Here is a 72,089-nt window from a genome sequence, read left to right as displayed (position 1 = left end):
GTTGTCTGTCCCATTGTAGTGTTGAGGTTCGGGTCTGAGGTGGGCTGTTCTGCTGGCTTGTCTGGGGGAGAGTCCTGCTCTCTGTCACACCTCTGCTTTCTGACCTCCTCCTTCAGTGCCACGTGTGCCTCTTTTTAAGTTCTCTCACCTCAGCCTGTAGAGCAGCCAGCCCTCTCAGACAGCCATCCATCTCCACCTTCTGCCCTCTCTCTCTCCCTTTCTCTCTCCCCTCTCTCTCTCCCCTCTCTCTCCCCCTTTCTCTCTCCCCTCTCTCTCTCCCCTCTCTCTCCCTTTCTCTCCCCTCTCACTCTCCCCCTTTCTCTCTCCCCTCTCTCTCTCCCTTTCTCTCCCCCTTTCTCTCTCCCCTCTCTCTCTCCCTCTCTCTCGCTCCCCCTTTCTCTCTCCCCTCTCTCTCTCCCCTCTCTCTCTCCCTCTCTCTCTCTCCCCCTTTCTCTCTCCCCTCTCTCCCCTCTCTCTCTCCCTCTCTCTCTCTCCCCCTTTCTCTCTCCCTTTCTCTCTCCCCTCTCTCTCCCCCTTTCTCTCTCCCCTCTCTCTCCCCTCTCTCTCTCCCTCTCTCTCTCCCTCTCTCTCTCTCCCCTCTCTCTCTCCCTTTCTCTCTCCCCTCTCTCTCCCCCTTTCTCTCTCCCCTCTCTCTCTCCCCTCTCTCTCTCCCCCTTTCTCTCTCCCCTCTCTCTCCCTTTCTCTCCCCTCTCACTCTCCCCTCTCTCTCTCCCCTCTCTCTTTCCCCCTCTCTCCCTTTCTCTCCCCTCTCTCTCTCCCTATCTCTCCCTCTCTGTATCTCTCTGTCTCTTCACCTCACCCATCCTTTGGGTTCTTAGATATTTCTAGTTATTTCTGGGTTTATTTCGTGAGACAAGCTGTTGTTTATTATGACTTGGGCGCACGCCGGGAGAAAATCTTTGTTTGTTAGTAAATGTGAGAAGCTGAAGGTTTTGCGGTGTCAAATCAACACAGAGAGAGAGTTCATTTTAACACTATATCAGATTACATATGGTCCCTCTCTACAGAATGTAAAAAGTACTCTATGTAACACTATGGGGTAATTAATACTAGTGTTGATCTAGAGTTAAATTAAGTCATATTATGTTACAGTAGATCATTTTGGGTGTAGTTTGAACACTGTATAATGTAAAGGCTTACTTACTTTTTTTCCCATGTTGCCTTTTCAAATAAATTGTAGAGACTAACATTGTCACGCCCTGGCCTTAGTTATCTTTGTTTTCTTTATTATCTTGGTTAGGTCAGGGTGTGACATGGGGGATTTATGTGTTTTGTGTGTTTATGGGGCTGTTTCCTTTCTAGGTAGTTTTCTGTGTCTATGGTTGCCTAGATTGGTTCTCAATTAGAGGCAGCTGTCTGTCGTTGTCTCTGATTGGGAACCATATTTAGGCAGCCATATTCTGTGGGTACTTTGTGGGTGGTTGTCTTCTGTCTTTGTGTAATTGCACCAGATAGGACTGTTTCGGTTTTCACATTTGTTATTTTGTAGTGTTCTCGTGTATGGTCTTGATTAAACATGTTGGACTCTAACCACGCTGCATTTTGGTCCTCCTCTCCTTCAGCGGAAGAAAACCGTTACAAATATCCGTGACTGTATTTGTTAGTGACAGAGAAATAGTCATTGATATCTAGGCGAACATTATCATTACAAATATCATTACAATTAAAATATATGACAGTACATTAAATAAAAAATTTAAAAGATTGTCACAATCACAATGTAACAGGTGAAGACTTTATTGTGAAATGCTTACTTTACGAACTCTTTCCCAACAATGGTAGAGTAACACAATAAAATAACAATAACGAGGCTCTATACACAGCCAGGTCACCCGTGATACGAGTCCGTATTCAACCTCCATCCATGTCTGAGGACGTCGGGAGATGAGGACGTCGGGGGATGAGGACGTCGGGGGATGAGGACGTCTGGGGATGAGGACGTCGGGGGATGAGGACTTCGGGGTATGAGGACGTCGGGGGATGAGGACGTCGGGGGATGAGGACGTGGGGGAGATGAGGACGTCGGGAGATGAGGACGTGGGGAGATGAGGACGTCGGGGGATGAGGACGTCGGGGGATGAGGACGTCGGGAGATGAGGACGTGGGGAGATGAGGAAGTGGGGAGATGAGGACTTCGGGAGATGAGGACGTCGGGAGATGAGGACGTTGGGAGATGAGGACTTCGGGAGATGAGGATGTCGGGAGATGAGGACTTCGGGAGATGAGGACTTCGGGAGATGAGGACGTCGGGAGATGAGGACTTCGGGAGATGAGGACGTCGGGAGATGAGGACTTCGGGAGATGAGGACGTCGAGAGATGAGGACGTCGGGAGATGAGGACGTGGGGAGATGAGGACGTCGGGAGATGAGGACGTGGGGAGATGAGGACTTCGGGAGATGAGGACGTGGGGAGATGAGGACGTCGGGAGATGAGGACATGGGGAGATGAGGACTTCGGGAGATGAGGACGTGGGGAGATGAGGACGTGGGGAGATGAGGACGTCGGGAGATGAGGACGTCGGGAGATGAGGACATGGGGAGATGAGGACTTTGGGAGATGAGGACGTCGGGAGATGAGGACGTGGGGAGATGAGGAGTCGGGGGATGAGGACGTGGGGAGATGAGGACTTCGGGAGATGAGGACGTCGGGAGATGAGGACGTGGGGAGATGAGGACTTCGGGAGATGAGGACGTGGGGAGATGAGGACTTCGGGAGATGAGGACGTCGGGAGATGAGGACGTGGGGAGATGAGGACTTCGGGAGATGAGGAGTCGGGAGATGAGGACGTGGGGAGATGAGGACTTCGGGAGATGAGGACATGGGGAGATGAGGACTTCGGGAGATGAGGACGTGGGGAGATGACGTGTCAACTGGCCACTATGGGCAACAGTGAGAGCTGTTACCTTCAAGTGGGTGTTTGTTTTGTGGAGGGGGATGGTGGAAGGTCTTGGTTAAGTATTTGCCTCTGATTCCAAAGGTTGCATGTTTGTATCCAGCGATAAAAAGTTGTTTTGGCGATTTTTGTTTTAAACCTATCCATCCATCCATCCCAAACCTTAACCCTTACCATAACTATTCAGAGTTAAGGCCTAAACTTAACCTTAAACACTTTGAAATTTGACATTTGGAACAACTTAGAAATGTGACATTTGGAACAACTTAGAAATGTGACATTTGGAACAACGTAGAAATGTGACATTTGAGAAACATGGATGAGCTAATTCTGGAGTGAGACTGAGAGCTGGTAGGTGTAAGGGGCCTGATCACCAATTCTCACATCAACTCAGTAAAAACAAAAACTCATCACTTTCTGAAGAATTCACTGATCAAAATGATTTGTTTGATGTGAATACATCATCAGACTGACATGTTTAAGTGGGATCAGTCAGCAGACATTATGTGGGATCAGTCAGCAGACACTATGTGGCATCAGTCAGCAGGCGTTATGTGGAATCAGTCAACAGGCATTATGTGGGATCAGTCAACAGGCATAATGTGGGATTAGTCAACAGGCATTATGTGGAATCAGTCAACAGGCATTATGTGGAATCAGTCAACAGGCATAATGTGGAATCAGTCAACAGGCATAATGTGGGATCAGTCAACAGGCATTATGTGGGATTAGTCAACAGGCATTATGTGGGATCAGTCAACAGGCATAATGTGGGATTAGTCAACAGGCATTATGTGGAATCAGTCAACAGGCATAATGTGGGATCAGTCAACAGGCATTATGTGGAATCAGTCAACAGGCATAATGTGGAATCAGTCAACAGGTGTTATCAAAGGCATGATTTCCTCCATGTGCTGTGGTGAAAGATGTATCTTTCCCCTCAGCCCCTAAACAATTCTAATGCCACAAAAATATTATTATAAACTGGGTGGTTCGAGCCCCGAATGCTGATTGGCTGACAGCCGGGGTATATCAGACCGTGTAAAAAAAATGTATCACTAGCCACTTTAAACAATGCCGCTTAATATCGTGTTTACATACCCTACATTACACATCTCATATGTATATACTGTACTCTATACCATCTACTGCATCTTGCCTACGCCGTTCTGTACCATCACTCATTCATTTATTTTTATGTACATATCCTTCATCCCTTTACACTTGTGTGTATAAGGTAGTTGTGGGATTGTTAGGTTAGATTACTCGTTGGTTAAAACTGCATTGTTGGAACTAGAAGCACAAACATTTGTCTACACTCGCATTTAACATCTGCTAACCATGTGTATGTGACCAATAACATTTGATTTGATTTGTACCACAGGTATGACAAAAACATGCCTTTTTACTGCTACAATTACATTTGTAGCCAGTTTCTAATCGCAGTAAGGCGGTTTGTGGTATAGGGCCAACATACCACGGCTAAGGGATATATCCAGGCACCGCGGTTTGTGCCATGCGTAAGAACAGCTCTTAGCCGTAGTTTATTGGCCATATGCCACAAACCCTCGGGCCTTATTTCTTAAACATCCCAATCATTAATTTTCTGTCAGCCACTAGGCATTTTAATTTACTGCATATTTTCAGTTGAATAAATCAACTCCCTCAATATTCAAAGCCGTGAAGAAAACAACTAGCTGATGATGATGATGATGATGATGATGATGATGATGAAAGATGAAATCGGCTGTGTATGTCGCTGTGCTTCAGGCAACTTCATTGAGAGCTACACTGAAAAAAACAAGGCATCTATTAGTTTATAGAGGGCCCTTCCCTGATTTCCTCCCTGGAGACACGAGGAAACGATTGCAGGTCAACAACACGGATTTTGTCCCTAAGGACACGGTTGTAAAGCATGAGACTTACTGTTCCACTAAAACAAAGGGATCGTTATAAATCGACTACAATCCACTGTCTCTGGTCAAATCCCCACATTGATTTTGGCCACACCTGTATAGTGACTATGACCCTCGCTTCCGGGGGAGAGCCCTTATTGGCCACTGAGCTCTTGTAGCCAATCACAAGTGGACAGATGGGTGGAAGAATGCATCAGTAGCCTGAGTCAGCTGATCAACCCACCCAGAGGGCAGGGACATACAGTACTTCACCTAGCCACTGGACTGAGCCCAGTCACCGCTCTGGCCACAGATCCTTCGTTGTGATTGGAGGACTCCCACTCCACGCAGTAAATTTATCGAATCTGATCTAACAAAGTAGATATTGGTCAAGTCCGTCATGATCGATGTAACTGTAAACAGGCACACAATGTGATTGCTAAAGTCCGATTCTGATATAATGTGGCTGTTTTAACACTTAGAAGTTTTTCCCTTTTTCAGGTTTAGAAGAAGCGACTGCTAAATGCTAACTCCTGTTTGAATAAGCTGGTATAAGCTGGTTAGCATAGCTAGCATACAGACATCAGTGGTGGTTGGCAAAGTTGTTTTTTAATGCAATGCAGTTGATTGGTGACGATGACATGAACATTTATTAGGGACGACATCCATAAAAGGATTACACGCAGATTTTTACCTCAACAAAGTGTAAAATACACAGATGAACAACAGCCTAAATGTAGGCTAATTTGCAGGGGGGGCAATGAGGATTCTTGGGATCTTTCCCCCACCGAAAGGGAAAGGGGGGCTACCTAGTCAGTTGTAAAACTGAATTCCTTCAACTGAAATTTGTCTTCCGCATTTAACCCAACCGATCTGAACCAGAGAGCTGCGGGGGGGGGGGGGGGGGGGTACTTCAGTGCCCGGGGTAACAGTGGGTTAACTGCCTTGCTCAGGGGCATTTAACATTATCTACTTGAGTGTCTCAAAACATGTTTTTAATTCACATGAATTTAAATGGCTGGAACACAGTCAAACAGAAGTACTGATCTCCCTAACACGCTTCCTGGACAGGAACATGTCACTGTCAATGTCACTCCTTGAGTTTAATGTGATTTTTCTTCAATAGCTACATCTTTCAGAAGGCTTTTTTTCCTCTGCTGTGTTCCAAACATGCCATTTTTTCTCACCTGGATACCAGATTAGGGCTGGGAGTATTGCTTCTACAGTGAAAAAGGAGTTTGTAAAGCTGCAATGGCAGACTCCAACTATAGTTCTGCTCTGCAGATCCCCAGAGCCATCCCCTCAGCTTCGCAGAACGAGGTGCAGCATTTCATGAACAGTCCCAAGGTTTACTATTGCCATAGGCATAGTGTGTGTATGTGTCCACAGTGTGCGTGAGTGCATGTGTTTGTGTGTGTGTGTGTGTGTGTGCTCCTACGCTTAGCTCAAAGATAACAGCTGGGGCTCTGACAGTGTCTTTGTCTGCCCCCCTCCCCCCCAATGCCTCTTTGAGGAACCGCAGTGTGTGTGTGTGTGTGTGTGTGTGTGTGTGTGTGTGTGTGTGTGTGTGTGTGTGTGTGTGTGTGTGTGTGTGTGTTCCTACGCTTGGCTCAAAGATAACAGCTGGGGCTCTGAGAGTGCCTTCATCTCAGCAGCTAATATCCTTAGAAATTCTCTTACTAAATATCGCCTCAGATGTTCTGTAGGAGGACCTTTAGCAAGACTGCACGGGCGGAAAGAGGATCCTATAGTGGAGGGAAATATTTCACCAGAAAAGCCTCATTGTTGCATTATGGCTCCCAGTCTGAGAGAATTAGAAGAGGAGAGTAATTAAACACACACACACACACAGAGACACACAGACACACAGTTGTGTATAACTAACCTTCTGGGGACACACAATTCAGTCCCATTCAAAATCCTACTTCCCGAAACCCTAACCTTATCCCGAAACCTAACCCTAGCTCCTAACCCTAACCCTAAAACTATCCCTAGCTCCTAACCCTAACCCTAAAACTATCCCTAGCTCCTAACCCTAACCTTAAACCTAATTATAACCCTTACCTTTCCCAGACCCCATGTTCCTATCCCCCCAACAGGTACAGAACCCCTGAAAATGACAGACTCCTTCATTCCAGACTCTAAGCCACTTTAACCCAAACACAACGTACATTTCCCCTCGCTCCAAGCATTCAGACCTATATCAGCATTCCACAGAAACCCAAACCTAAGGGATCTCTTAGTCTATGCAAAAATGTTCCAATAAATCCACTCCTAAACCACCTGTTGAACAACAGTATTATAGACAACTCCCACACATTCAAAAATCCACATGCACAAACCGTGCAGTCCTATCCCACAACTCATGACCATTCAGAGCACCAACATTGTTTACGCCATAACAGGCACATTATAATACAACATTTCTATACGAGAAACCAGTCACACAGTCTCGAAACACCTCAAAAAAGCACCTCTACGCAATTTTATATAAAAACATTTTTTTTTCCACAAACACACCTGGTAAAACACTTTCAAAACCAACCTCCGCATCACAGGTCTGGAGATGAAAGCCTCCTGGGCCACAGACCAGAGAAGAGCAACTGAATCCAAACTTAAGACCTTGGCTCCACTTGGTATGAATGGTAAAGAGTAGAATAAAGCATTGACAGTGGGAGTTAGTGAGGGCCTAATTAAGAGAGCTGGAGGGACCACCGACAGGAAGAGGAAGTACAATAAAAAAAAATATATATATTTATTTGCTTAATCTGGTTTTGTCTTTTTTATATTTTTACATTGAATTGTATTATATCAAGCACTTTAACATAGCACTTATCTTTGTACCACTTAATCATATCATCCCTTCGGGGGGGAATTTCCAATTATGTACTTATCTAAATATATATGTAATTATTTATTTATTTGACTCAGTTTGCATGTTTTATTATATAACATTTGTTTTAAAGTTAAACCTTTTTACCATCTGCACTTTATCAATAATTGTCTTCTTCCTGTTGTTGAACTGTGATGGGTGGCCCCTCGGAGCTCTCGGCCTCTCATGCTCTGTCACGGGATTCTTCTGTTGAAGGAGAGGCGGACCAAAACGCAGCGTGGTTATTGTGATACATCTTTAATGAAGATGATAAATGAACAATATACAAAACAAGAAATGTGAAAAACCTAAAACAGCCCTATCTGGTGTAACAAACACAAAGACAGGAACAATCACTCACAAATCCCAACACAAAACAGGCTACCTATATATGGCTCTCAATCAGAGACAATGACTAACACCTGCCTCTGATTGAGAACCATATCAGGCCCAAACACAGAAACAGACAAACAAGACATCCAACATAGAATGCCCACTCAGATCACACCCTGACCAAACAAAACATAGAAACATACAAAACAAACTATGGTCAGGGTGTGACATGTTCTCGCACCCTCTCCAGACCGGTCTGATGTACAATATAGAAACAGGGCAGAAAGTTGCAATAGGCCCGTGCAACCCAAGGTTCGATACCGGCATAAACAGAAACCCTCTTAAACCTAACAGTAATTCTAACTTCAACCCTAAACCCCCTAGAAATAACATTTGACCTTGTGGGGACTAACAAAATGTCCCCAGTTGGTCAAATGTTTGTTAGTTTACTATTCTTGTGGGGACTTCTGGTCCCCACAGGTATAGTTAAACACACACACACACACACACACACACACACACACACACACACACACACACACACACACACACACACACATGTCCCTTCCTCATTATCATTAATACATTATATATACTGTATATGAGGAAGGGACATGTTTTGTTGAAGGCAATGTGGGGACACAGATTACAGCGCATAGATGGAGGACTGTTGAAGACATCAGGCTGTCATTCCACAGTAATGAATAGTCCCTGACTACCATCCTTACGAATAGTCCCTGTCATCCTCATGAATAGTTTTTTGCTGTGCACGTGATGTCATCACATAACTATAAATCTCCGTTCCACATGTCATTATAAATGCCTACTGCTTGCTAAATCTATTTTTCAACTATATCAAAATAATGTTTCTTTTCAGGACAAGGATTCCTCTTACTTTCAAGAATGGCTGAATTGCTTTTGGCCTTTATTTTGTTGTTTGGCTGGATGTAAGTTTCACCGTCCAATATTTCAGATCTACAAAAGTGCAAGTGTAACCATGGCACGGACCGTGGCGATACTGTGGCACGTGAGAATGTCACGCCCTGACCTGAGATATGGTTAGGTCAGGGTGTGACTAGGGTGGGTACGCTAGTTTTTGTATTGTCAAGGTTTTTTGTATGTCTATGGTGGCCTGATATGGTTCCCAATCAGAGGCAGCTGTTTATCGTTGTCTCTGTTCGGGGATCATATTTAGGTAGCCATTTTCCCTTTGGTGTTTGTGGGATCTTGTCTATGTGTAGTTGCCTGTCAGCACTCGTTTGTATAGCTTCGCGTTTCGTTTTTGGTATTTTGTTAGTTTGTTTAGTGTTCATTCTTTAAATAAATAAGAATGTACGCATACCACACTGTGCCATGGTCCGATCCTTATAACGAACGTGACAGAGAGTTAATAGAATATGGCAAATATTAGTCAATTCTTGCATTCTATCTATGCTGGCTTTTGCGGGCTACCTGAAACAGATCGGTGAGAGGGCATACAGACTGTCGCCAATTTATTCATGCACAATTTGTCTAAATGGATGATGGAAACACATCAAACCCTCCTTTTCTATTGGACATTAGTTTTTTTGCAAAACAAATGTATGTATTTTCTGTTGTGAGATATAACAATTATAGGCGATTGTCAATGTAAACTTTCTAAATGTTGACAACAACAAAAAACGCTTGAAGGAGAAGAGGTTCTCAATATACATTTTATGGAAGGGGAATAATCAAAATATGAAACAGAAGGCCTGGGTTCATTCAGAGGTCTGCAGTGCCACGGCAGAAACGCATTTTAGACGGCTCCCGGTTATTTGAGCATTTACAGGCCAAGTTTGACTGATGCCATTTCCAGTTTCATTTGGAGCCGGGTGAGCGTGGCCCATCCGTCATGAGCTTTTAAAAGTCAACTTGTGAGAAATGACAAAGCGGTTCTGGAACATTGCTCAAACCTAAAAGGCCAGTTCATGTGTGCTCTATAAAACACAAGGCTAGTAAGCTATTTCCCTCCTCCTTCTCTCTCTCTGACAGGCTCCAGATGGTTAGATAAACAAGAGGCTAGACGAGAGAGTGCAGTTGTTCGACTTGACATTTAAAACAGAGAATCGTAAACTGAGAGGTGTAGCTCTAAAAGGTCACAGAGTTTTAAAAAAAATAAAAAAAATCTTTATCTGTTTCTGCATACTAGTATTTGTATATTTTGCCTGGAGCTCTGCCCATACTATGACATGGAGGTAACGGAGGAGAACCTAAACATAATATTTACACGCACATTTTTAGATCCCAAACCGGTCTTGAAGCTGTGGGTAAAGATTAATCATTTTGAGAGACCTGTAATTTTAGCCTGCAGGTAGAAAGCTTTAAAACCTGTGAGCCTTTATCATGTCTTATAATAAGGCACGCGAGAAGCAGTGACGGCCTCCTATAGTTCCAAAGAGAGGAAATCGCTGCTATTGTTCACAGACTGTGGTCAGCCAAGCCAACTGGGCTTCATGGTTTACAAGCCAATCGGGGCTTTAGGCTTCATTAATCAGGAACAACAGCATCCGAGCAGAGTAATTAATTAATCTATGTTAATCATATTGAACCACTACGATTCCATTACTTAGAGAGGCCTCTGGCTAGTCATGGAGGGGAAACACATGTAAGACTTCAGTCAGTGTGAGATGACATCTATAGGTAAACCTCTAATTGAGACAGTCAGTGTGAGATGACGTCTATATGTAAACCTCTAATTGAGACAGTCAGTGTGAGATGACATCCAGAAGTAAACCTCTAATTGAGACAGTCAGTGTGAGAAGACATTCAGAGGTAAACCTCTAATTGAGACAGTCAGTGTGAGCTGACATTCAGAGGTAAACCTCAAATTGAGACAGTCAGTGTGAGATGACATTCAGAGGTAAACCTCAAATTGAGACAGTCAGTGTGAGATGACATTCAGAGGTAAACCTCTAATTGAGACATTGTAGAGTCTAGCAAAACCTTGAAAACCTTGAAAAAGTATAGAAAATCCCCAAACTTGTCTTCTCACTGTGACTTTTGTTACCCTCTTAAAACAGCATTAAAACAGTATTAAAACAACGTTAAAAGAGTGTTTAAAACAGTATTAAAACAACGTTAAAACAGCATTAAAACAGTATTAAAACAACGTTAAAACAGCATTAAAACAGTATTAAAACACTGTTAAAACAGTAATAAAACAGTATTAAAACAGTGTTTAAAACAGTATTAAAACAACGTTAAAACAGTGTTTAAAACAGTATTAATAGAATGTTAAAACAGTGTTTAAAACAGTATTAAAACAACGTTAAGAGTGTTTAAAACAGTATTAAAACAACGTTAAAACAGCATTAAAACAGTATTAAAACAACGTTAAAACAGCATTAAAACAGTATCAAAACACTGTTAAAACAGTAATAAAACAGTATTAAAACAGTGTTTAAAACAGTATTAAAACAACGTTAAAACAGTGTTTAAAACAGTATTAATAGAATGTTAAAACAGTGTTTAAAACAGTATTAAAACAACGTTAAAAGAGTGTTTAAAACAGTATTAAAACAATGTTAAAACAGCATTAAAACAGTATTAAAACAACGTTAAACAGCATTAAAACAGTATTAAAACACTGTTAAAACAGTAATAAAACAGTATTAAAACAGTGTTTAAAACAGTATTAAAACAACGTTAAAACAGTGTTTAAAACAGTATTAATAGAATGTTAAAACAGTGTTTAAAACAGTATTAAAACAACGTTAAAACAGTGTTTAAAACAGTATTAATAGAATGTTAAAACACTGTTTAAAACAGTATTAAAACAACATTAAAACAGTGTTTAAAACAGTATTAAAACACTGTTAAAACAGTGTTTAAAACAGTATTAAAACAACGTTAAAACAGTATTAAAACAATGTTAAAACAGTGTTTAAAACAGTATTAAAACAATATTAAAACAATATTAAAACAGCAGTAAAACAGCATTAAAACAGTATTAAAATAATATTTAAACACCATTAAAAAGGCATTAAAACAGTATTAAATGTACCCGGAGGAGCACTTTGAATTTATTTCGTCATTGGATTCATTGCGCTGCCAGACTCAGAAGAAGACGAAATCCATGTCTGTGGTTTTTTGGCGAGTTGTTTATGGGATAGCTAGCAACTTGTAAACAATTACCCATTCCTATATGACTACTAGTTTAATAGCAATATTGAATAATACAACACAGTAATACAATCTTCAACATAGCCTAAAACTCCAATCTTCTGATATTTAAAAAAAGGTTCCAAATGTAACCCCTCCCATCAGAAAAGGTTCCAAATGTAACCCCTCCCATCAGAAAAGGTTCCAAATGTAACCCCTCCCATCAGAAAAGGTTCCAAATGTAACCCCTCCCATCAGAAAAGGTTCCAAATGTAACCCCTCCCATCAGAAAAGGTTCCAAATGTAACCCCTCCCTTCAGAAAAGGTTCCAAATGTAACCCCTCCCATCAGAAAAGGTTCCAAATGTAACCCCTCCCATCAGAAAAGGTTCCAAATGTAACCCCTCCCATCAGAAAAGGTTCCAAATGTAACCGCTCCCTTCAGAAAAGGTTCCAAATGTAACCCCTCCCATCAGAAAGGGTTCCAAATGTAAACCCTCCCTTCAGAAAAAGGTTCCAGTTTGAACCCCTTTATTCAGGGGTTCCTCGAATTACCTTTTCAGAGGGGAAAATACAATTTAAAAAAACAAGAACAGCAACAGCAACAGTACAACAAGAACAGCAACAGTTCAACAAGAACAGCAACAGCAACAGTTCAACAGCAACAGCAACAGTTCAACAGCAACAGCAACAGCAACAGTTCAACAGCAACAGTTCAAGAGCAACAGCAACAGTTCAACAGCAACAGCAACAGTTCAACAGCAACAGCAACAGTTCAACAAGAACAGCAACAGTACAACAAGAACAGCAACAGTTCAACAAGAACAGCAACAGCACAACAAGAACAGCAACAGCACAACAAGAACAGCAACAGTACAACAAGAACAGCAACAGCAACAGCACAACCATAACAGCAACAGCAACAGCAACAGTTCAACAGCAACAGCAACAGTTCAACTAGAACAGCAACAGTACAACAAGAACAGCAACAGCAACAGCACAACAAGAACAGCAACAGCAACAGCAACAGCAACAGTTCAACAGCAACAGCAACAGTTCAACAGCAACAGCAACAGTTCAACAGCAACAGCAACAGTTCAACAAGAACAGCAACAGTACAACAAGAACAGCAACAGTTCAACAAGAACAGCAACAGCAACAGCACAACAAGAACAGCAACAGCACAACAAGAACAGCAACAGTACAACAAGAACAGCAACAGCAACAGCACAACAATAACAGCAACAGCAACAGCAACAGTTCAACAAGAACAGCAACAGTACAACAAGAACAGCAACAGCAACAGCACAACAAGAACAGCAACAGCAACAGCAACAGCAACAGCAACAGTTCAACAGCAACAGCAACAGTACAACAAGAACAGCAACAGCAACAGTACAACAAGAACAGCAACATTAACAGTACAACAAGAACAGCAACAGTTCAACAAGAACAGCAACAGTTCAACAAGAACAGCAACAGTTCAACAAGAACAGCAACAGCACAACAAGAACAGCAACAGTTCAACAAGAACAGCAGCCGATCCAATGCAGCGTCTCATTTAGTTTATTTTTCGTTTCTCATCCAAACTCTCCAAATGAATTATAGCAGGGACTGTCTCTGCATGATAGAACCAAACTATTAATTAAAAGGCTGAACACTGACTGCTGCCTCAGGTATTTCTCTTTACTTTTTTATTTTTTAGATTTATTTATTTCACCTTTATTTAACCAGGTCGGCCAGTTGAGAACACCTTTATTTAACCAGGTCGGCCAGTTGAGAACACCTTTATTTAACCAGGTCGGCCAGTTGAGAACAAGTTCTCATTTACAACTGCGACCTGGCCAAAGAGAAAGCAAAGCAGTGCGACACAAACAACAACAACAGAGTTACACATGGAATAAACAAAACGTACAGTCATTTACACAATAGAAGAAGTAAATCTGTATACAGTGTGCACTAGAACGTAGACACAGAAACTACATGCCGCCTCTAGACACACTGTACATGTCACGACTTCCTCCCCCCCCCCCCTCCTCTCCTTGTTCAGCGGTCGACGTCACCGGCTTCCTAGTCACCACCGATCCATGTTTCAGTTTCGTTTTGTTTCGTCTGTATTACGCACACACCTGGTTTCAATTCCCATATCATGTTCCTTATTTAACCCTCTGGCATACATTTCTGTCCTGTCCGTGATTGTTGGTGTCTTTAAGTGGTTGTTGATTGTGCTAGTGTGTAGTGTATGTTCCCATGTGTCATTTTGTTTGACTTTTGTGAGTAAACTCCGTTGTGTTGCTCAAACCTGTGTCCTGCTCCTGGCTCCGCCTACATCTCTGCACCCAATCGCTGACAGTACATTTAATACACCGTTACACAGTGAAGTGAACACACCAGATATGCTACAATACCCACACTAGCACAGGCCTACTATTACCAATGCATTTCCAATGGATAGTGTCATTGTGTTCTACTGTGGATTCTGGAACGGGTGTCACCATCTACAACAGCATGTATTGATAACCATAATGTAAACGGGGCCACAGCAATACATAGTGGATAACCAGAACGTCACAAGGAAAACGAGGGACATGTCTTTCCACTAGTACGTATTCGTGCTTCTACACCTGCATTGCTTGCTGGTGCTGATGTACGAAGGGCTATATAAATAAATTTGATTTGTTAGACAATGTTGTAAGTCATTTATGTGTCAGCTGACATTGCTCTCTTGCAAAGAGATGATTTATGAAATCACAGATTGTAACAATCAGATCATATCATTACATCGTATTTGAGAGGTAGTGAAAAGATCAGGTTGTCCTTTATTGGAAATGTGAAATAGTCACTTAAGGAAGGACAAGATGGGGCAAGCTGTTCCTAGTACAACAGGGAATAAGTACTTACTAAGCCAATAGGAGACAATGCCAATAGTGTACAAAGCTGTCATCAAGGTAAAGGTGGCTACAGAATGTCAAATAAAAAATATATTTGGATTTGTTCAACACTTTTTTTCAGTTACTACATGATTCCATGTGTGTTACTTCATCATTTTGATGTCTTCACTATTATTCTGCAATGTAGAAAATAGTAAACATAAAGAAAAACACTTGAATGAGTAGGTGTGTCCAAACTTTTGACTGGTACTGTATATTGGCAAATTGGGTAAAATTGAAATATGGGTAGGTCTACTAGAAGTTACCACGATTAAGAATTAATACTAAAACGGTGGTCTCCAGATTATTAATCCTCCCCAAAAAACAGTTACCCATTTAAGAAGAGCTACCGAGAGTACGGAGAGAGCTCCAATGTTCCCCAGTACAGACACATTGCAAAATGTTTATGCATTCTCTCTCTCTCTCTCTCTCTCTCTCTCTCTCTCTCTCTCTCTCTCTCTCTCTCTCTCTCTCTCTCTCTCTCTCTCTCTCACTCCCTCTCTCACTCCCTCTGACCTCTCCTCACTCTCTACCTCTACCTCTACCTCAGGGACACACAGAGAGACTTTTCGGCATTCTCAATTATCCAAATCACCCTTCATTTGAATCACCCATCATTCATGGTTAACACCCCGGCCGTCCTATAATCTTTAAAAGTGCTTTCCTCACCATATTAAATAAGTATGCCCCCATTAAAAAATGAAAATAACTCAGAACAGATATAGCCCTTGGTTCACCCCCGACTTGACTGCCCTTGACCAGCACAAAAAACATCCTGTGGCGTTCTACATTAGCATCGAATAGCCCCCGCGATATGCAACTGTTCATAGAAGTCAGGATCCAATATACTCAGTCAGAAGAGCAGCATGGCCCGCCAGCTGCACACTGCACTGAGGCTAGAAAACACTGTCACCACCGATAAATCTACGATAATTAATCATTTTTCTACGGCTGGCCATGCTTTCCACCTGGCTACCCCTACCCCGGTCAACAGCTCTACACCACCTGCAGCAACTTGCCCAAGACCCCTCCCCCCTCCCCCCATACTCATACAAATCAGCTGGGCTAGACAATCTGGACCCTCTCTTTCTAAAATGACCTGCCAAAATTGTTGTAACCGGTATTACTAGCCTGTTCAACCTCTATTTTGTATTGTCTGAGATCCTCAAAGATTGGAAAGCTGCCGTGGTCATCCCCCTCTCCAAAGGGGGACATTCTAGACCCAAACTCTTATAGACCTATATCCATCCTTCCCTGCCTTTCTAAAATCTTTCGAAAGCCAAGTTAACAAACAGATTACCGATCATTCCGAATCACACAGTACCTTCTCCACTATGCAATCTGGTTTCCGAGCTGGTCATGGGTGGACCTCAGCCACGCTCAAGGTCCTAAACGATATCATAACCGCCATCGATAAAAGACAGTACTGTGCAGCCGTCTTCATCGACCTGGCCAAGGCTTTAGACTCTGCCAATCACCACATTCTTATTGGCAGACTCAATAACCTTGGCTTCTCAAATGACTGCCTCGTCTGGTTCACCAAGTTCAGTGTGTCAAATCGGAGGGCCTGTTGTCTCTGGCAGTCTCTATGGGATTGCCACAGGGTTAAATTCTCAGGCCGACTCTTTTCTCTGTTTATATCAATGATGTCGCTCTTGCTGCTCGTGATTCTCTGATCCACCTCTATGCAGACGACACCATTCTGTATACATCTGGCCCTTTTTTGGAGCAGGGTGACAGGGTAGCCTAGTGGTTAGAGCTTTGGACTAGTAACCGAAAGGTCGCGTGTTCAAATCCCCAAGCTAACAAGGTACAAATCTGTCGTCCTGCCCCTGAACAGGCAGTTAACCCACTGTTCCTAGGCCATCATTGAAAATAAGAATTTGTTCTTAACTGACTTGCCTAGTTAAATAAAGGTAAAATGTAATAATAATATTTGGACACTGTGTTAACAAACCTCCAAATACATACAACACTCCTTCCGTTGCCTCCAACTGCTTTAAAATGATAGTAAAACTAAATGCATGCTCTTTTTTATTTCACCTTTATTTAACCAGGTAGGCTAGTACTGTGCAGCCGTCTAGCTGCAACTGCGACCTGGCCAAGATAAAGCAAAGCAGTGAGACACATACAGCACATTCATCCTCTGCACATCCTACCATTCCAGTGTTTAATTGCTATATTGTAATTACTTCGCCACCATGACCTATCTATTGCCTTACCTCTCTAATCCTACCTCCTTTGCACATGCTGTATACAGATTCTTTCTACTGTATTATTGATTGTATGTTTGTTTATTCCATGTGTAATTCTGTGTTGTGCAAGTAAGAGATACTGGGGTGCAAAGGAGCTAGATAAATCAATACAGTATGTGCTAAGTCAATTGATGGAAGGATTGGACCAAGGTGCAGCGTGTTAAAGGCGTACATCTTTCATTTATGTCATCAAAAATAATTATAAAACGAAAGGCACAGTTCTGTAGGGCTGGAAAGCAACAGCACAAAAACAAGATCCCACAAACTAAAGGTGGAAAAAAGGCTGCCTAAGTATGATCCCCAAGTCAGAGACAACGATAGACAGCTGCCTCTGATTGGGAACCATACTCGGCCAAGAAAGAAATAGAAAAACTAGAATGCCCACCCAAATCACACCCTGACCTAACCAAATAGAGAAGGGCGAGACAGTATGGGGATGAGGTAGATTGGATGGGCTATTTACAGATGAGCTACAGTGCCTTGCGAAAGTATTCGGCCCCCTTGAACTTTGCGACCTTTTGCCACATTTCAGGCTTCAAACATAAAGATATAAAACTGTATTTTTTTGTGAAGAATCAACAACAAGTGGGACACAATCATGAAGTGGAACGACATTTATTGGATATTTCAAACTTTTTTAACAAATCAAAAACGGAAAAATTGGCCGTGCAAAATTATTCAGCCCCTTTACTTTCAGTGCAGCAAACTCTCTCCAGAAGTTCAGTGAGGATCTCTGAATGATCCAATGTTGACCTAAATGACTAATGATGATAAATACAATCCACCTGTGTGTAATCAAGTCTCCGTATAAATGCACCTGCACTGTGATAGTCTCAGAGGTCCGTTAAAAGCGCAGAGAGCATCATGAAGAACAAGGAACACACCAGGCAGGTCCGAGATACTGTTGTGAAGAAGTTTAAAGCCGGATTTGGATACAAAAAGATTTCCCAAGATTTCCCAAGCTTTCACAAAAAAATACAGTTTTATATCTTTATGTTTGAAGCCTGAAATGTGGCAAAAGGTCGCAAAGTTCAAGGGGGCCGAATACTTTCGCAAGGCACTGTATGTACAGGTGCAGTGATCTGTGAGCTGCTCTGACAGCTAGTGAGGGAGATAAAAGTCCAGCTCCAGAGATTTTTGCAGTTCGTTCCAGTCATTGGCAGCAGAGAACTGGAAGGAAAGGCGGCCAAATGAGGATTTGGCTTTGGGGGTGACCAGTGAGATTTTCCTGCTGGAGCGTGTGTCAACAGAGAACTCCGCACGCCCGACCAGCATCACTACTCTGGACGGTTCTGACTTAGAATATGTGGACAACTACAAATACCTAGGTGTCTGGTTAGACGGTAAACTCTCCTTCCAGACTCACATAAATCATCTCCAATCCAAAATTAAACATATAATTGGCCTTCCTATTTTGCAACAAAGCCTCCTTCACTCATGCTGCCAAACATACCATCGTAAAACTGACTATCCTACCGATCCTTGACTTCGGCGATGTCATTTACAAAATAGCCTCCAGCACTCTACTCAGCAAACTGGATGTAGTCTATCACAGTGGCATCCGTTTTGTCACCAAAGCCCCATATACTACCCAACACTGCGATCTTTACGCTCTCGTTGGCTGGCCCTCACTACATATTCGTCGCCAGACCCACTGGCTCCAGGTCATCTATAAGTCTTTGCTAGGTAAAGCCCCGCCTTATCTCAGCTCATTGGTCACCATAGCAACACCCACCTGTAGCACGCGCTCCAGCAGGTATATTTCACTGGTCATCCCCAAAGCCAACACTTCCTTTGGTCGCCTTTCCTTCCAGTCGTTGTATGTGTCTCGCTGCTTTGCTTTATCTTGGTCCAGGTCGCAGTTGTAAATGAGAACTTGTTCTCGACTGGCCCACCTGGTTAAATAAAAGGTGAAATCAAATCAAATCAATACATTTGGAGTAAGAAGTCGAACACTGAGAAATAAACCCTTCACGTAACAGAAATGAGCATTTGCTAATTATTATTATTATTATTATTATTATTATTATTATTATTATTATTATTATTATTATTATTATTATTATTATTATTATTATTATTATTATTATTATTATTTCTCAATTGGCCTGCTGACGCACCTGCTGTTACGGTGCGTGAATGAGGACCCAAAAGCGAATCAACTTAAACAGAGCTTCTTTAATTACCAAACATAGGTAGGCTCAGACGGACCGGCAGATTCCGACAGGACAGGACAAGGTTACAGCAAACATGACGACAGTCTGGTTCAGGCATGAATGACACAAACAAACAAGAATCCGACAAGGACAGGAACAGAAACAGAGAGAGATATAGGGACCTAATCAGAGGGAAAAAGGGAACAGGTGGGGAACGGGGTGAATGGGTAGTTAGAGGAGACAAGGGACAGCTGGGGGAAAGCGGGGGAGAAAAGGTAACCTAACACGACCAGCAGAGGGAGACAGGGTGAAGGGAAAGGACAGAGACAAGACAACATGACAGTACATGACACCTGCATATTAAAGACATAAATCTCTGATCTTTATTAATGGTGTGCATAAAGAGGCATGTAGATGGGCAAACAGTTCCATACACCCCTGATCTCATTTAGATGAGAAGTTGCAAATCTCTCTTTGTCACTGGGGAGGACCAGATGTCCACATGAAGGAGAGAGGAGTCAAAGTGATCAAATGAAATGTATTTGAAGGGTACCTTCACCCATTCTTCTGCAGAAGTGTCTTACTGTATTCTGCTTCACTTCTGTTTTCCATATTTCTGAACGCAAAACATTCACCACAACATTTCAATTAGTATTGTTCTCCACAGAGTTGTTGTTTACCCATTAAATCTCTTGGTGGTTGGAGTAATACAAAATGTAAACAATGATCTGTTCTAAGGAACCCATCCGTCTGAATAAAGATTAAGCTGTCTTTGGTGGCCACTTGATTGAGAAGTCAATGACCAAACTATTCAATATGCTTCCATTGTGGTGATAGTTTCTCTGTGAGTGAATCAGAATATTTGTCAGTGTCATATCTGGACTGAGCTAGACCCCAGAGGATAGCCACGTGAACCATGTTGGACTGCATATATCTGTGTAAATCACGTGTAAACATTGCTGGGTTGATGCTGAGGGGGAAAAAACACTCAGGGCCAATCAGTTAAAAGTCTGTGAACACGTCTCACAGAAATGAGTGGATTTATTTGTGCTTTCCCATGCAAAACGGTGCACGCATTGAGCAAAAACCATCGCTACAATTTGAAAAGATGATCCAAGGTCAGTTCCAAATACTTGCATACAAGTGAAAGCAGTGAGACAAAGTAATTGTGAAACTGAATATGAGTGAAGTCAGACCACATTCACCATCTGTTAAATGGCCACTGACTCATACCACATTCACAATCTGTTAAATGTCCACTGACTCATACCACATTCACAATCTGTTAAATGGCCACTGACTCATACCACATTCACCATCTGTTAAATGGCCATTGACTAGGTTATCCTTCACTGACACAGGAACCCCGCTGGTCACAAACTGGTTGAATCAAAAGTTGTTTCCACGTAATTTCTCAACTTATTGTGACGTGGAATCTACGTGGAAAATACAATGGATTTGAAGAAAGTAATCAACTTAAACTGTTGATTTGAGTTATGAAGACAATACAAAAAAGACAAATGGGAGGAGAGGAGATAAACTAACACAATCATGCATCAATCGTGGCCTGGGTTTAGTGGTGTGGATCGCCGCCTAGCTGTGTCTCTCTCTGTCTGTGACGGCAGAGGTGATGGGCCATTAGAGACAGAAGACTGGAGACTGGAGAGGGGAGACTGGAGATTGGAGACTGGAGAGGGGAGACTGGAGAGGGGAGACTGGAGAGGGGAGACTGGAGACTGGAGACTGGAGAGGGGAGACTGGAGAGGGGAGACTGGAGATAGGAGACTGGAGACGGGAGACTGGAGAGGGGAGACTGGAGAGGGGAGACTGGAGAGGGGAGACTGGAGACTGGAGATGGGAGACTGGAGACTGGAGACGGGAGAGAGGAGACTAGAGAGTGGAGAGGGGAGACTGGAGACTGGAGACTGGAGAGGGGAGACTGGAGAGGGGAGACTGGAGACTGGAGAGGGGAGACTGGAGACTGGAGACTGGAGACTGGAGACTGGAGAGGGGAGACTGGAAAGGGGAGACGGGAAAGGGGAGACGGAATACAGGAGACTGGAGACTGGAGACTGGAGAGGGGAGACTGGAGACTGGAGACTGGAGACTGGAGAGGGGAGACTGGAGACTGGAGAGGGGAGACTGGAGACCTGGAGACTGGAGAGGGGAGACTGGAGACTGGAGAGGGGAGACGAGAGGGGAGACTGGAGACTGGAGACTGGAGACTGGAGAGGGGAGACTGGAGAGGGGAGACTGGAGAGGGGAGACTGGAGACTGGAGATGGGAGACTGGAGACTGGAGACGGGAGAGAGGAGACTAGAGAGTGGAGAGGGGAGACTGGAGACTGGAGACTGGAGAGGGGAGACTGGAGAGGGGAGACTGGAGACTGGAGAGGGGAGACTGGAGACTGGAGACTGGAGAGGGGAGACTGGAGAGGGGAGACTGGAAAGGGGAGACGGGAAAGGGGAGACGGAATACAGGTGACTGGAGACTGGAGACTGGAGAGGGGAGACTGGAGACTGGAGACTGGAGAGGGGAGACTGGAGACTGGAGAGGGGAGACTGGAGACCTGGAGACTGGAGAGGGGAGACTGGAGACTGGAGAGGGGAGACTGGAGAGGGGAGACTGGAGACTGGAGACTGGAGACTGGAGACTGGAGAGGGGAGACTGGAGAGGGGACACTGGAAAGGGGAGACGGGAGAGGGGAGACGGAATACAGGAGACTGGAGACGGGAGACTGGAGAGGGGAGACTGGAGAGGGGAGACTGGAGAGGGGAGACTGGAGAGGGGAGACGGGAGACTGGAGAGGGGAGACTGGAGACTGGAGACTGGAGAGGGGAGACTGGAGACTGGAGACTGGAGACTGGAGAGGGGAGACTGGAGAGGGGAGACAGGAGACTGGAGACTGGAGACTGGAGATGGGAGACTGGAGACTGGAGACTGGAGACTGGAGACTGGAGAGGGGAGACTGGAGACTGGAGAGTGGAGACTGGAGACTGGAGACTGCAGACTGGAGACTGGAGAGGGGAGACGGGAGAAAGGAGACAGGAGACTGGAGACTGGAGACTGGAGACTGGAAAGGGGAGACTGGAAAGGGGAGACTGGAGAGGGGAGACTGGAGAGGGGAGACTGCAGACTGGAGAGGGGAGACTGGAGACTGGAGAAAGGAGAAAGGAGAGAGGAAACAGGAGACAGGAGAAAGGAGACAGGAGACAGGAGACAGGAGACAGGAGACAGGAGAAAGGAGACAGGAGACAGGAGACAGGAGAAAGGAGACAGGAGACAGGAGACAGGAGAAAGGAGACAGGAGACAGGAGACAGGAGAGGAAAGACAGGAGAAAGGAGACAGGAGACAGGAGACAGGAGAGGAGAGACAGGAGAAAGGAGACAGGAGAAAGGAGACAGGAGAGGAGAGACAGGAGAAAGGAGACAGGAGAAAGGAGAGGAGAGACAGGAGAAAGGAGACAGGAGAAAGGAGACAGGAGATGAGAGACAGGAGAAAGGAGACAGGAGAAAGGAGAGGAGAGACAGGAGAAAGGAGACAGGAGAAAGGAGACAGGAGAAAGGAGACAGGAGACAGGAGAAAGGAGACAGGAGAAAGGAGACTGGAGAGGTGAGATGGGAGAAAGGAGACAGGAGACAGGAGAGGTGAGATGGGAGAAAGGAGACAGGAGACAGGAGAGGTGAGATGGGAGAAAGGAGACAGGAGATAGGAGACAGCTTGCAGCTCTGTTTCGCCTCATTTCCATCATCATTCTATAGCTTCAGCTGTGATCATAAGGCGTTGTATAGCTTCAGCTGTGATCATAAGGCGTTCTATAGCTTCATCTGTGACAATATTGTGCAGTGGGTGACACATCAGGGAAAAACATGATTCTATTACTCTGTTAGTATCCAGGCATAGTCTCCTACTGGCAAGCACAGGGTGGGATGTGCTGCTAAATAGGAGACTGGAGGGTTACTAAACATTGGACCAAATTTAGAAAGATTCAAACAAATTCCATTTCCCTCTTCAGTCTGTCTGTACTATTCAGCATACGGCTAAACTGATAACAAACTAATGTCATAAACAAGTTAGAAGAAGATTAAAAAAAAGATAGCAACACGTGCATTGAAGGCAGGAAATGAAACAGGAAGTTAGATATACAGTACACTTTCCAATACTCTCCCTTTACAGTGGCGGTCTATTGGTAAAATCACTGGGGAAGCAACGACAGAGGAAAAGCCATTTTATAACCTGCTAGTTCGTATGCCTTCGGGAACAGTGTTGTATAGGCCTAAGGACGAGAAAATAAGAAGACACAAATTGAACCACACCTTTGTTTCATCACAAAACAGGAGCGCAACCAGTGTCTGGTGAAGTCCACAAAACAGGCATGTAACAAACAGTTACATTTTTATTTGTTTTTATGCCAATTAGCTATCGCCAAGGCATCAGTTACTCTTCCTGGGGTCCAAACACATAACATAACATGACATTATTACACCACTACATCTACAATACAAAATGTATAATACCACCATACAACAATATTATAATGTACAGTACCAGTCAAAAGTATGGACACACCTACTCATTAAAGGATTTTTCTTTATTTTTACTATTTTCTACATTGTAGAATAATAGTGAAGACATCAAAACTATGAAATAACACATATGGAATCATGTAGTAACCAAATTTTTTTTTAAATCAAAATCTATTTTATATTTGAGGTTATTCAAAATAGCCACCAACTTTCTTTGATGACAGCTTTGCAAACTCTTGGCATTCTCTCAACCAGCTTCACCTAGAATGCTTCTCCAACTGTCTTGAAGGAGTTCCCACATATGCTGTGCACTTGTTTGCTCGCTTTTCCTTCACTCTGCGGTCCAACTCATCCCAAACCATCTCAATTGGGTTGAGGTCGGGTGATTGTGGAGGCCAGGACATCTGATACAGCACTCCATCACTCTCCTTCTTGGTCAAATAGCCCTTACACAGCCTGGAGGTGTGTTGGGTCATTGTCCGGTTGAAAAACAAATGATTGTCCCTCTAAGCGCAAACCAGATGGGATGGCGTATTGCTGCAGAATGCTGTGGTAGCCATGCTGGTTAAGTGTGCCTTAAATTCTAAATAAATCACAGAAATTGTCACCAGCAAAGCACCCCCACACCATCACACCTCCTCCTCCATGCTTTGTGGTGGAAAACAGTCTATGTTTTGGGTGACTGGAGTATCTGACAATTTTATGGGCTTTCCTCTGACACTGCCTATTATATAGGTCATGGATTGCAGGAAGATTGGCCCCAGTGATGTACTGGGCAGTATGCACTACCCTCTGTAGCGCCTCATGGTCAGATGCTGAGCAGTTGCCATACCAGGCGGTGATGCAACCGGTCAGGATGCTCTCAATGGTGCAGCTGTAGAACTTTTTGAGGATCTCTAGTGGCATGTCTTGTGGGGTTAGCATGGATGCCTGAGCTGTGTGCTAGTAGTTTAAACAGACAGCTCATTGCATTCAGCTTGTCACCACTTCATGCAAAAACAAACAGTGATGAAGTCAATCTCTCTTCCACTTTGAGTAATGAGTGATTGACATGTACAGTTGAAGTCGGAAGTTAACATACACTTAAGTTGGAGTTAGGGCTAGGCGTCTCCTCAGAGGGACACCTGTCGACAACTTCTGGTGAAATTGGAGGGTGCGCAATTCAAATAAATAATCATTAAAATTATGGATATTAAACATTTAGGAACATACAAGTGTCTTATTTCGGGTTAAAAGCTTAAAATCTTGTTCATCTAACTGCATTGTCCGATTTACAATAGGCTTTACAGTTAAAGTATGCCATGCGATTGTTAGAAGACGGTGCCCCACATCAAAACATTTTTCAACCATCACAGGCTTCATAAAATCACAAATAGCGATTAAATATTCACTTACTTTTTGAAAATCTTCCTCTGATTTGTCATCCAAAGGGTCCCAGCTATGACATGTAGTGTCGTTTTGTTAGATAAAATCCTTCTTTATATCCCACAAAGTCAGTTTAGTTGGCGCCATTGATTTGAGTAATCCACTCTTTCAACATGCAGAGAAAGGAATTTTAAAAACTACTGCTAAACTTTGTTAAAACAAGTCAAAATAAGTTTCTATTTCATTCTCAGGTACCCTAAAAATGTAATTAAACTATAATATTTCATATGGAAAGAAGTATGTTCAATAGAAAAGCAAAATAAGCAGGTGCGCATCTTCTTTGTCGTGATCGCACAGACTGATTTCCGACTCCCAGTACCAAAACTCAAAATTCCTAATCGTTTGGAAACAAACAAGCCTGTAACCTTTAATAAAGACTGTTGGCATCTAGTGGAAGTCACAGGAATTGCAGTCTGGGAGCTGGAATTGCATATGACATATAGCTTTCCATTGTTAGTGCATGGGCTCTCAAAAATAAAGAAAAATAGACCCTAGCCTGAGGAAGTTAAAACTCATTTTTCAACCACTCCACAAATTTCTTGTTAAAAAACTACAGTTTTGGAAAGTCGGTTAGGACATCTACTTTGTGCATGACACAAGTAATTTTTCCAACAATTGTTTACAGACAGATTATTTCACTTATAATTCACTGTATCACAATTCCAGTGGGTCTGTGCCTTTAAACAGCTTGGGAAATTCCAGAAAATTATGTCATGGCTTTAGAAGCTTCTGATAGGCTAATTGATATAATTTGAGTCATTTGGAGGTGTACCTGTGGATGTCTATCAAGGCCTACCTTCAAACTCAGTGCCTCTTTGCTTGACATCATAGGAAAATCAAAATAAATCAGCCAAGACCTCAGAAAGCAAATTGTAGACCTCCACAAGTCTGGTTCATCCTTGGGAGCAATTTACAAATGCCTGAAGGTACCACGTTTATCTGTACAAGCAATAGTACGCAAGTATAAACACCATGGGACCACACAGCCGTAATACAGCTCAGAAAGGAGACGCGTTCTGTCTCCTAGAGATGAAGTACTTTGGTACGAAAAGTGCCAATCAATCCCAGAACAACAGCAAAGGACCTTGTGAAGATGCTGGAGGAAACAAAAGTATCTATATCCACAGTAAAATGAATCCTATATCGACATAACCTGAAAGGCCACTCAGCAAGGAAGAAGTCACTGCTCCTGAACTGCCATGAAAAAGACAGACAGTGGTTTGCAACTGCACATGGGGACAAAGATGGTACTTTTTAGAGAAATGTCCTCTGGTCTGATGAATCAAAAATAGAACTGCTTGGCCATAATGACCATCGTTATGTTTGGAGGAAAAGGGGGAGGCTTGCAACCCGAAGAACACCATCCCATGTAGAGCAATGACACATACATTTTTTCAGCAGCAGACTATAATCGATAATGTCAAAAGTCGCACTGAAGTCTAACAAGACAGACCCCACAATATTGTTATCGTCAATTTCTCTCAGCCAATAATTTGTGTAAGTGCTGTGCTTGTTGAATGTCCTTCCCTACAAGAGTGCTGAAAGTCTGTTGTCAATTTGTTTACTGTAAAATAGCATTGAATCTGGTCAAACACATTTTCTTCCAAAAGTTTACTAAGGGTTGGTAACAGGCTGATTGGTCTGCTATTTGAGATAGTACAGTAAAGTGGACTTTACTATTCTTGGGTAACGGAATGACTTTTGCTTCCCTCCAGGCCTGAGGGCACACACTTTCTAGTAGGCTTAAATTGGAGATATGGCAAATAGGAGTGGCAATATCGTCCGCAATTATCCTCAGCAATTTTCCATCCAGGTTGTCAGACCACGGTGGCTTGTCATTGTTTTTCACCTCTTTCCTAACTCACTTTACGGAATTCAAAAGTACAATTCTTGTCTCTCATAATTTGGTCAGATATACTTGGATGTGTACTGTAGTGTCAGCATTTGTTGCTGGCATGTCATGCCTGAGTTTGATCATATTGCCAATGAAAAAATCTTTATAGTAGTCTGCAATATCAGTGGGTCTTGTGATGAATGAGATATCTGATTCAATGAATGATGGAGCCAAGTTTGCCTTTTTGCCCAAAATGTAATTTAAGGTGCTCCAAAGCTTTTTACTATCATTCTTTCTATAATTAATTTTTGTTTCATAGTATAGTTTCTTATTCTTTTTATTCAGTTTAGTCACATGATTTCTCAATTTGCAGTACGTTTGCCAATTGGTTGTGCTGCCAGACTTATTTGCCATTCCTTTTGCCTCTTCCCTCTCAACCATACAATTGTTTAATTCCTCATCAATCCAAGGGGATTTAACCGTTTTTACAGTCATTTTCTTATTGGGTGCATGCTTATTAGTAACTCAAGTGCAGCATCTGGTTGCTCCTCATTACAAACCACAGACCAGCAAATATTCTTTACATCAACAACATAAGAATCCCTACAAACTTGTTGTATGACCTCTTATACACTATATTAGGCCCAGTGTTAGGATCTTTGGTTCTCCTAGATATTGTGATCACTACATCCAATGGATTTGGATACATTAGTAAAGATGTGATCAATATATGTTAATGATTTAATTCCTGTTCTGTTTGTGACTACCCTGGTAGGTTGAATGATAACCTGAACCAGGTTGCAGGCACTGGTTAGAGTTGGAAGCTTTTTCTTGAGTGGGGAAGGTTGATGAAAGCCAGTCAATATATAAATCACCCGGGGCCTCCCGGGTGGCACTGTGGTCTAAGGCAGTGCGGGTTTGAGTCCAGGCTCTGTCGTGACCGGGAGGCCCATGGGGTGGCGCACAATTGACCCAGCATTGTCCGGGTTAGGGAGTGTTTGGCCGGCAGGGATATCCTTGTCTCATCGCACTCTAGCGACTCCTGTGGCAGGCCGGGCGCAATGCACGCTGACCAGGTCGCCAGGTGTACGGTGTTTCCTCCGACACATTGTTGTGGCTGGCTTCCAGGTTGGATGGGCATTGTGTCAAGAAGCAGTGCGGCTTGGTTGGGTTGTGTTTCGGAGGATGCATGCCTCTCCTGAGTCCGTACGGGAGTTGCAGCGATGAGACAAGACTGTAACTACCACCAATTGATATCACAGACATTATCAAGTATTTCACACGTTATCTAGTTACTGACTGTTAGCACTTGGTGGTCTATAGCAGCTTCCCACAAGAATGGGCTTTAGGTGAGGCAGATGAACCTGTAGCCATATTACTTTAACAGTATTTAACATGAGATCCTCTCTAAGCTTTACAGAAATGTGGTTCTGAATATAAACAGCATGGCATTTCTGTATTTTCTGCAGATGTTATAACCATGTATTGCTACCACTGTATCATCAAATGTATTATCTTAGTGTGTTTCAGAGATAGAATATGAATGTAATCTGTTACAAGAAAGTTATTGACTTCATGAACCTTGTTTCTTGTACGTTAATATGGGCTATTTTTTTGCACTTTTCTGGGTTGCTTGATTGTTTTTAATGGTTTACTGGAAGCTAATCAGAAGTAAATTTGCTCATGTTATTTATATTGGAGCTGATAGTGCAGGGTGAGCTGCACAAAGTAGACTTTTTTCAGTCAATTACGTTTTGCTTTCGATGTGATTGGTGTGAAGCCAAATCCAAACTGGCTTCCCTTGGTACTTTTTTGGGGGCGCCCCAAGACCATTCACGGTTGAGTCATTCAGTTTAGCTTAACGCTGATTGGCTATTATTGTATTTAATTATTTTTTATCAAGGGAGGCCAAATGCTGGTTGGCTTCCCTTGCGTTCAGTGCTGTGGGCAACAATGTCATACTCTTTTTGACCAGACAGCATCAGATAGATTGGCTACACATACTGAGACAGATGGGTGCTGTTTCTTTCGCTCAGATTCTTTCTCCAATGAGATACGTTTAGCCTCTTTCAAATTGAATACATTTTATTAAACAGAAAGACGAAAAAGACATTATTTTATGTTTTTTATGTTTTTTTGGAGAAGCCCGGCTTCCCTTGGCATCCATAAATACACACCACTGTCCCCATATGATATAAAATGCATTATTTTGTGTCCTCCTCCCATGCAAAACCGTTAAAGCATTCAGAATGACTTGTCTGCTACCAAAGAGGATTCACCCTGGTTCCGCCACTCTCCAAGATACCCGTCCGTCCGTCCGTCCGTCTGTCTGTCTGTCTGTCCTGTAAACAGAACCAAGTGAAGCAGCTGTCTGCATGTGAGGTTGTCCTTCAGCTCAGCTGCAACACCTCTACATTCATATTTCATCACACAATCACACATTGACCTTGTTGGTATGCCCATTTCGTAGCTATTCGTTAGATGTAAAAATGCAATCTCACAACTCCTATTCACCACCAAAGCAAACAATAATGAAAGCCAATATAAACACTATAGGGAATCATTTAATATTTTTTCAGTCCCCCATGATCTCTACTACTTTGTTATTTAAAAAAATAATCAAGGACATTTAAAACGCTCTATGACATCTAGGGAAAAATATGACTTGGTTGGGAAAATACTTCTCTTGCCATCTAAAGTCACGGGCCGAGTTCCGCACTCAACCTTTCATAGATGCACAACATGTATTAGTGCTGGCCTAACGTTCACCCTGAAAATGCCTTGTATCATCGTCATAGATATCTTTTTTTCACATTCGGCACCTACATGTCTTATCACAAGATTTGGAACAGAGGACATAGACTTCAGTTAATAGACGCATAAAAACCAAACACACTCGCATATCCCACAGTGCTGGCAAGACCCTCTGCGTCGACAGACAGCACAAGAAAGACGTCTTCAATAGAGCACCGAATTGGAAATAGAGTAGTAGAGAATACTGAAGTTTTTGCCAGGGCTACTAACACATTGACTCAGCTCGGCTTGATTGAGATGGAAGGGAATCAGCTTCACATACTTCTGGGAGACTCAAAAAAAAATGTAAGCAGAAAATTGTAAATCAATACAGGTGTAACACTAGCAAAAACAGTGCAATTTTAGCTACACAAGTGACGGCAGGCCTTTTGTTGTCATTAATCCTTTGGGGGGAGGGAGGGGGGTGTTCTACTAAACAAAAAAATAATATTTCATGAAACATTGAATTTGGCCTTACTGGTATTAGCCCATAGACACACATTGAATAACATATGCATACACGGAAAAACAGATTACAAAATAAATAAAATCTTTCTATCTGCAAATTAAATGTAGGCCTAACCATACTTTATAAATCATATATAATCAATTATACTATTTAGGCCCATATAGCATTTACGAAAGTCATCAACAGCTATCGTTTCAATTCAACCCAGTGGTTCAACTAAAAACAACAGCACATAAAGGCCTAGGGATTCAAGCTTCGGTTGAGTTCAAACGTCATTTTCAAGGTATTCATTTATGTCTTGGATTCACTTCTCTATCTGTTTTAAGATGGTCATACCATGGATTTAGCCATGGACATACCATCATTTAGCTATTTGACTTTAAATTATAGGAACCCTGAAGGTATCAAATCTGATTAATTTATTTTTATTATTTGAACAAATATTGAATTTGGCCTTTACTACTATAGCCCATAGAAACACATTGAATGACACATTCAAAAATGGCAAAACAAACAGTAAAAAAAAAACCATAAGGAATAAAGTTTTGAAATGTATTTCCTATTTCTCGGAGATATAAGAAAGCTAATTAAATGTTTTTATTTTTTTGGACACATTTAACCACCTTTTTTTTGTTGCCACAAAACTATTTCCATTCTTCCATTATAATTTTTAAAACCGGTACTGGGTTACCTTCAGATGAGTCCCGTGAAACGGAGAACACTATCGTGTTCGTGAGACTCTCCCCTTTCCATAGTGGGGTGGTATTAGGTTGTAACCCAAACGGTTCTGACGCTACAGACGGAAGTTGGCAGATTGCCGGTACCGACTTCAGACGAGTCCCGTGTTCCTGAGAATCTCATCTTTCCATAGAGGATACTGAACAAAAAAATAAACGCAACATGCAACAATTTCAAAGATTTTTTACTTAGTTCATATAAGGAAATCAGTCAACGGAAATAAATTCATTAGGAACTAATCTATGGATTTCACATGACTGGGAATACAGAGATGCATCTGTTGGTCACAGATACCTTTAAAAAAAGTAGGGATGTGGATCAGAAAACCCGTCGGTATCTGGTGTGACCAATATTGGTCTCATGTAGCACGACATCTCCTTCTCAAAGATCAGGCTGTCGATTGTGGACTGTGGAATGTTGTCCCACTCCTCTTCAATTGCTGTGCTCAGTTGCTGGATATTAGCGTGAACTGGAACACGCTGTCGTACACATGGGTCCAGAGCATCCCAAACATGCTCAATGGGTGACATGACTGGTGAGTATACAGGCCATGAAAGAACTGGGACATTTTCAGCTTCCAGGAATTTTGTACAGATCCTTGTGACATGTGGCCATGCATTATCATGCTGAAACATGAGGTGATGGCGGCGGATGAATGGAACGACAATGGGCCTCACGATCTCATCACAGTATTTTTGTGCGTTCAAATTGCCATCGATAAAATGCAATTGTGTTCGTTGTCCATGGCTTATGCCTGCTCATACCATAACCCCACCACCACGTGGCACTCTGTTCACAACATTGACATACATTGCCCACACAACGCCATACACGTGGTCTGCGGTTGTGAGGCCGGTTTGACATACTGCCAAATTCTCTAAACGAAGTTGGAGGCGGCTTATGGTAGAGAAATTAACATTAAATTATCTGGCAACAGCTCTGATGGACATTCCTGCAGTCGGCATGCCAATTACATGCTCCCTCACATCTGTGGCATTGTGTTGTGTGACAAAACTTCACATTTTAGAGTGGCCTTTAATTGTCCCCAGCACAATGTGCACCCGTGTAATGATCACGCTGATTAATCAGCTTCTTGATATGCCACACCTGTCAGGTGGATGGATTATCTTGGCAAAAGAGAAATGCTCACTAACAGGGATGTAAACAAATGTATGCACAACATGTGAGAGAAACCAACACTTTACATGTTGGGCTTATATTTGTGTTCAGTGTATGTGTGTAATATAGCCAAGCCCGTGTTTGATATAGGCACAAGTAACACAACCTAGAGTCACATTAAAAGGATAAACAAACAGACCTACAGCCTAAAAAATAAAACCCAACAACTCAATGTTCACAGCAAATGATGTAGACTAATTAATGACAATGCATCAATTTAAAGCTTCTATGAAATACAAAATAGCGTACCATTGTGTCTTAAAATGTTAAAATTGGTTTTACAGAGAAAAATCTATGCTGCTGCGTGTAAAACGAAACACGTTTTTTTGTTCGACTATTTCCGCCGGGTTCGACTATTTCCGCCAAGCTCTCAAGTCCCTCCATTTTGTTGTATGTGCTGTTGGCAAGAGAAGTGCAAAACAAAAACTGTGTTGTTTATAACGATATTCTAGCAATGGACGGGTATGTATTGGCAATCTATGTGTTTTTCATGAACGATTAATCATCTTCGGCAAGATTTAGTTGTTTCAATTCGAGTAGCTTGCTTACCTCATCCTAGCTTGGTTTTTATTTATTTAAGCTAAAGGTAGCTAGCTAACGTTACGTTAGCTTGGCTAGCTAACGCTAGCTAACTCCTGGATGGACATGTGAACTGCCAGACGACGATGGCTAGTTAGCTTCAGTTAGAGAACAGTTAGAGAACAACAATTATATTTTGTTTATGTAACTGTTAATAAACTAGCTAATACATTGACTGGGCAATCACGTTCAGCTAACGTTAGTTAACTAGCTAGCTCAAGCGGCTAGCTCTGGCTAATCTTAAGAGATGAGGACCATTCGAGCATGACAGGGTGTGTCGTCACTTGTCCGGTGATCATTCGTTTTTATCCTTTGTTGATCGGAAATGTAGCTAGCGTACGCTATCTACTCAAAAACAAGCTATCAACACCGTTAAACTACAAAATCACTGGCTAACGTGCAGGTTACCCATTTTATAGATAGTCAACGTGTGTAGGTGACTAGCTATGTTGTAACTAGGAGTTAACTAGCCGGCGTGGAGAGAAAGAGAGAAACGTTTGTCATTGGTGGTTTTCTTTGTTTTGCGTTTATCCACGGCACTAACGTTAGCCTGCTAGCTAACTTCCTTAGCTACTAGCTAGTTGAACTCCAGATGAGTAAAGCAGCATGCTGCTATAATTGTGGAAAGATTTGGCTTAACGGGGTAGCTAATCATTCTGTTCCCTCTCTTTTTCAGTATGGGAGATGTTGCAGTTGGTGTGAAGGTAAGCTTCAGCCCAATGCCCTCTCTATGGCAAGTAGCCTAATGGTTAGACCGAAAGGTTGCTGGCTCGAATCCCGGAGTGGACAAGGTACAAATATGTCGTTCTGCCCCTGAACCAGGTGTGCCCGATGTGAAATGGCTGGGTCCCTGGTTCGAGCCTAGGTTGGGGTGAGGAGAGGGGGGCGGAAGCTATACTGTTACACGCTGTTCCCTGGTAGACTGTCAATGTAAATAAGAACTTGCCTAGTTAAATAAAGGTTAAAAATATATATATTTATGGCAAAGGTTATAGCTAGTTAGATAAATGGAAACCATATCTTAAAATTCCCTTTCATTGCTATGGCAATACAAACACATTTTTTTCTTACCCAGTTGAGTTGTTACATTAGGCTACATCAAATTTAGCCTCCATGCAGTTTTTGAACCCCTAGAGTACTTTATGGGCAGATACCTAACACAGACACACAACTCAAATTTACCTCTCTCCCATTGACAACAATTGTTTAAAAAAAGTTGTGCTTTCAAGTCAGGATCTGGGCATAGGCCTACTGGTATGAGTACAGAATCCTAAATGTAACTCACTACTGTTGAGAGAGTATGTCGTATCGGGGCCCCCCCAAAAAAGGTCCTAATTTCTAGCTTTCATGATATTAGAACAACCGTAACTAAATAGGAACAACGTAAGTCGCATCTGTTTAGAGAGAAACTTGTTCTCTTATAAATGCTTTGTGATCCTGTACCCTTCCAACTTGATTTGTGTCCAATAACCCTTGTTCCGTCTTGTGCGAAACAACGGCAACTTCCTCTAACAGAAATACTCTTTACTCTCTGTTTATTTCATTGATGTTTCACGTACAAAATAAAGTTTACTTTTGAGAAGCATTCGTTTCAGCCTGTTCCTAGGCCGTCATTGAAAATAAGAATTTGTTCTTAACTGACTTGCCTGGTTAAATAAAGGTAAAATAAAAAATTATCTACCTGTCCAGAGATCTGTATTTCATTGTTGTCTTTTAAGGGCTCTGCTTGCTCTCAATTTCTTTCTCTCTTTCGCTCCCCCTCTCTTTCTCTCCCTTTCTCTTTGTTTTCTTTCTCCAGAGAGGATCAGATGAGCTGATGTCAACCAGTGTCTACAACAGTGGATCTGACATGAGCAGTATCGGTGGTAAGTTAGGGATTCCTTTTTTTGTGTTTTTTTTTGCCAGCCCTCTCTGAAGGGATATTTGCATAAGTAATTTGACCGTGTTCCAACGGCATTCAAATAAGTCAAGGGATTAATGAATGTTTGAAGTAGAACGGCTGCATTGGTCAATGTCTTCCTCACGGCAGGTGTTTCAGTATGTGTAGGTGGGAACACGCTAGCATGTGACTGAAATAGAGATGTGGTGCATTTCAATAGGCTATATCTATTCAGAACATGGCTGTAATGTCTTAAATAAACTATAGTATGGTATTTTTTATTTTTTAAATATTTTTACCAGGCAAGTCAGTTAAGAACACATTCTTATTTGCAATGACGGACTACCTAGGAACAGTGGGTTGACTTCCTTGTTCGGGGGCAGAACGACAGATTTTTACCTTGTCAGCTCAGGGATTCGATCCAGCAACCTTTCGGTTACTGGCCCAACGTTCTAACCACTAAGCTACCTGCCGCCGGGGCTGAAGAGAATGAAGCCTGACACGGGTTGACTGGGTTGACACGGGTTGACTGGGTTGACACGGGTTGACTGGTTTGACACGGGTTGACTGGATAAGTTTCTATTTTCATGGAACTTGAAATCCTCAACAAAACATTAAGGACACCTGCTCTTTCCATGACACAGACTGAGCAGGTGAATCCAGGTGTAAGCTATGATCTCTTATTTTGAGTCACTTGTTAAATCCACTTCAATCAGTGTAGATGAAGAGGATAAGACGGGTTAAAGAAGGATTTTTAAGGATTGAGACAATTGTGTATGTGTGCCATTCAGAGGGTGAATGGGCAAGACAAAGGATTTTAAGTGCCTTTGAACGGGGTACGGTAGTAGGTGCCAGGTGCACCGGTTTGAGTGTGTCAAGAACTGCAACGCTGCTGGGTTTTTCATGCTCATCAGTTTCCAGTGTGTATCAAGAATGGTCCACCACCCAAAGGACATCCAGCCAGGTTGACAAAACTGTGGGAAGCATTTAAATCAACATGGGCCAGCATCTCTGTAAAACGCTTTTGACACCTTGTAGAGTCCCCATGCCCTGATGAATTGAGGCTGTTCTGCGGACAAAAGGGGGGGGGTTCCTAATGTTTTGTACACTCAGTGTATATTGCATTCAGATGCTAAATATAGTATTGTACTTTAAATGTTTGAGATACACTAATACTGAAGTTCAGGTGTGACGTGTTCGTCCATCGTAAGAGGGTGGAGTCTCGTGGTGTTCATTCCGTGCTCCTCTCAAGTAAGTGGGTGTTTTGTGCTTTCTGGGGGGTGGCTTTAGAGCAGAGCAGGATTGGGACAATAAAAGCTGTGTCTTCTATCTAGATGTTACAGCCAATGGGAGCGACAGTAAATCCAATGGGAGCGACAGTAAAAAGCTGAGAGTGGAAGACCGGATGGAGGCCCCTCCCTCTCGTGTGCTGCACATCAGAAAACTGCCCAATGAAACTTCAGAATCGGAGGTCATTGCCCTGGGGTTACCTTTCGGGAAGGTCACAAATATCCTGACGCTTAAGGGGAAAAACCAGGTGAGTGTGCCCAGATAGAGGAACAGGCGATTAGCAAGGTTTTACTCTGCCGAAATCTATATGAAAAATAAGCCCACAATGTAAAGAATTTTTGTGTGTAGGTTAATGAGTGTCGAATTTGGTTAATAAAAAATGTAATTGCTAATTTGCTACGTGAGTTTTACTCGATCTAATAGAAGTTACGTAATGGTTAGGTTGTTACAAATGCACTGATATAAGTGGACATGTGGCATTTTGCGAGTGGGGCGAGGGAGGGTTGAGGAGGCTTGGCTTGAAACGCTGAGCATCTTGTTATGTATTACGTCCACACAGTTATACTTATGTCTTAACTTCTGAAAGTTAAAGTTGGACTAACAAGTTTGTATGCAGAGTGGCACCAGAATTAAAATAAAAACATATGTTTTTAGTTAATAAATCCAATTTAAATGTTACCTTTATTTAACTAGGCAAGTCAGTTAAGAACAAATTCTTATTTACAATGACGGCCAAACCCGGACGATGCTGGACCAATTGTGCGCCGCCCTATAGGACACCCGATCATGGCCAGTTGTGATACAGCCTGAATTTGAACCAGGGTGTCTAGTGACACCTCTAGCACTGAGTTGCAGTGCCGTAGACAGCTGTGCCGCTCATGTCTTCTCTAATAAAAAATCTCTCCCTAATTTCTGAATCGAGTAATGTCAGTAGGCTGCAGTAGCATATGTTTCAGAGGGGCAGGTAGCCTACACAGGCACAAACACTGGCAAAGATGTTCAATTGGCAGGCAGACGCTGGAACATGTATCTGAGTGACAGTGTAAGGGCTTTGCATAGGCACTATGTTGTTATTAACTGGTTCCCATGCTTTTAGGTTCTGTTCCGTAACAGTGTAGATCACTTTCGTTCCTGGTTCTGATTCTGTTCCTTGACATTTATTTTTCTGTTCTCTTCCTTGAACCGGTTCCAACCACTGCTTGAAAGAGGAGATGGCCTCAATGGCGCTGCCCCAGCTGTCACGGACACTAATATGGCACAGTAACAAATATACTATGGCCTGTGGTTCACATGCGTATCTGCCCTCTCATTGGCTAGAATGGTCCCACCTGATCTCGCCTGCCTTCCATCTTTGAGGACATCTTTTTCCATTGTTAGAGCGGTCGGTCAGTCGACTGTCCTGTCAATTTAATAGACGATCTTTGGCCCAGTATAATACAGCGGCCAATTTAGATTGTGTTCTCTGTCAGGGGGCTTGCTAAAGAGTAGGCTATGGTCGGTTGGCCCTTTCTCCTTTCTTGTTTTGACCTCTTGCCTGAGTCATAATTGCCTGTGTTTTAATCCATTGGTATTCCTTGTCACAAGGATTTAAAAAAAACATTGGCTGTGTTTGTTTGTCCGGCATGAATGTCGTGTTTACGATTTTGTTGCATTAATCGCTATGTTTTCTTCGTTTATGTCCCACTCCCTGGGAGTATTTTATGATACCAGAGTTCCATGACTGCTACCATTTTAATCACATTTTGCAGCCCTTTGACTTGGGCTTAGCAAGTAAAGAACTGTTAGGAGGTTAAATCCATGTTTTGGTCAAACTGTAAAGTACATTATCCACATGATTCCTGTGATGAGTGTCTACCTGCCCCCCCGGTACACGCACAAACCACTCTTATTTCCCCGGGGGGGGGGGAAATGCTCTCGGAAAAAGAAAAGCGTTTCTGGTTGTATAACAAAATTGCCTGAAAAACACAGCTGAAAATATAAAAACATATATAAAATATTATGAAAAATATACATGTTCTTGTTGAGGGGTGCGACCAAATTGTGGGCTTGAACCGTATTATAAGACCTCCCAGGATGCCGTTGGGTATTTCGCCTAACAGAAGTCTTAATGCTGTTCCTATCTATCGGTCTTCAGGCTTTCTTGGAGCTGGGCACAGAGGAAGCAGCGATAACCATGATCAACTACTACTCTACTGTGACACCGCATGTTCGGAACGTCCCCGTATTCATCCAGTATTCCAACCACAAAGAACTCAAAACAGATAGTGGGAACCAGCGGGCCCAGGCGGTCCTGCAGGCGGTGTCAGCGGTCCAAGGAGGAGGTACTCCTGCGTCGGGCTCCATTGTAGATCTAACCGCCGCGTCCAGCCCTGTGCTCAGAATAATCATCGATAACATGTTCTACCCGGTCACTCTGGATGTGCTGCAGCAGGTAACCTACAATCACTATGTATTCTTAGTTTTTCTCATAGGTTTGGCAGAGGGCAGATTTATGAATGCAATGTACAATATTTTTTTTTTATCCTCCCGTTTTGTACAGACGTGATCCGAATCAATGGCGCCGTACTAGATGGCAGCCGTTTTGCAAGCTCCGACCAAACGTTGCTATTTGTGATTATTTTTGTTGTTGTTTCTTTTTTGCTTTATTTTTATGCACTATTAATTCTTACAACCGACAACAATAACTTTTGAACATCAGACCAGCAGTTACTTACTCCAATTCCGTCTTCAACTTCTACTCATCTTCCCTGGGCTCTCTCTGTAATGCCGACCCAATTTTCGGGCTACCCAAGCGGAAACGCCGGCTTCAGAGGCAAAAGGGGTGGCGGATCCTGGTGAGATTAAGGCAAAAGTCAAAATCGGCCACCTCTGCCCCCCTCCAACCCGCTGGCCAACATAGTCACTCGACAATAAGATGGATGACCTCCGATCGCAGATTTGCTACCAACAAGACTCGAAACGCCCCCCCATACACATCGACAGGCCTGCAGTGGAGCAGGTCGAGAGCTTCGAGGTCCTCGGTGTCCAAATCACTAAAGACTTAAACATGGCCCGAAGAAGACGCAGCGGCATTAAGACAGATGAAACGGGCCCCTCAAATTCCTCGGTGCCAGTGAGAGCATTTTGATTGGCTGTATCACTGACTGGTATGGCAATGGCACCGCCCTCCATCGCATGGTTCCACAGAGGGTGGTGTGGACAGCCCAGTACATCACTGGGGCCCAGCACCCTGCCATCCAGGACCTCTATATCAGGAGGTGTGGTAGGAAGACCTGGAAAATCATTAGAATCCAACCACGAGGGGGGGCGCAAAACCGGACAGGAAGACTCGACCCACTCAAGTGACACACCCCTCAGATGGACGGCATGGAAGAGCACCAGTAAGCCAGTGACTCGGCCCCTGTAATAGGGTTAGAGGCAGAGAATCCCGGTGGAGAGCGAGGGGAACCGGCCAGGCAGAGACAGCGCCTTGCCAATTCACATTGTTATTGATTATTGCACGTTTGGATTTTGAGTTTGCATGGAAGGCATTTCACTGTACTTGTCACTTGCATGTGACATGACAACTTGACTATCTCTTCTGCCCATTTATCTCATCACAGTAGTTTCATATTACATCTGATAGTTAAACATCAGCTATTTCGTAGAGGTTGTCTTCTCAATATTTTTGTGTTGCTGCTGGTTTTTTTTGGGGGGGCGGGGGTCAGATCTTCTCAAAGTTTGGCACGGTCATGAAGATCATCACATTCACCAAGAACAATCAGTTCCAGGCTCTGCTGCAGTTCAACGACCCACCCACCGCCCAGCAAGCCAAAGTAGTGAGTGGGACTTTTTCCATTGTTCATTATCAATTTGTTACGTACGGAATTTTATCATTTCATTACACGTTTGTGTGCAAATAAAGTACATTTGTATAGTTGCTGTTCGGTGAAGATTTCTGGGACAATTATCATTAGATATGGCAGATAACCCCAACTGGATCGTTCCATTGTTCCTCAGGCCCTGGATGGTCAGAACATCTACAACTCGTGCTGTACGCTCCGCATCGACTACTCCAAGCTGGTCAACCTGAACGTGAAGTACAACAACGACAAGAGCCGTGACTACACCCGGCCAGAGCTCCCTGCGGGGGACGGACAGCCTGCCATAGACCCCAACATGGCTGCTGCCTTTCAAGGCAAGGACTCCAACTCTCTGCTCGGTAAGATCCTAGGTAGACCCCCCCCCCCCCTCTGCTCAGTAAGATCCCACGTAGACCCCCCCCCCCCCCCCTGCTCGGTTAGAACCCAGGTAGACGACCCCCCCCCCCCTCTGCTCGGTAAGATCTCTGGTAGACACCCCCCCCCTCTCCCCTGCTTGGTAAGGACCCCCCCCCCCCTCTGCTTGGTAAGATCCCACGTAGACCCCCCCCCCCCCCTGCTCGGTTAGAACCCAGGTAGACGACCCCCCCTTCCTGCTCGGTAAGATCTCAGGTAGACGCCCCCCCCTCTGCTCGGTAAGATCCCAGGTAGACAGACGCCTGACTGCCGGGGAAACATTCGTTTCACATCGCCCAGGGCTCTGGGTGGGCGGACTTTGCTTATTTTCCACCATTCTGTTGGTCCTAAAGGGAAATCTCTGCCCTCACTAGCCCAGGGTGAGCTGAAATTCATCCTGTTGTGTCTAAATCCTGACCCCTCTGACCTCTCCAGGTGGCCTGAGCCCGCTGAATGCTGCCGCGGCGGCTGCTGCTGCTGCAGGGAGGGTAGCTCTGTCCGGTCACTCTGGCGCCAGTGGCGTGCTCCTGGCCTCCAACCTCAACGAAGAGGTCAGTAATGATCTTTCTACCCCCTCCAGACGGAACTCTTATCACAAACCAACACTATCTCCACTTTCTCTCTCCATCTTTCTCCTCTTTCTCTCTCTCCTCTCCATCTCTCTCCCTCTCTCTTTCTCCTCTCCATCTTTCTCCTCTTTCTCCTCTCCATCTTTCTCCTCTCTCTCCTCTCCATCTCTCCATATAAATGTTGAAGCCTGCCAGTGCAGACTGAGTCTCTTTCTCCTCCTGTCTGCTATGTTAACACTCTAATCTCTCCTCCTGTCTGTTAACACTCGAATCTCTCCTCTCTCTGCCATGTTGAGCTGAAGCTGGTTAACACTCTGCCATGTTGAGCTGAAGCTGGTTAACACTCTCCTCTCTCTGCCATGTTGAGCTGAAGCTGGTTAACACTCTCCTCTCTGCCATGTTGAGCTGAAGCTGGTTAACACTCTGCCATGTTGAGCGGAAGCTGGTTAACACTCTCTTCTCTCTGCCATGTTGAGCTAAAGCTGGTTAACACTCTCCTCTCTGCCATGTTGAGTTGAAGCTGGTTAACACTCTCCTCTCTGCCATGTTGAGCTGAAGCTGGTTAACACTCTGCCATGTTGAGCGGAAGCTGGTTAACACTCTCCTCTCTCTGCCATGTTGAGCTGAAGCTGGTTAACACTCTCCTCTCTGCCATGTTGAGCTGAAGCTGGTTAACACTCTGCCATGTTGAGTTGAAGCTGGTTAACACTCTCCTCTCTCTGCCATGTTGAGCTGAAGCTGGTTAACTCTCCTCTCTGCCATGTTGAGCTGAAGCTGGTTAACACACTCCTCTCTGCCATGTTGAGCGGAAGCTGGTTAACACTCTGCCATGTTGAGTTGAAGCTGGTTAACACTCTCCTCTCTGCCATGTTGAGCTGAAGCTGGTTAACACTCTGCCATGTTGAGCGGAAGCTGGTTAACACTCTCCTCTCTCTGCCATGTTGAGCTGAAGCTGGTTAACTCTCCTCTCTGCCATGTTGAGCTGAAGCTGGTTAACACTCCTCTCTCCCATGTTGAGCTGAAGCTGGTTAACACTCTGCCATGTTGAGCGGAAGCTGGTTAACACTCTCCTCTCTCTGCCATGTTGAGCTGAAGCTGGTTAACTCTCCTCTCTGCCATGTTGAGCTGAAGCTGGTTAACACTCTCCTCTCTGCCATGTTGAGCTGAAGCTGGTTAACACTCTCCTCTCTGCCATGTTGAGCTGAAGCTGGTTAACACTCTGCCATGTTGAGCGGAAGCTGGTTAACACTCTCCTCTCTCTGCCATGTTGAGCTGAAGCTGGTTAACACACTGCCATGTTGAGTTGAAGCTGGTTAACACTCTCCTCTCTGCCATGTTGAGCTGAAGCTGGTTAACACTCTGCCATGTTGAGCGGAAGCTGGTTAACACTCCTCTCTCTGCCATGTTGAGCTGAAGCTGGTTAACACTCTCCTCTCTGCCATGTTGAGCTGAAGCTGGTTAACACTCTCCTCTCTCTGCCATGTTGAGCTGAAGCTGGTTAACACTCTCCTCTCTGCCATGTTGAGCTGAAGCTGGTTAACACTCTCCTCTCTCTGCCATGTTGAGCTGAAGCTGGTTAACACTCTCCTCTCTCTGCCATGTTGAGCTGAAGCTGGTTAACACTCTCCTTTCTGCCATGTTGAGCTGAAGCTGGTTAACACTCTGCCATGTTGAGCGGAAGCTGGTTAACACTCTCCTCTCTCTGCCATGTTGAGCTGAAGCTGGTTAACTCTCCTCTCTGCCATGTTGAGCTGAAGCTGGTTAACACACTCCTCTCTGCCATGTTGAGCGGAAGCTGGTTAACACTCTGCCATGTTGAGTTGAAGCTGGTTAACACTCTCCTCTCTGCCATGTTGAGCTGAAGCTGGTTAACACTCTGCCATGTTGAGCGGAAGCTGGTTAACACTCTCCTCTCTCTGCCATGTTGAGCTGAAGCTGGTTAACACTCTGCCATGTTGAGCGGAAGCTGGTTAACACTCTCCTCTCTCTGCCATGTTGAGCTGAAGCTGGTTAACTCTCCTCTCTGCCATGTTGAGCTGAAGCTGGTTAACACTCTCCTCTGCCATGTTGAGCTGAAGCTGGTTAACACTCTGCCATGTTGAGCGGAAGCTGGTTAACACTCTCCTCTCTCTGCCATGTTGAGCTGAAGCTGGTTAACACTCTCCTCTCTGCCATGTTGAGCTGAAGCTGGTTAACACTCTCCTCTCTCTGCCATGTTGAGCTGAAGCTGGTTAACACTCTCTTCTCTCTGCCATGTTGAGCTGAAGCTGGTTAACTCTCTCCTATTCTCTCTTTCTCCTTTTGCCTGACTGAGCTGAAACGTAACTGTCTCTCTCTCCTCTCTGCACTCTCTCCTATCCTGACTTCACCTCTCTGTCTCTATGGAGAGGACCCTGTATTTCAGATACTTAAACTTGCAGTTATATTTTTATTTGGGCCCCACACCCTGTTGACGTGCATGTCTGTGGGGGTCAAACATGATCTATGGTTGCCATAGTGCTTCCAGGTGGTTTCATGTCTGTTCTTGCATGTCGATGACACTAAACAGAGATTTGACTGCATGCTCTTTCTACTAGTTATTTTCATTTCACCCCCCTTTTTTTTTTTTACTATGTACCGATTGATCCTGGACGTCGTGTGTTAGCCTATCGCATGCCTTTTTGTGTTTGTTCATTGCCAGGCTATAACTCGTATGTTTATGATTTTGACATTGACCGTACCTTATCCGTGTCTGTCAAGGGGATGATATACATTTGGCCCAGTTTATTTGCTTATTTAGTTGTGATAAAGTACATGAACCAGTCAGTCTGACCAAACTCCTGCATCATTTCCTGTGTACTGACCTGTATTTTAATTTGTCTCCCTCCCTCACTTTGTTTTTTTTACATTTGCATTTCCCCCCCCCCCCACTCTCTCTCCCTCTCTCTCCACCTACCTTCCCCATATACCTTCCCTCCCTCTCTCTCTCCCCACCTAATTACCCTTCATATCTCTCTCTCCCCCCCCCACTCTCTCTCTCCCTCTCTCTCTCTCCACCTACCTTCCCTCCCTCTCTTCCCCTACCTACCTACCTACCTACCCACTCTTCATCCCTCTCTCTCCCTCCCCAACTACCTACTCTTCATCCCTCACTCCCTCCCTCCCCAACTACCTACCCTTCACCCCCCCCCCCCCCCGCTCTCTCTCTTCTCCACCCACCCCCCCCCCCCCCATCTCTATAACCCCCCCGTGCTCATGCTTGGTGCTTGAACAAAACCTGTTCCCTCGGACCAACCTTTATCCCCAAATTTAACTGCCTTGAACCATACTCCATGACCACCTTCACCATTCTACGGGAAACCACCCTCCTGGATGATCTGTCCACCTCCGCTCTCTCTACCTCCGCTCCGACTCTTCTACCTGTCTTCCTGTCTTCTGCTGCTTGCTCTCTTCTCCTCTTCTAAAGATGGTTACGCCCCAAAGTCTGTTTACTCTCTTCGGTATGTTGTTGTTAGCTCTCTGTTGCTCTTCTGTTGTTGCTTATTTCTGTTCTAAAGAGACATTCACTTTTTTTTATTTTTATTTTTGTTCATTTCCATATTGCAGTAATTGTTTTTGACTTTTTTTTTTTAGTTTTGTTGTTGTTGCTCCTCGGTTATCGTTTTTGGTTTGGTTCTCTGTCTCTCTCTTTGACTATCGAAATTGATCCCATCCATAGATTTCTGTTAAAATGCATGGTACATTGATTTGGCATAGCCTGTACAGTAGTTTAATTAGCCAAACATGTCATTACCGTATCTGTTTATGGGGTGTCTCAATCTGTCCTTAATACACACACACACACACCTCTTGCTCAACTCTCTTCAAATGTTAATTCTGATGAATGATCTCTAGCCTACATTCAGACTCTCTCTCTCTCTCTATCTAGCCTCTTACTCTGTCTCTGCCTTGCCTAAACTTTCCCTCTATCTCAAGTGCTAAAGTGTTTCCTCACTGTCTCCTCTTCCTCCTCTTCCTCGCCCTCCTCTCGTCTGCTCATGCCTTTAACCTAGGGGTGTACGGTGATGCCCAGAGGGTGAAGATCCTCTACAATAAGAAAGACAGTGCTCTGATACAGATGGCTGATGCCAACCAAGCCCAGCTAGGTAAGACCCCGGCCCCGGCTAGGTATGGCCCCGGCTAGGTATGGCCCCGGCTAGGTAAGGCCCCGGCTAGGTATGGCCCCGGCTAGGTAAGGCCCCGGCTAGGTAAGGCCCCGGCTAGGTAAGGCCCCGGCTAGGTAAGGCCCCGGCTAGGTAAGGCCCCGGCTAGGTAAGGCCCCGGCTAGGTAAGGTCCCGGCTAGGTAAGGTAACATGATCCTCCTCCATTGTCTCATGTTTATTGACTGATAAAAAGGACATTTCCCCCAGATGTATTTAGTGTCTAGTTGATTGATTGTTCCAGTCTTTTTGAAGTAGATTCTGTCCTAAATGTGGGGTGGGGGGGTGGTGTTTGTCTTGGGACACAGTACTGCTGTATTAAAAACTCACTCGGTACAAATGAAATGCTTCCAGCTATGAGTCACCTGAATGGGCAGAAGATGCATGGGAAACCAATCAGGGTGGCTCTGTCTAAGCACACCTCGGTGCAGCTGCCCAGGGATGGACTGGATGACCAGGGCCTCACCAAAGACTTCACTAACTCGCCCCTGCACCGCTTCAAGAAGCCTGGCTCCAAGAACTTCCAGAATATTTTCCCTCCCACCACTACTCTTCACCTCTCCAACATCCCGTAAGTCTACCACATGGCCTCTACACTACACACTGATCTAAGAACAGTTTTGTATTCTGGTAAGCAGATTCTGTATATGTTGGTGCATTCCTCTAGACACTGATTTTTAAGGACAGTTTTGTTCTTTCTCACTAGGGTTTGGGGAAGGTAATCTGAGGCAACATCTATACCTGGAAGAAAAGTTAAGGGAGCTTTATGTCTAGGGGAAAACACCAACAGACAGAGGATCTGCTTACCATGTTCAAATCCTAACAATGACCATTATGAGTTAATACAAAACTGTTCCTAGATCAGTGAAGTCTTAGGGCTTCCCGAGTGGCGCAGCGGTCTAAGGCACTGCATCTCAGTGCTAGAGGCGTCACTACAGACCCTGGTTTTGATTCCAGGCTGTAGCACAACCGGTCGTGACTGGGCGTCCCATAGGGCGGCGCACAATTGGCCCCAGCGTCGTCCGGGTTTGGCCCTGGGGGTTCAGGCCGTCATTGTAAAATAATCATTTGTTCTTAACTGACTTGAAGAAAAAGAAAAGCTGTGGTCTGTGCCTGGGTTGTGGTCTGTGCCTGGGTTGTGGTCTGTGCCTGGGTTGTGGTCTGTGCCTGGGTTGTGGTCTGTGCCTGGGTTGTGGTCTGTGCCTGGGTTGTGGTCTGGGCCTGGGTTGTGGCCTGGGTTGTGGTCTGTGCCTGGGTTGTGGTCTGTGCCTGGGTTGTGGTCTGTGCCTGGGTTGTGGTCTGTGCCTGGGTTGTGGTCTGTGCCTGGGTTGTGGTCTGTGCCTGGGTTGTGGTCTGTGCCTGGGTTGTGGTCTGTGCCTGGGTTGTGGTCTGTGCCTGGGTTGTGGTCTGTGCCTGGGTTGTGGCTAGAATGCTAATAAGTTCACGTGTTTCCACAGAACGGACGTTTCCGAGGAAGACCTCCGACTGCTCTTCTCCAACGCCGGGGGAACCGTGAACGCGTTCAAGTTCTTTCAGTAGGTCTCTCTTCGCCGTTTTTTTATAATAACAGAACTGAGCTACAGTTGTTCTTCAATTGGTTGTGAATTAACTTGAGCATTGATTTTTTTCGAACACTCCTTAGCTCTGTGGCTAGCTCCAGGGAGTATGTGAGACTTGCTGAGGTTGTTGTTCCTGTCCATTCTGTGGGGTGTGGTTGAGAGCAGAGCAGAACATACACACCACATTCTGATGGAACCGTTTGGACAGACCCAAGTTGTATTTTAATGTGTTCAACCGTTCTTCTGTTCCCAGGGATCACAAAATGGCGCTGCTCCAGATGTCAACGGTGGAGGAGGCCATCCAGGGTCTGATCGACCTCCACAACTACAACATGGGTGACAACCATCACCTGAGAGTGTCCTTCTCCAAATCCACCATCTAAACTTCAAGCATAATGCTCGATCCTCCACAACATCCATCGCTTTCTGTTTTCCCTAGCAGATTTTTTTTGGGGCTGGCCATTTGTTAAACCCTGTTGACTCGTTCCAGACTCTGGGGACCACGTTTGGACCTTATTGTTTCTTTCTAAGTGTTATCAGTCATTCCTTCAGAGAACCATAAACCCAAACCTGGGGGGAGAAAATGTTGTACTTCTATGTTTTGAGGACATTTTAACCCCTTCACCTGATTCTGACCCCTGTGTTAGTCCCATACCCTCTGATCCTGACCCCTGTGTTAGTCCCATACCCCCTGACCCCTGTGTTAGTCCCATACCCTCTGATCCTGACCCGTGTTAGTCCCATACCCTCTGATCCTGACCCGTGTTAGTCCCATAGCCTCTGATCCTGACCCCTGTGTTAGTCCCATAGCCTCTGATCCTGACCCGTGTTAGTCCCATAGCCTCTGATCCTGACCCCTGTGTTAGTCCCATAGCCTCTGATCCTGACCCCTGTGTTAGTCCCATAGCCTCTGATCCTGACCCCTGTGTTAGTCCCATAGCCTCTGATCCTGACCCCTGTGTTAGTCCCATAGCCTCTGATCCTGACCCCTGTGTTAGTCCCATAGCCTCTGATCCTGACCCCTGTGTTAGTCCCATAGCCTCTGATCCTGACCCCTGTGTTAATCCCATACCCTCTGATCCTGACCCCCGTGTTAGTCCCATAGCCTCTGATCCTGACCCCCGTGTTAGTCCCATAGCCTCTGATCCTGACCCCTGTGTTAATCCCATACCCCCTGACCCCTGTGTTAATCCCATACCCCCTGACCCCTGTGTTAATCCCATACCCCCTGACTTCCTGACCCCTGTGTTAATCCCATACCCCCCTGGCCCTTGTGTTAATCCCTGACCCCTGTGTTAATCCTATAACCCATTTCTATGATCAGCAAACTATTTGCCTTTTCTACCTTCTCATTATGAAGGGTGGATGATTGGACATGGGCGCCTCTTTTTTTTGACTATGATGATTTAGTTCTACAAGATATGTGCCTTACCAGACTATCAACTCTTTTTACATCCCAAATATTGACGTGAATCCCTGTCTGATTTTGAGGCACATTTAATTTTGATGTGAAATCGAACATGATTTGTCTCTTCTCCCGTGTCACTGTTGTAGTTTGTACGTTTCTGCCATCCAAGTTTGGAATTTTTCAGTTGCTGTTCAATTTGGGGAGTCCCCCCCCCCCCACTTTTTTGTGTTAAATTCACTGTGGTTGTTGTGGAGTGGGGAACAATATGAGAGTGAAGTTGAATCAGTCTTTTTATTTTAATTTTTTAGCTCATTTAGACCACATTGCTTGAAGGTTTCTTGTAGCGGAACAACCAACAATACCGATTTAACCCTAGTTATTTTTCCTTTAATTTTTTTTTTAGTTTACACATTTACTAAAATAGTCTTAATGTTTCTGTTCTTTCTAGGTTTTTACTTCCTTTGTTTTTCATCACATTCATGTACATGGGTAGGAGGTGAGAGGTTTTCTATGCTTCTACTGCCTGTTCTCTCTAGTTCTTGGAATAAAACATTACGTAATACTTTTACTAATTCGAACTGCACTTAACGGTCACGATAGTGTCATACACATGACAAAGCAAATGTTATGACTGTTTTTGAGACATACAGTTTAAGCGAAGTGTTACCAAAAAAAATAAAAAAAATCTGCTTTTGCATGTGTTGGAAGAGGTTAGCGAAGTAGAACCTGTTGTGAAGTCAACGTGTTTCTGTTTAGAGGGACAACCCCCTGGTTGGGACCAAAGTCTGTGCCTTTTTTAGTCTTTAATTTACAGTTGTATCACAAAGGAAAAATAATCCACATTTTAATGAACCCCCTCTGATATACAAAATATATCTGGGAGGAGAGAGAAATAAGGTAAGGTACAGGACACGATTCATTATCAACGACATTAATTCCGTATACAGTTATTTTAAGCAGACCTACACATAATACCCATTATGGTTTTAAGAATCCCACAACCTCAACTTGCTGGATAAAAGTGTGTTTTCAAGAGAGAAAGTCGTGTATTTTCTATATTGGTTACATTTTTTACATCTCTGGAAATGTTAAGATTCAGATATAGTTTGGAAGCGGCACAATTAAAATAATTTTCTAACAAAAAGTCGGGAGATTTGGTCGGACGTGTTTTAGATGTTTCTCTTCTATCGTGTGTGTGTTCTGCTTTTCCTCTGTAGCATGTTCAATAAACTTCTGTAGCTCTATTCACTTCTGTCTCTCTCTGTGACCTGCTCATCTTTTCTCTCCACTCGCGCTTATATATTATTTTGATTTGTATTTTATTCAGACCCCCATTAGCTGTTACTAAAGAGCATCTACTCTTCCCGGGGTCCACATAGAACATGACATTAATACAGAACGGTAATAGACAAGATAAGCACATTGCTTAGCTTTACAACAGGAGTATAGCCTACTTGGCTGGCATGAAAATGAACCACGGGGAAAGCGACCTCCCCATTCGCTATTTAAGTGCGCGGAATTACTTTTCCCATGGCCCTGTTCTGAGACCGGTACGTGTATGTTTAGATAAGGTTTGTATCAACTGAAGTGGCCGAGTAACTTATTAAAATTAAGCACATTCATTTGCTTTACAACAGGAGTAGAGCCTAACTGGCACACAGGCGGCACGTGAGTTTCAAGTTTGGGGAAGATAATTTTCACCATAAAAATACACCTTTTATAATAATCGCGTTTGTGGTCACTTGGAAACAATATTTTCCCACTAATTGATGGCATTTTGGAACATTCGCGCATATATAGCCTTCTGCCGTGTGCGCATCGCTGCGCTTAAAATGTGAAGAAATAGCCTAATAGTAGATCAACATTTTAAGCTAAACCTTCTAATCTGTTGCATCAGCCTCATTGCTTAATTTTTGTTTTTGTTGTCGGTTGCAATTGATCTTAAATTTATACAACTGTCCCAGATGTTTGGAATATTTATTTAATGACAAGTTGACCAATGGAATAGGTCAACTTGTTGTACTATGGGGGATAGTGGATTGCTGTTCGTTAGGAACACTCACCCTGTGGACAGATCTTCTAGCATCCTCAATATCTGCCTTGGAATTCGATAAAATGGGACCCAGCATTTGTGTCTCGATGTGTCTGTCTTCACTTGGAGCCTACTTCATAGCTGAGATGCCTGTGAGAAGGACCTGATCATGTACGTTGGCTAACAAGAATTAAGATATCTGAGTGAGCCATGTGAGTGAGAGCTGCTTCAGTAAGAAGGGAATTATTGGCATATAGACAAGATGGGAGACAAATGGGGCGGAGGTCAGATTGCCTGCTGAGAATTCATAGGCCAGTCAGTAAACTTCCACTACAATCCATTCTATTGGCCAATGTGCAATCATTGGAAAACACAATGGCTAATATACATTCAAGACTATCCTACCAACACTACATTAATAACTGTAACATCTTGTTTCACCGAGTCGTGACTGAACGACACACGGATAATATAGAGCTGGTGGGATTTTCCGTGCATCGGCTGGACAGAAAAGCTACGTCTGGTAAGGGGTGTGTGTCTATTTGTCAACAGCTGTTGCGCGATGTCTAATATTAAAGGAATCTCAAGGTATTGCTCGCCTGAAGTAGAGTACCTCATGATAAGCTGAAGACCACACGATCTACCAAGAGAGTTCTCAATTATATTGTTCATAGCCGTATACTTACCACCACAAACCAATGCTTGCACTAAGATCGCACTCAATGAGCTGCATAAGGCCATAAGAAAACAAGACAGTTCTCATCCAGGAGCAGCGCTCCTAGTGGCCAGGGACTTTAATACAGGCAAATTTAAATCTGTTTTTACCTCATTTCTACCACTTTGTTTGTGGCAGGGCTTGAAAACTATTACGGACTACAAAGGGAACCCAGCCGTGAGCTGCCCAGTGACGCAAACCTACCAGTCAAGCTAAATGTATTTTATGCTCACTTTGAGGCAAGCAACACTGAAGCATGCATGAGAGCACCAGCTGTTCCATACGACTGTGTAATAACGCTCTCGGTAGCCGATGTCACCAAGACTTTTAAACAGGTTAACATTCACAAAGCCGCAGGGCCAGACGGATTACCAGGACGTGTACTCAAAGCATGCGCGGACCAACTGGCAAGTGTCTTCACTGACCAAATTGAGCAATCGGGAGAAGGGCCTTGGAAAGTAGGTGACCAAGAACCCGAGGGTGAGTCTGACAGAGCTCAGAGTTCTTCGGCGGAGATGGGAGGACCTTCCAGAAGGACAACCATCTCTGCAGCACTCCACCAATCAGGACTTTATGGTAGAGTGGCCAGACGGAACCCACTCCTAAGTAAAGGGCACATGACAGCCCACTTTAAGTTTGTCAAAAGGCACCTAAAGGACTCAGACCATGAGAAACAAGATTATCTTCTCTGATGAAATCAAGATTGAACTCTTTGGCCTGGAACTAACTGCAAAACATCTCCCTCACTAACTTTAAGCATCAGCTGTCAGAGCAGCTTACAGATCATTGCACATGTACATAGCCAATCTGTAAATAGCCCATCTGTAAATTGCCCACCCAACTACCTCTTCCCCATATTGTTTTTTGTTTGTTTTTGTAGCACTTCAGTATCTCTACTTGCACATTCATCTTCTGCACATCTATCACTCCAGTGTTTAATTGCTAAATTGTAATTATTTCGCAACTATGGCCTATTTATTGCCTTACCTCCCTCATTTGCACACACTGTATATAGACTTCTCTATTGTGTTATTGACTGTATGTTTGTTTATTCCGTGTGTAACTCTGTGTTGTTGTTTGTGTCGCACTGCTTTGCTTTATCTTGGTCAGGTCGGAGTTGTAAATGAGAACATGTTCTCAACTAGCCCACCTGGTTAAAATTAAGGTGAAAAAAAAATACTCAACCTGTCTAAAGAAGCCAAGAAGGCCAGTTTTATGGCTTCTTTAATCAGCACAACAGTTTTCAGCTGTGCTAACATAGTTGCAAAAGGGTGTTCTAATGATCAGTTAGCCTTTTCAAATGATAAACTTGTATTAGCTAACACAACATGCCATTGGAACACAGGGGTGATGGTTGCTGTTAATGGGCCTCTGTACGCCTAATGTAGATATTCCATTAAAAATCAGCCGTTTCCAGCTACAATAGTCATTTACAACATTAACAATGTCCACATTGTATTTCTGATACATTTCACGTTATTTCAATGGACAAAAAAAAAGCTTTTCTTTTAAAAAACAAGGACATTTCTAAGTGACCCCAAACTTATGAACGGAAGTGGAACAGCTTTCAATTCAGAGACCATAGGTGGGAAAACACATCTACCAACTATTGACCAATAACTGACCAATAACTGTTTCTGCACTGTGAAATGTTAAAAAGTAGTCTGATGGTCTATTAACACTTTCCTGTACTTGACCTGTGGCTGCTGTGCTGTACTGTGCTGTGCTGTGCTGTGCTGTACTGTACTGTGCTGTACTATACTGTACTGTGCTGTGCTGTGCTTGCAGTGTTGTGCTGTGCTGTGCTGTGCTGTGCTGTGCTGTGCTGTGCTGTGCTGTACTGTACTGTGCTGTACTATACTGTACTGTGCTGTGCTGTGCTTGCAGTGTTGTGCTGTGCTGTAGTGTGCTTGCAGTGTTGTTATTGAGTCACTTCATCAGCAGGGCTGTAAAAATGATGGATGCCCTGTCTGACTGTCTGATGAAGACAATTCTCCAGCTCTGCTCTGTAGTTGATGTGCTTGGCCTGATGTGATTCATCATGACCTAGACTGACTTCCACCGTAACGCAACACCCCCCCCCCCCCAGTCCCACGCTTACGCCGCTGTTATTTTGCAAACCTGTGTTCTCCCATGTACCTTTTTTATAAACCGAAATGACGTCGCAGTGAGCAGACGACCCAGACCAAATCAATAGCTCGTCGAGACCCAATGTATCACGGTGGAGACACCTGTATCCACTCTCCATCACCCAGTCAACAAAATGGGAGCTGTTCTTAATTGTCCTGTCTTTCTTTTTTTGGATCTTTCTTTATGAAAGATGTGTCGTGTGGCTGAGAACTTCTTGTTGGTGTTGAAGGCGTGTTCTCTCTTTCCCTGTACAAGTTTTAATTATGTCTCAAATGCTTCTGCTTCTAATCTATGCCACTTTAATGAACTCTTCCTACATGTACATACTACCGCAACTAACCGGTGCCATGGCACATTGACTCTGTACCGGTACCTCCTGTATATAGTCTCCACATTGACTCTGTACCGGTACCTCCTGTATATAGTCTCCACATTGACTCTGTACCGGTACCTCCTGTATATAGTCTCCACATTGACTCTGTACCGGTACCTCCTGTATATAGTCTCCACATTGACTCTGTACCGGTACCTCCTGTATATAGTCTCCACATTGACTCTGTACCGGTACCTCCTGTATATAGCCTCCACATTGACTCTGTACCGGTACCCCTGTATATAGTCTCCACATTGACTCTGTACCGGTACCCCCTGTATATAGCCTCCACATTGACTCTGTACCAGTACCCCCTGTATATAGCCTCCACATTGACTCTGTACCGGTACCCCCTGTATATAGTCTCCACATTGACTCTGTACCGGTACCCCCTGTATATAGTCTCCACATTGACTCTGTACCGGTACCCCCTGTATATAGTCTCCACATTGACTCTGTACCAGTACCCCCTGTATATAGTCTCCACATTGACTCTGTACCGGTACCCCCTGTATATAGTCTTCACATTGACTCTGTACCGGTACCCCCTGTATATAGTCTCCACATTGACTCTGTACCAGTACCCCCTGTATATAGTCTCCACATTGACTCTGTACTGGTACCTCCTGTATATAGTCTCCACATTGACTCTGTACCGGTACCCCCTGTATAGAGCCTCCACATTGACTCTGTACCGGTACCCCCTGTATACAGTCTCCACATTGACTCTGTACTGGTACCTCCTGTATATAGCCTCCACATTGACTCTGTACCGGTACCCCCTGTATATAGCCTCCACATTGACTCTGTACCTGTACCCCCTGTATATAGCCTCCACATTGACTCTGTACAGGTACCCCCTGTATATAGCCTCCACATTAACTCTGTACCGGTATCCCCTGTATATAGCCTCCACATTAACTCTGTACCGGTACACCCTGTATATAGCCTCCACATTAACTCTGTACCGGTATCCCCTGTATATAGTCTCCACATTGACTCTGTACCGGTACCCCCTGTATAGAGCCTCCACATTGACTCTGTACCGACACCCCCTGTATATAGTCTTCACATTGACTCTGTACCGGTACCCCCTGTATATAGTCTCGCTATAGTTATTTTACTGCTGCTCTTTAATTACTTGTTACTTTTATCTCTTGTTCTTATCCTTATTTTTTGAAACTGCACTGTCGGTTATGGGCTCGTCAGTAAGGATTTCACTGTGAGGTCTACACCTGTTGTATTCAGCATTTCACTGTAAGGTCTACACCTGTTGTATTCAGCGCGTGTGACTAATAACATTTGATTTGATTTGATTTGAACTTATTTACTGGGGCGACAGGTAGACTAGTGGTTAGAGCATTGGACCAGTAACCGAAAGGTTGCTAGATCGAATCCCCGAGCTGACAAGGTAAAAATCTGCTCTGCCCCTGAACAAGGCAGTTAACCCACTGTTCCTAGGCCGTCATTGTAAAAATAAGAATTTTTTTCTTAAACTGACTTGCCTAGTTAAATAAAGGTTAAAAACCCTTAACAATCAGTGATTGTTCAGTTCAGAGACAGATCTTAGCAGTGTTCTGCTCTGGAATAATGTACAGTTTAGGCCCCCTAGCAATCAGTCAGTCAGCGCCAAGTCAGGCCACACCACTGCGCTCGTCACATCTCGTCTCATTCCCTTTTATAGAGACACGGGGGTAATATTGTATTCCATTTACTAAGTTCATTACCTGGTCATCAGCACGTTGGGGGGGGGGGGGGGGGGGGACCGTAACTGCTAATCCATACTGCTCCACACAGCCAATACACATAGACCTCTTAATCTCTTCTCATGTGGCAGCCTCCCCTTGGCCCGAGGTATTGCTACTGTTCAGCAGAACCGGTTGCAAAGTTACTGTATTTGTTTTAGATTGTGTTCCTGTTTGAGAGAGAAAGAGAGACTGCATTTTACTACATGATCTCCTCGGTGCTGAGATCCCCCTCACAACTAAACTACCCCCCCCCCCCCCCTTCCCTCACTTGGTCTGGCCCAGTGGAAGTACATGTTGTGGGATCGGCATGGCGATTGCTGTCACCAATGCCAAGGGCAAGGGGGACGATCATGGCTACAGAGAGATCCTTGATGAAAACCTACTCCAGAGCGCTCAGGACCTCAGACTGGAGAAAAGTTTCACCTTCCAACAGGACAATGACTTGAGGCACACAGCCAAGACAACGCAGGAGTGGCTTCGGGACAAGTCCCTGCATGTGGGGCGGCAGGGTAGCCTAGTGGTTAGAGCGTTGGACTAGTAACCGGAGGGTTGCGAGTTCAAACCCCCGAGCTGACAAGGTACAAATCTGTCGTTCTGCCCCTGAACAGGCAGTTAACCCACTGTTCCCAGGCCGTCATTGAAAATAAGAATTTGTTCTTAACTGACTTGCCTGGTTAAATAAAGGTAAAAAAAAAAAAAAAAAAAAAAAAAATGTAATTGAGTGGCCCAGCCAGAGCCCGAACTTGAACCCAATCGAACATGTCTGGAGAGACCTTAAATTGCTGTGCAGCAACACTCCCAATTCAACTTGACAGAGCTTGAAGCATCTGCAGAGAAGAATGGGAGAAACTCTCCATATACAGGTGTGCCAAGCTTGTAGCGTCTTACCCAAGAATGACGCTGTAATTGTTGCCAAATGTGCTTCAACAAAGTACTGAGTAAATTATCTGAATACTTATTTAAATGTGATATTTCATTTTTTTCCCTGCTAAAAACCTGTTTTTGCTTTGTCATTACGGGGTATTGTGTGTAGAGTGATGAGAGAAAATGAAAACAATTTAAACCATTTCAGAATGTCTGTCACGTAACAAAATGTGGAAAAAGTCAAGGGGTCTGAATACTTAACCGAATGCACTGTGCCGTGTTTTTTGAGAAGACTAGTATGTTTCACTTCTTACTACTGTCTCTGGAGTCATCTGGAGAAACACTACCTGGATTGAAGATTTAGGGAGTGGATCCGCCCCACATAAAACTGTCCTGACTCCTGAATCCTGACTCCTGAATCCTGACTCCTGAATCCTGACTCCTGAATCCCGACTCCTGAATCCCGACTCCTGAATCCCGACTCCTGAATCCCGACTCCTGAATCCCGACTCCTGAATCCCGAATCCCGACTCCTGAATCCCGTCTCCTGAATCCCGACTCCTGAATCCCGACTCCTGAATCCCGACTCCTGAATCCCGACTCCTGAATCCCGACTCCTGAATCCCGACTCCTGAATCCCGACTCCTGAATCCCGACTCCTGAATCCTGACTCCTGAATCCCGACTCCTGAATCCCGACTCCTGAATCCCGACTATATAACACTTCCGCACTTTTTTTTTTTTTACTTCATTGGCGCCATTTAAAGTTGACGGCAATATTTTTTTTAATAGGGAACACCTCCACCTTCTGAGGTGGGGATTCGTCACGTGGTAATATAAGGTTTGTTCATCTCAAGAGCTGGCCGTCGGACATGCAAATCAAAAAGCCCTGATATTTCCATTCCTCACGAGCCTACACATTATCACATTTTATTATCTTATGTAGATTATATCTGCATTTTTCACATACAGATGGAGGAGTAAGGGAGGTATCACATACAGATGGAGGAGTAAGGGAGGTATCACATACGGATGGAGGAGTAAGGGAGGTATAATCTACAGATGGAGGAGTAAGGGAGGTATCACATACGGATGGAGGAGTAAGGGAGGTATCACATACAGATGGAGGAGTAAGGGAGGTATCACATACAGATGGAGGAGTAAGGGAGGTATCACATACAGATGGAGGAGTAAGGGAGGTATCACATACAGATGGAGGAGTAAGGGAGGTATCACATACAGATGGAGGTGTAAGGGAGGTATCACATACAGATGGAGGAGTAAGGGAGGTATCACATACAGATGGAGGAGTAAGGGAGGTATCACATACGGATGGAGGAGTAAGGGAGGTATAATCTACAGATGGAGGAGTAAGGGAGGTATCACATACAGATGGAGGAGTAAGGGAGGTATCACATACGGATGGAGGAGTAAGGGAGGTATGACATACAGATGGAGGAGTAAGGGAGGTATCACATACAGATGGAGGAGTAAGGGAGGTATCACATACAGATGGAGGGTAAGGAAGGTATAATCTACTGATAGAGGAGTAAAGGAGGAATCACATACAGATGGACGAGATCCCTTGATATCCATGGAAATCTAAAGTATTTTTATTGTCTCTTTTCAACTGCGAGAGACATCATGGAAAATCCTACCACCCTTAGTGTCCTCATAGCCATACGATTTAGAACTCACACCCTTAGTGTCCTCATAGCCATACGATGTAGAACTCCCACCCTTACAGTGTCCTCATAGCCATACGATGTAGAACTCACAACCTTACAGTGTCCTCATAGCCATACGATGTAGAATTCACACCCTTACAGTGTCCTCATAGCCATACGATGTAGAATTCACACCCTTACAGTGTCCTCATAGCCATACGATGTAGAACTCCCACCCTTACAGTGTCCTCATAGCCATACGATGTAGAATTCACACCCTTACGGCAGGCAGCCTAGCGGTTAAGAGTGTTGGGACAGTAACCGAAAGGTTCTATTATTTTAGTCTGTGTCTATTGATTTAGTCTGGGTCTGTCTTATTTTGGTCTGGGTCTATTGTTTTAGTCTGGGTCTAATGTTTTAGTCTGGGTCTATTGTTTTAGTCTGGGTCTAATGTTTTAGTTTTGGTCTGTCTATTATTTTGGTCTGGGTCTATTGATTTAGTCTGGGTCTGTCTTATTTTGGTCTGGGTCTATTGTTTTAGTCTGGGTCTAATGTTTTAATCTGGGTCTATTGTTTTAGTCTGGGTCTGTCTGTTGTTTTAGTCTGGGTCTATTGCTTTAGTCTGTGTCTATTATTTTAGTCTGTGTCTATTGTTTTAGTCTGTGTCTATTGTTTTAGTCTGAGTCTATTGTTTTAGTCTGGGTCAATTGTTTTATTCTGAGTCTATTGTTTTAGTCTGGGTCAATTGTTTTAGTCTGGGTCTATTGTTTTATTCTGGGTCTGTCTATTTTTTGGTCTGCGTCTATTGTTTTAGTCTGGGTCTATTATTTTGGTCTGGGTCTATTGATTTAGTCTGGGTCTGTCTTATTTTGGTCTGGGTCTATTGTTTTAGTCTGGGTCCAATGTTTTAATCTGGCTCTATTGTTTTAGTCTGGGTCTCTCTGTGGTTTTAGTCTGGGTCTATTGTTTTAGTCTGTGTCTATTATTTTAGTCTGTGTCTATTGTTTTAGTCTGGGTCAATTGTTTTATTCTGAGTCTATTGTTTTAGTCTGGGTCAATTGTTTTAGTCTGGGTCTATTGTTTTAGTCTGGGTCTGTCTGTGGTTTTAGTCTGGTTCTATTGTTTTAGTCTGGGTCTGTCTATGGTTTTTGTCTGGGTCTATTGTTTTTGTCTGGGTCTAATGTTTTAATCTGGGTCTATTGTTTTAGTCTGGGTCTGTCTGTTGTTTTAGTCTGGGTCTATTGTTTTAGTCTGTGTCTATTATTTTAGTCTGTGTCTATTGTTGTAGTCTGAGTCTATTGTTTTAGTCTGGGTCAATTGTTTTAGTCTGGGTCAATAGTTTTAGTCTGGGTCTATTGTTTTAGTCTGGGTCAATTGTTTTAGTCTGGGTCTATTGTTTTATTCTGGGTCTGTCTATTATTTTGGTCTGGGTCTATTGTTTTAGTCTGGGTCTATTGTTTTAGTCTGGGTCTATTGTTTTAGTCTGGGTCTGTCTGTGGTTTTAGTCTGGGACTATTGTTTTAGTCTGGGTCTGTCTATGGTTTTAGTCTGGGTCTATTGTTTTAGTCTGGGTCTATTATTTTAGTCTGGGTCTGTTTATGGTGTTAGTCTGGGTCTATTGTTTTAGTCTGGGTCTGTTTTTTAAATCTGGGCCTGTCTATGGTTTAAGTCTTGGTGTTCTCCCAATATGGAGAAAAAATATGGTGTGCGGGCAGTCAACAGTCAGACATGCTGAACACAGCCTCCCTTCTCTCCTCGACATTTACACGTAGAATATACACAAATACTTGTACTGGCTCTAACAGACACACACAGACAGACATACTCTCTCCGTCTGAATGGAAGGCATTTATACACAACACAGAACAGACTCAAATACTTTCTTTCCCAAACCCCCTCCCTCTCGCTCGCTCCCTTTCTCACATTCCCCTCCCTCCCTCCCCCTCCCCTCTTTCCTCTTGGCAGGAAAATGGGGTTGTGGGTGTGTGTGTGGGTGTGTGCATGTGCGGATGGTGTGCATGTGTAAATAATCTATGAATTAAAGAGACGGGACAGAGCATTAATGAGATGCTTTGAGAGAGAGTGACAAGAGGTGTGCATGTGTAAATAATCTATTATTTAAAAAGAGGAGTAGAATGATTAGGAAACCTTTTCCTGTGATTTGTTCATCCTTCCATCTTCCCATCCTCCTCTTCCTCCTGCCCTCCTCCTCCTCCTGCCACCTCCTCCTCCTCTTCGTCCTCCTCCTGCCCCCTCCTCCACCTGCCCCTCCTCCTCTTTCTCCTGCCCTCCTCCTCCTCCTGCATCCTCCTCTTCCTCCTCCTGCCTCCTCCTCTTCCTCCTCCTGCCTCTTCCTCCTCCTGTCTCCCCCTCCACCTGCCTCTTCCTCCTCCTGTCTCCTACTCCACCTGCCCACTCCTGCCTCCTCCTCCTCCTGCCCCCTCTTCCACCTGCCTCCTCCTGCCTCCTCCTCTTCCTCATCCTGCCTCCTCCTCCTCTTCCTCCTCCTGCCTCCTCCTCCTCTTCCTCCTCCTGCCTCCTCCTCCACCTGCCTCTTCCTCCTCCTGTCTCCTCCTCCACCTGTCTCCTCCTCCTGCCTCCTCCTACCTCCTCCTCCTCCTCCTCCACCTGCCTCCTCCTCCTCTTCCTCCTCCTCCTCTTGCCCACTCCTGCTTCCTCATCCTCCTGCCCCCTCCTCCACCTGCCTCCTCCTGCCTCCTCCTCTTCCTAATCCTGCCTCCTCCTCCCCTTCCTCATCCTGCCTCCTCCTGCCTCCCCCCCTCTTCCTCCTCCTCCTCCTCCTCTTCCTCATCCCTCCTCCTCCTCCTCCTCCTCTTGCCCACTCCTGCTTCCTCATCCTCCTGCCCCCTCCTCCACCTGCCTCCTCCTGCCTCCCCCCCTCTTCCTCCTCCTCCTCCTCTTCCTCCTCCTCCTCCTCTTCCTCCTCCACCTGCCTCCTCCTGCCTCCTCCTCTTCCTAATCCTGCCTCCTCCTCCCCTTCCTCATCCTGCCTCCTCCTGCCTCCCCCCCTCTTCCTCCTCCTCCTCCTCCTCTTCCTCATCCCTCCTCCTCCTCCTCCTCCTCTTGCCCACTCCTGCTTCCTCATCCTCCTGCCCCCTCCTCCACCTGCCTCCTCCTGCCTCCCCCCCTCTTCCTCCTCCTCCTCCTCTTCCTCCTCCTCCTCCTCCACCTGCCTCCTCCTCCTCCTCTTCCTCCTCCTCCTCTTGCCCACTCCTGCTTCCTCATCCTCCTGCCCCCTCCTCCACCTGCCTCCTCCTGCCTCCTCCTCTTCCTCATCCTGCCTCCTCCTCCCCTTCCTCATCCTGCCTCCTCCTGCCTCCCCCCCTCTTCCTCCTCCTCCTGCCTCCTCCTACCTCCTCCTCCTCCTCTTCCTCCTCCTCCTCCTCCTCCTCCTCCTGTATAAAAATATGATGTACAATATCAAACTAACTTGTATATAGTATACAAATGACTCCCCTCTACATATTTGAAGGTTTCAAAGTGAGGTGTGCAATAACCCAGTTAGGCTACAGAGGAAACCATTTCAAAAATATTTATATTTTTGAACCAGAGTTTCTTTCTTTCAATTACAGCAATTGCTTTCCTTGTGGGTTGAGCTATGGGAACCATAGCATGGGAACCACTGTTTCTCTCTGAATGTTTTGCCTACAGGGCTTTCAGCGGATAATGTCAATATCAGGTGCCTGGCTCCTTCCTCAAGCCTCCGTCAAACCTCCTTGTCACATATCAAGACGTCACTCTACTCAGACATGGGGGATATAGGTAATTTCATCCCACGTTGAAGGCGTGTGTGGTCGTGTGTCAGCTCTTACCAGATATGACACCTGTCCCCTTCAATAGCCCAGGTGTCGCTCTCCTGTCAGTCACATGATCAGAGAGGCATAGGGATGGTCCAGGGAGATTTTCACCTCCATGTAAAGACACTAGACTGTAGATGACTGGTGTTTTTATATTGTGTATATATTATTATTATTATTATTATAATGTTTAGTTTTTTTAAGGGTGTAGATCTGCTTTAATATTGCAGATAGATTGTAGCTTCCATCAATGTAATTGTCTGCATCAATTCCAATCCTCCATATGTTTTTTTTGCAAATATCAAATCAAATCAAATCAAATGTATTTATATAGCCCTTCGTACATCAGCTGACATCTCAAAGTGCTGTACAGAAACCCAGCCTAAAACCCCAAACAGCAAGCAATGCAGGTGTAGAAGCACGGTGGCTAGGGAAAAACTCCCTAGAAAGGCCAAAACCTAGGAAGAAACCTAGAGAGGAACCAGGCTATGTGGGGTGGCCAGTCCTCTTCTGGCTGTGCCGGGTGGAGATTATAACAGAACATGGCCAAGATGTTCAAATGTTCATAAATGACCAGCATGGTTGAATAATAATAAGGCAGAACAGTTGAAACTGGAGCAGCAGCACGGTCAGGTGGACTGGGGACAGCAAGGAGTCATGTCAGGTAGTCCTGGGGCATGGTCTTAGGGCTCAGGTCCTCCGAGAGAGAGAAAGAAGGAGAGAATTAGATACTGCATATACATATATACATATATACATACACATATAAATACATACATATACATACATACTGTACATACATACATACATACATATACAGATTGTAAAAAAAAAAAAAATGTAAACTAAAAATATTAAAATATTGATCATTGACTGTGACTTTTCAGATCGCCCAGTAGTGCTACATGCAGGGTTAGCTCCAGGTAAATATTGTAATTCTTCAGCCATTCCTGGACCTGTGACCAAAAACAAGCTACATATGGACAGTACCAAAACAAATGATCTGATGAATATTGATGACTGGTGTTAGAAGACTTGCCCTGTGTACCTTCTGCCTTCACGCTGTGTACCTTCTACCTTCACACTGTGTACCTTCTGCCTTCACACTGTGTACCTTCTGCCTTCACACTGTGTACCTTCTGCCTTCACGCTGTGTACCTTCTACCTTCACACTGTGTACCTTCTGCCTTCACACTGTGTACCTTCTGCCTTCACACTGTGTACCTTCTGCCTTCACACTGTGTACCTTCTGCCTTCACACTGTGTACCTTCTGCTTTCACACTGTGTACCTTCTGCCTTCACACTGTGTACCTTCTGCTTTCACACTGTGTACCTTCTGCCTTCACACTGTGTACCTTCTGCCTTCACACTGTGTACCTTCTGCTTTCACACTGTGTACCTTCTGCCTTGCCTTCACGCTGTGTACCTTCTGCCTTGCCTTCACGCTGTGTACCTTCTGCCTTCACACTGTGTACCTTCTGCCTTGCCTTCACGCTGTGTACCTTCTGCCTTGCCTTCACGCTGTGTACCTTCTGCCTTCACACTGTGTACCTTCTGCCTTGCCTTCACGCTGTGTACCTTCTGCCTTCACACTGTGTACCTTCTGCCTTCACACTGTGTACCTTCTGCTTTCACACTGTGTACCTTCTGCCTTCACACTGTGTACCTTCTGCCTTCACACTGTGTACCTTCTGCCTTCACACTGTGTACCTTCTGCCTTCACACTGTGTACCTTCTGCCTTCACACTGTGTACCTTCTGCTTTCACACTGTGTACCTTCTGCCTTCACACTGTGTACCTTCTGCCTTCACACTGTGTACCTTCTGCTTTCACACTGTGTACCTTCTGCCTTCACACTGTGTACCTTCTGCCTTGCCTTCACACTGTGTACCTTCTGCCTTCACACTGTGTACCTTCTGCTTTCACACTGTGTACCTTCTGCTTTCACACTGTGTACCTTCTGCCTTCACACTGTACCTTCCGCCTTCGCTGTGTACCTTCCGCCTTCACACTGTGTAGAATCTGGAGAACTCTCTCCTACTGTCATTTACTGAACTGACCTAGAATCCCTATCAGTATTAATTTCGTCAACAAAAATAACGAATAAAATATGAATTAAACTCCTTATTTTTCAGTGGCAATTGACAAGACTTACACTGACTAAGTAGAAACAGATCAAACTATAACTAAACAAAAATGATTTTTCATTTCAGTTGACTAAAACGAAACTAGACAAAATTACCTCTGTGACTAAAATCTGACTACTAAGTGGACTGGGAAAGAGGTTTTGGAGAAATTGAGAGCTTTTCATTGATAATATAAGCACAATTAATTTCAGCAGCACAGATGAGCAGCGCAGTTCAGCAGTGGGAAGGACACGCCACACCAAGCACAGCCTACATCAGCTGGTGAGCTGCGGGGGAGCAAGCGATGAGTATGGGCAGACAGGCAGACAGGCTCTGCTCTGGGGACACACATGAGGCAGGCCACTCTCTTGCTTCCCCGTAGCTAACCAGTCACCACCATTCTTCTAGTTAGCAACCCTTTGCCAGGTTAAGAAACACAAGTTGCTTTAGGAAATTAAAAACAATAGCAGCATTGAGTTTAATAGTAAAACAGTCTAGCTACGTGTTTTTCTCTCCCTTGAGCATAGAAAAGGAGGTTGTCTTTGAATTTATAGTCTCGCTCAACCCTCCTACTTTCCCCACTGTATTTCACAGCCAGGTTCTGTCGCCAACGTAGCCACGTCTCCCTCTTTTCATCAGAGAAAATGACTGATTCTAGCCCTTTTATGGTTCAAATCATATGACCCATAATACCAGCGCTACGTTTTGTTCTTTCTATCGTGCGTTGGCCGGCTGCATTTCACAGTCATAAAGCATATCACAGGCTGTTGTAAAACTAGGCTACTTGCGGACCGGACTGTTAACCATTTGTTTAGGCCACACCTTGTTCAGTCATGTGACCTAAGTAGCTAGCAATAGCAAAACAACTTGGGGAGTGTTTAGCAGGAGGCAGCGTTTTGGAACTCTCAGATAGGAATCTGCTATAGAACAAACATGCCACTCTGACGTGTTGAATAAGGAATAACGTCGGCTCTATTCATGTGATTTCTATCTGCAAAGTGCGAGAAGGTTTTTCAACTGAACTTGGCCCTGGAAGCCTACTGAATGTAACCATGGTAACATTACCAGTAGCCTACTGAAAGTAGCAATGGTAACACAACCAAAAAGTCTATATGCAAACACTTGGAAGCACAAATATAAATGAAAAAGGATAGCAAATAACGTATTGACTAAACCCATCTTGCCACTGTACTATATATGACTGGGTCAATAACTCCTCTATATCTGACTGAGATGATAACTCCTCTATATCTGACTGAGATAATGACTCCTCTATATCTGACTGGGTGAATAACTCCTCTATATCTGACTGGGTAAATAACCCTTCTATATCTGACTGGGTAAATAACTCCTCTATATCTGACTGGGTTAATAACTCCTCTATATCTGACTGGGTTAATAACTCCTCTGACTGGGTTAATAACTCCTCTATATCTGACTGGGTTAATAACTCCTCTGACTGGGTAAATAACTAATATATATCTGACTGGGTAAATAACTCCTCTGACTGGGTAAATAACTCCTCTATATCTGACTGGGTTAATAACTCCTCTATATCTGACTGGGTAAATAACTCCTCTGACTGGGTAAATAACTCCTCTATATCTGACTGGGTTAATAACTCCTCTGACTGGGTAAATAACCCTTCTATATCTGACTGGGTAAATAACTCCTCTATATCTGACTGGGTTAATAACCCCTCTGACTGGGTAAATAACTCCTCTATATCTGACTGGGTTAATAACTCCTCTATATATGACTCATTTAATAACCCCTCTATATCTGACTGGGGTAATAACTCCTCTATATCTGACTGGGTTAATAACTCCTCTGAATGGGTAAATAACTCCTCTATATCTGACTGGGTTAATAACTCCTCTGAATGGGTAAATAACTCCTCTATATCTGACTGGGTAAATAACTCCTCTATATCTGACTGGGTAAATAACTCCTCTATATCTGACTGGGTAAATAACTCCTCTATATCTGACTGGGTTAATAACTCCTCTATATCTGACTGGGTTAATAACTCCTCTGACTGGGTTAATAGCTCCTCTATATCTGACTGGGTTAATAACTCCTCTATATCTGACTGGGTAAATAACTCCTCTATATCTGACTGGGTGAATAACTTTATTTTGGGTTCATTTGGACCTAGATACTCAGACTTGAGCACTTGAACCAGGCCTCAAGCACTGGGACTCAGGCTTCAGCCATAGCGACTCCTGACTCGACTCGTGACTCGACCATTTGTGACTTGGACTTGGGACTCATTTCGGACTCGAGGTTTAGTGTCGCTGCGGCTTCTGTGGAACGGTGACAACAATGGCGATGACGCGACGGAGTGACGAAGGTGCAACCCATACTACTTTACCAATAGTTTAAAGCACCATCTGGTGATTGTTCTTCTCTCTCTCTCTGCTTGTATGTGTCTGTTTGTTCTGTGTGTGATGTGTAATGTATATGTAAACTGAATCAGGAATATACATGGTCAGATTATTCTTATATGTATATATATATATATATATATATATATTTTTTTTTAAATGTTTGTCATATTTCTGCTGTTGGGAAGAGTATAGGATGTTATGCAGAACAATATGTTGGTAGGACAGGGCTATGTATGTCTGTACACATGGTAGTCAGTTATTTACGTTTACTATAGGTTAATGAGCCGATACAAATGCATTGTGACTCAAATGAAAGGCCATTTTCTCTCGTCTTTTTTGTGTGTGCTCAAATAGGTCAGCAAACAAGGAAACAGCCATAATCTAAGAGTCACACTCAAGGGGAAATGTACTTCAATACTCTGATGTACTTTTAATGCCTTAGACCATTCAGACTGCATACTCACCATAGTATCTTGCTCTTAGGCAGCGATGATATATAATTGAACGCCTGCTACTGTGGTGTTTGTAAAGGTTAACTGAGTGGATTGGCACATTTGCAGATTTTTTTTCCCCCTCTCACATTGCTTGATTTCAGTTGAGCTTTTTCCAGATAATAAATGAGCCGTGAGCACTGCTCTAGTAAAAATGACTGGTGGCAAAGGCTATTATATTGTTATCTTATCTGTTCTACGGTATGTCTTCTGCCCTCTAATTTCCCATCAAGTGCTTCCGCCTCCAGCTAGTCTCAGGAATCCCAGACCGAGGGCAACAGCAAAAGGTCTGGGAATTAGGTTGGATTTTCTTGGACAATTTGGGGAGGGAGTTTTTCAGACAGACAACTCTCCTAACAAATCACTGTAACGTTCGTCGTAGGTGGAAGAAGAGGAGGACCAATGTGCAGCGTGGTAAGTGTCCATATTGATCATTTATTATCATGAACACAAAATAACGAAACCAGGCTACCTAAGTATGATTCTCAATCAGGGACAACGTTTGACAGCTGCCTCTGATTGAGAACCATACCAGGCCAAACACAGAAAACCCAAAACATAGAAAAAATAACATAGACTGTCCACCCCAACTCACACCCTGACCATACTCAAACAAAGACAAAACAAAGGAACTAAGGTCAGAACGTGACAATCACGAGTTTGGTTAGGCTCCAAAATGTTCTCCTTGGAAACATGCTTTGGCGACCGGTCGCCTATATTGCATGTTATTTTGGAATTCATTTGTGTTTCATATCAGTTTGCAAACAATGTAAAGAAAAAGAAATACATCCTTGAGTTAATAAAGCCGCATACAAACATGGTCTCTTTCTTGAGTAAGGCATCTCGAAAATGCAGCCCTTTCAGTCTAGGTCAATGCTTTTTATGGTGGAGGGTCTGCCAGCTGAAGCACAGAGCTGAGGTGTCGGTCATTTTCTCTAGTTGCGCCATGATTGGCTCAGTGTTCTGTCACTCATGGGGACACTACGTCACCCGCATAATCTTCAGGGCAGTTCAAGACCCCTTGGCTGCTGCCATAGATTTATATTAGAAGTGACCGTCCAAGAAAGCTCAAGGTCATTGGCCACAGATAAAATTATGTCAAATCACTTTATTTCTACCGTAGCATGGATTGGACTGATCATGTCAACATATTAGCTAGCAAGCTAGCTAGCAAGACAAGAAGTCATCAATCATGAATCACATTGGCAATCTACTGGCAAATCCTTTAAAATCCTTGTCATATGAAGATAAATCATAGATACAACTTATCAGTGATCATCAGCCATCAGCAAATTCAACAATGAGTGGTTTGGACGGAATCAATGGCTAACTGTGATGCAAAGCAATCACGGTTTTGCTGCCCCTGCCTGCTATTCGGTGGAGAGGGTGTGTGGTCCAAGTCTGGGTTTAAGGGTTTAAAACATCTGAAATATTAAAAGGATAAAAATTCACGGGCAAACGCAATGGGCTAGAAAAGGTTGAATACGTTGGCCATGCTGTCTATTCAGCATGTCTTCTGCCAGGTTCAAAACAACTGGGAGTTCAGAACTGGGTAATCTCAGACTTCAGTGCCTTCAACAAAACTGGGAAAAACACAGAAAATGAGCTCCGATTGGGAAAATGCTTTTTCAGTCGGGAATTTAAAACTCTTTCTAGTGCTCTGACTTTCTGACCTGAAGATCACTTATTTAATGCTTCAACCTCGTTTTTTTCCCCCCAGAGTTTCCCAGTTGTCTTGAAAGCACCATCAATTCAGAGAATGCCAGGCTTTTGACGACAAAGTTTGACGACAAAGTTTGATGACAAAGTTTGCCCACAAGAAGGACCGCCGCGCCACATCCATGTTCAAGTGAGCACAGCACAACAACAGTGAGTCCAAAAATAGGCCTATATCTTGTCTGCTGCTGCATAAATGATGTAATATGCCAGGGAGATATGTTTACTGTAGCTAAGAAAGTAATACCAAGTGTATGTTGTGTAGTAAGCTGTTGTCTCACCAGTGGTGTAAAGTACTTAAATAAAAATACTTTAAAGTACTACTTAAGTAGTTTTGGGGAATATCTATACTTCACTTTACTTTTCATATTTTGGACAACTTCTACTTCACTACATTCCTAAAGACAATGATGTACTTTTTACTCCAAACATTTTCCCTGACACTCAAAAGTACTCGTTACATTTTGAATGGCTGGCATGGACAGGAAAATGGTCCAATTCACGAACGTATCAAGAGAACATCCCTGGCCATCCCTATTGCCTGGCGGACTCACTATGTCTGAGTGTTGGAGTGTGCCCCTGGTTATTCGTACAGTTACAAAAAAAGAAAATGGTGCCATCTGGTTTAATACAGGGAATTTGAAATTATTTATAATTGAACTTTTACTTTCAATACTTAAGTATATAAGTATAGTTTAGCAATTACATTTACTTTTGATACTTAAGTATATTTAAAACCAAATACTTTTAGACTTTTACTCAAGTCATATTTTACTGGGTGACTTTCACTTTTACTTGAGTAATTTTTTGTGAAGCTATCTTTACTTATACTCAAGTATGACAACTGGGTACTTTTTCCACCACTGTGTCTCACCCTAAGAATATGGTCAATCTCCCCCTCAGAACTTAGCCTACTGTTATCAGTTGGTGGTGCACATGTAGCCTGTAGCCAGTTTCAAATAAATGTCACCATAGAATATTGTAAAAACGATCATTCTCTGCTTAAATGTCCCCTTTATTTATCCAATGGTTCTGACTTGGTGTACAGGGAGAATACTGAAAGTACGGCCCATGTTCTGAATTCTGTCGCTGCCCATTTCAAAACTGCTGAACAAATAGGCATATTGCCCGTCTGAGCTCGCACATGAATGTCTTAATCGAAATGGCCTCTTATTCGCTCATCGTTCCCTTTTGCCATCGTTTGTACATCTCAATGGTTATATTGCTTGTATAGGTCTATCTCATTAGTATCATATTAATCATTTGAGGCAATGTTGGAATGATGAATTTCTTTGTTTTGCTTACTGTGTGTATTAAAGTTAGCTCATGTGCTGTTCTTCACGAGGGGGGGATACTATATAATGTCGTTGGGTCTGTAACCATATTTAACAGTTCAGTTTCTCTCTCTCTCTCTCTCTCTTTCTCTGTCTGTTTCTGTTTCTCCCTCTATTGCTCTCTCTCTCTCTCTCTCTCTCTCTCTCTCTCTCTCTCTCACTCTGTCTCTCTCACTCTGTCTCTCTCTCGCTCCCTCTCTCTTGCTCTCTCTCATGTTATCTCTCTCTCTTTCTCTTTCTCTCTCTCTCCCTCTCTCTCTCTCTCTCTCTCTCTCTCCATCTGTCTCTCTCTATTTCTCTTTCTCTCAGCGGTGACTTAGAGAAGAGTAAAGTTAACGCCTCAACCATCTTGCTGAATATATCTGCTCTAAGCACCTATCTGAATTTCTGTCGCTGTACATTTTGAAAACGCTGAACGGAGGCCGACCTTGTTGCAGCTCATACTTCATGATATAATATCAAACATTATGACTTCACTGAACATAAACGTAATAATGTTTGTGCATGGTTCAAAAGTCTAAACTCATGTTCTTTATTATTGAAGGAGAATGCACTTTTCAATGAGTTACACAAAATCCACACGGAGTCAGTAAAAACCACATTTGTTTAAGCAAGTCAGCCATATCAGCTATGTTTTTTTAAAAGGCAGTAACTGAGGCTGAATGAACTGTTTCACTGCCAGACTCTGCTGATAGCCAGGTGTAGCAGTATTAAAGATTCACTCCATGGTGCTGAAAAGAAAGCTCTGAAGTCGGGACAGCTTTTATGTCGGCCCTAACAGTTTGTGGGCACCGTTTGTCACCGTTATTGTCCAATTCATGTATTGTTTAGTGTTGAATAGTGCCTTTGCTGGCATGGCTTCTATAAAAAAAATGTTCAGTTTTCCCCACCAAGGTTGACATGCTAAAATCAGTATAAACATGACAGAGGTGGACACAATGCGGAACTAAGAGGATTCTACCTGGAACCAAAAGGGGTTCTTCAAAGGGTTCTCCTATGGATACAGCCAAAGAGCCCTTTTAGGTTCTAGATAGGACATTGTAGGCCAGTGAGTGGTTCAAACAACTAGGAAATCTCAGACTTCGTTCAACAAAAATGGGAACATGGAAAAAAAAAAAAAAGCTCCGACTGGAAAAATATGTTTTGAATTGTCATCCAACTCGGAATTCTGGAATTTAGGTCTCTTTCTAGTCCCCTGACTTTCTGACCTGAAGATCACTGATTTAATCCTTCAACCTCGTTTTTCCCCCAGAGTTCCCAGTTGTCTTGAAAGCACCATCAATTCAGAGAATGCCAGGCTTTTGATGACAAAGTTTGATGACAAAGTTTGCCCACAAGAAGGACCGCCGCGCCACATCCCTGTTCAAGTGAGCACAGCACAACAACAGTGAGTCCAAAAATAGGCCTATGTCTTGTCTGCTGCTGCATAAATGATGTAATATGCCAGGGAGATATGTTTACTGTAGCTAAGAAAGTAATACTAAGCGTATGTTGTGTAGTAAGCTGTTAGTTGCCCACGTGTCTCACCCTAAATATATGCTCACTCTCTCCCTCAGAACTTAGCCTACTGTTATGACTTGGTGGTGCACATGTAGCCCATACCCAGTTTCAGAGAGATGTCACCATAGAATATTGTAAAAACTATCACTGTCTGCTTATATGCCCCTTTTATTTATCCAATGGTCCTGACTTGGTGTACAGGGAGAATACTGTTAGAACGGCCCATGTTCTGAATTCAACTACATCCAGTCAGTGGTCGTAAGCTTGTAACGCCAATATCATGGTGCATGGAAACTACTCACTCATTGATATATCCTCTGCAAACTCCATCTAACTATCTACCGAGGATGTTTACGGCAGGGCATGAACAGATAGGGTTCTGGAGGGAAGTTTCCGGCCTGCGTCGAAACTCTTCCCTTTCCTCTCTGCCAAACTGAGGTTGGTCCTAGTACAGACCTGCTGGAACAATTGGTATAGTGTGGGCAACCCATCTGTCTAGAGAGACTAGCCTCCAGCCAGAAAGGTTCCACCCAATTGTATTTCCTCTGTCCATCTGGTATTCACGTCAGCTTAGACAAACCTGTTCATCTACCAAAACCTTATCTGTCTATCTTGTAATGTCATTATCATTCAAAACCCATTTTCTTCATCATCAATTACATGCATTCAGTTAATGTCAATGTACCATAGCAGCTACAATTATTAGTCTGAATGCGTGTTTAAGACATAGACACTACAATGTTAGAGCGACAGATTTATAGGACCGGCTCTAAAGGATGGAGATTGGTGATCACTGATCAATAATTGAGGATTGTACATCATCTCTCTCTGCAAATTGATTCAATTTATGAGGACAGTGCTGGCTAAATTACATTTGGCCAATGGCCCGCCAGCGTTCTCAGATGACTGTTCTGTTCTGGGTTGATGACATCAGTGTATGAGATGAGGTCACCATAGCAAGGATCTTATCTCCCAGGATGTATTAGACAACAACAAGCTTAATATCCTGCTCTGAAAACAGGAC

The 72,089-nt window shown here is 43.8% G+C and overlaps 1 protein-coding gene across 3 annotated transcripts; it reads left to right on the top strand.

The window, feature by feature from the left end:
* The first annotated feature begins 32,768 nt into the window (after positions 1-32,768).
* Positions 32,769-49,409, top strand: LOC110490887 (polypyrimidine tract-binding protein 2). Of its 3 annotated transcripts, none has more exons than XM_036945686.2 (13): positions 32,769-32,904; positions 33,698-33,725; positions 34,820-34,886; positions 36,235-36,437; positions 38,325-38,621; positions 39,898-40,008; positions 40,190-40,391; positions 40,882-40,997; positions 44,461-44,494; positions 45,047-45,139; positions 45,549-45,765; positions 46,652-46,729; positions 47,007-49,409. In XM_036945686.2, exons 1-13 carry the CDS (start codon positions 32,897-32,899, stop codon positions 47,134-47,136), a joined length of 1,584 nt encoding a protein of 527 aa, XP_036801581.2. In that variant the 5' UTR covers positions 32,769-32,896; the 3' UTR covers positions 47,137-49,409. The 3 variants fall into 3 exon arrangements, 2 of the variants coding, with proteins under 2 accessions (XP_036801581.2, XP_090055366.1); XM_090199240.1 differs by lacking the exon at positions 32,769-32,904 and adding an exon at positions 33,319-33,424; XR_016486533.1 differs by lacking the exon at positions 44,461-44,494 and having other exon boundaries at positions 32,794-32,904.
* Positions 49,410-72,089: the final 22,680 nt, after the last annotated feature.

Source organism: Oncorhynchus mykiss, chromosome 15 (genome assembly GCF_057628025.1).
Source record: "Oncorhynchus mykiss isolate SJ-2025 chromosome 15, ASM5762802v1, whole genome shotgun sequence".
Taxonomy (NCBI): Eukaryota; Metazoa; Chordata; class Actinopteri; order Salmoniformes; family Salmonidae; genus Oncorhynchus; species Oncorhynchus mykiss.
The sequence above is the reverse complement of the archived record's forward strand: the minus strand, read 5'-3'. Positions and strand labels throughout refer to the sequence as shown.

Excerpts from the sequence above, each read along its gene's own strand:
- LOC110490887 (XM_036945686.2), top strand. Across the intron at positions 40,009-40,189 it reads CCGCCCAGCAAGCCAAAGTA|GCCCTGGATGGTCAGAACAT; the intron begins GTGAGTGGGACT and ends ATTGTTCCTCAG. Across the intron at positions 40,998-44,460 it reads CCTCCAACCTCAACGAAGAG|ATGGTTACGCCCCAAAGTCT; the intron begins GTCAGTAATGAT and ends CCTCTTCTAAAG.